Consider the following 69,269-nt stretch of genomic DNA (forward strand, 5'->3'; position numbering starts at 1 on the left):
GATTTCTTTTATATTTATTTTTATGTCCTATTAAAGAACTGTATCAAGCTATATAAAAAAATTTAATATTTCTTGAGATATTTGAAAATAAATGAGGTACATTTTGTCAAAAATGTATTTCGTTCTTTAAATGCCAATATCTCAGCGGGTAAGCAGTGTTAGGTAAAATTTTATTTTTTTATTAGTTATAGTTCCTACCATTATGCAGAATTTAAGAAAGGGGATCGTGTTGAGAATCGACTTTTTTTTTTGTCGATTTGATATGGAAATCACCATATATATATATATATTATAACCATATCTAATTATGGAATATAATAATGTATAATGTATAAATAGCATGCTATAACCCCATATTAATAAACTTTAATACTACATACTTGTTTAACTTTAAATACATTCCACCCAATTAAAAAAATTTAAGTTAGAGATCCCTTGAATTGGTTATGATTATTATCAGAACGATACTATAGTTAATAAAAAACTTTATATGTTATCCTCGCTTTTTATACAAATTATTATAATAATAAATTTTTAATATTAATATATAAGTAACAAAAATATATTTAATTTTTATTTAGTTTGCTTTTTACTACAAACATGGCGGCCAAACTGCCAGATGAAAGATGGTATTTCACCAAAGAGGAACTAAATAAAACACCATCAATTATAGCCGGTTTATCTTATGAAAAAGAACTAATGTATAGGCAACAATGCGCTAATGTGATTCAAGATATGGGTCAAAAATTATCAGTGTATGATAATTATATATAAATATAATTAGGCTTTAATAATTTATATTAAAAGCATAAAATTATATTTAACTTCCAATCTAATATGCGGTTAAATATGTTTTTATAGGAATCAATTGTGCATTAGTACTGCAATAGTGTACATGCATCGATTCTATATGCTGCATTCATTTACACTCTTCTCAAGACATGTAATAAAATTTTAAACTTTTATATATAGTATATTTTATAATAATTATCATTATTTAAAAATTTGCTAAGAAGTGAATCTTAAATTAAACAGGCAGATATACCTTGATTAATATGAATAAATTTGGTATTTATTTTTTTTAAAAAAAGTGTATAGCTGCTTGTTCTTTGTTCCTTGCAGCCAAAGTTGAAGAACAATTTAGAAAAGTTGATCATGTTGTGAAAGTTTTATATGCCTGTCAATTTAAAGAGAAAACTCAACCTATTGATGTTAATTGTGATCTCTATCAAAATTTGGCCACTGAGCTGATTACCAATGAAAGCATTATGTTGCAAACATTAGGTTTACTATGCATGTGATTAATATTAAATACAATATGTTATTAATATAAATTAAAGTGCAAATTTAATATAAAATAATAGTGAAGTTACATTATTTTATTAGAAGCTTTATAATATGAATAATATATTTTATATGCCATCTATTTCTTTCAATAGTTAATATTTTCATTGATTAAACAAAATTTAAGTTTTTACATTTATTTTAATTTTAATCTCAGGATTATAATATAATGACTTGAAATTTATATAATATTGTTTGAAATTTAATTGATTTAATCTTTATTACAATATAATAGAACTAATTAATGTGATATTATTTATAGAAGGTTCAATAATAGGCCTAATTATATCATAAATTGTAATAATTTTATTTTTCCACTTAAGGTTTTGATATAACAATTGATCATCCCCATTCTCATGTGGTAAAATGTTGCCAATTAATAAGAGCGCCCAAAGATTTAGCTCAAGTAAGCTACATAATGGCCACCAACAGTTTACACCTAACTTTATTATGCCTGCAATATAAACCATCAGTTGTAGCATGTGTTTGCATTTACATTGCTTGCAAATGGTCGAACTGGGAGGTAAATTACACTTTAATTTTATCTTTGGGTCCAGAAGGGGCCATTTTTTTTCTTTATTTCCTTTAAGATACCACTTTGATTATCATAATTTTTCATATGATTTTGTGCTAGGTGAAAATCTGATTGGTCTCCAATATTAGTTTTTTTTTGCCCGAGCCTTGCTTAAAGACTTATTTATAGTAAATGCAATTTTTTCTATTGGTATGGTATATAATGCTATGCACCTTATTCCTCACAAGTGTTAATATTTGAAATATACATAGCAACATTTTTCAAATTTTATAATAGCATTTTCATTGTTTGGCTTTATACTTATGAATTATACGTACTCATTGGCTTTATTTTTATAAATAATGACATTGAATATTGCACCACTTGAACAAGTTATGTTTTTTATAAATGAGGTCTAACCCAATTTCTTAATTTAGTTCCTAACCTATGTATGGCTTAAATTTTAAATTAAATCCAATTATGAATCCATTGCCACTATTATTTCTAATAACCCAAACTGTTAAAAAATAGTGTCACCTACCATATATTTAATATATTTCTTAACTGATTTACCTTTTCATTCTTAAATCATTTTAAAAAAAATTTAACAATCAATTTTAATAGAAAAGTATGAATAACTATTTTTAAATCATTTATTTTATATATTGCTATTTAATGGTGTTCGACCTTCCTACATGGTAGAATTTGTTCTTTCTATAATTTTACAGAAGAAATGAATCTTGGCATTGGCTCAATGATGTCTTTTAAGGAAATTATATTTTAGTTGATAAATACATGTTATTTATAAAATAGTATGTGCAATAATAATATAAACCCTAAATCATTTAAAAAAAATTTAACAATCAATTTTAATAGAAAAGTATGAATAACTATTTTTAAATCATTTATTTTATATATTGCTATTTAATGGTGTCGTTCTTCCTACATGGTAGAATTTGTTCTTTCTATAATTTTACAGAAGAAATGAATCTTGGCATTGGCTCAATGATGTCTTTTAAGGAAATTATATTTTGTTGATAAATACATGTTATTTATAAAATAGTATGTGCAATAATAATATAAACCCTACAGAGTAGTGATGTTAACTTTTGAAACATAAATAGTTACAGTTACTAGATACATTTTTACAAAAGTAACTAGTTATTAGTTACAGTTATTTTCAAAAGTAACTAGTTACTTACTTTATACATCCTTCATATGCACATTATTTATTTATTGAATGCATTTATTTAATATAAAAAAAATTAGGATAAACAAAGTATAATTAGTTATTTAAAATAATATACATTTTATTTATATAAAAAAATATCGCAATATTGAATATTTACATCGAATATAAAAATATATATTTGCATTGAAAAAGAAACATTTATTTTTCATAAAAATTAGAATCTAATAAATGTTTATTTGCTTTTAACAACAAATTAATTTCAAAGTTATTATCTAGGAGACGTGCTCCTTTATCTCCAAAAATGAGCTTACCTAGACTGAATAAGCGCTCTACGGGAGCACTTGATGCTAGAACAACATTATATTTAATAAAGAGTAATTTTAATTTTGGAAAATTGTTATATAAAGAAAAAGTGTTGTTATTAGATTTGATAAAGTTTTCTATAAGTTCATTATCCAGAATATTTTGGCGCTTTAGGTCAAAAAATACAACTACATCTAGTGATGTTGGTTTTGAGCATGATTCATTTGTCTGGGATTTACTTTAAGGTATTAAGTTATTTAAATTTAAAATTTCCTCCTTTTTTGCTTTATTCATTTCTTGCCTAATCCAAGGCCAGTCAGTTTTAAATAAAGGGTGAAGAATTGCAGCAATGATGTTGTCATTATCATAAAGATTATTAAACCTATAACATGATATTATTAATTTATAAATAATTATTTGATTTTAGTTACCTTTTTTCAATACTAGCTAATATAGTATCCTTTAGAGGTTGACAATATTTTAATCCCTGCACATCTGCCATACATATAAGTATTTGTTATTGTTGGGAACAATCAGACATTTTCACAAAATTTTAAATTAATAAATTTAATTTAAAAAATAAATTTAATTTAAAATTAATTTATCACAACATATTAATAATAAAATTAATTATTTGAATATATCTTTAAAAGTAACTAGTTACTTTTGGCAGTTACATTTCAAAATTTTTAACTAGTTGCAGTTACTAATTATAATTTTAAAAATATAACTAGTTACAATTATTTTTTAGCCAAAATAACTAGTTTTAACATCACTACTACAGAGGTACCATTTGCATGGCCCGACTTAAATTTTTTTAGAAAATTCGGCCTGGCCCAGATTTTTATTTAAAAAATATATTGACCCAGCCCATGGTTTACATATTTGTGCCCAGACTGGATTTTTTTAAAAAATATATTACATTTTTTTTGATTTTATAGCTAATAATGGCGATTTAAAATACATGGCCAGCCCCGGTATTTTTGTAAAAAAATATATCATAGCTCTTTTATTTAAAATACAAATTTTTAGGCCTGGCCCGGTCAAGGATATTCACATAAATTTAACATACGTGTATCTGGGCTTAGGGTTGGGCTTGCAGGTCTCTGATAATAATAAAATAAGCTAGGTGAATTATTTATAAGTTTTAGTGATCAAATTTTTACAATACACTTCTCTATAATTCTAAAAGTTTACTTGCAAAAATATTTAAACAGTTTTTTAAAGATTAAAATAGAACTGATATTATAATTTAAAAAAAAATAAATTAGAAAAGAACTTATGTATTACTTTTTTAAAATATTTTTTTGAGCCATACCCAGGGTTACCAGACGTCCTCTTTTGAGATGTCTAAAAATATGTCCTGGTATCTAGTTTAATTTGTCTTCTTTTTAAAAATTAATTTTTTTTATCATGTTAATATTATTTATTTAAATTTTTTTAATTTTTAGACAAAAAAATTTTATTCTCCTTATACTTTTATTTACACTTTATATAAAATATAACTCTTAAGTCTTAATCGTTTCTAGTATCTAACAAAAACTCAGATAAATATATAAAATGGGTAAAAAATCCAATTGCAATGAAAGACAATTTATTAAATGTATATATAGACATTGCTTTAAATATTTAGATCTCTGGAACGTCTAGAAGAATTGGAATGCTTCCAATAGATGGAAATTAAATATGCTCCCAGGTGTGGTCATATTGAGAAAAGTATAGATTTTTTGAAAAATTAAAATTCTTCAATTTCACCAAAAATTGGTCAAATATTTTTCTAATATTTCAATCCTTTAGTGAACTAATAATTATAGCAAGTTTCATTTTTTTTTCTACCAGCTTATAATTATAGCCTTGAATGAAATTTTTATTTAATCAATACACAGTGGACAAATGAGAGGATAGATCTGGGTAGAATTTATAAATGCAAGCACACAATACAATTTTATGTGTTTTTTAGGCCATAGAGAAAAGGTCAAAAAATATCTGCAAGTGAAAAAATATGATATATATTAATATTATGAATTTAATTCGATTTTAATTAATGTTATTTTCTAAAATGCAATAAATAAAATGAATTCTTAAAAATCAAATAAATTATTTTATTTCATTATAATGCCTAATATGTCTTCTATTTATCATAGACCTACATGGTCTGGGCCATATTTTAATTTTTTTAAATATACTCGGGCCCGCCTGAAATTTTTTTTAAAAAAATAGGCCAGGTCGTATATTTTAAAACCAAATATTTGAAATCGCCATTATTGGCTATAAAAATCACAAATGAATATAATATAGATTAATCCAAGCTGGGCCTGATATTTTTTTTTAATTAAAAAGCCGGGCCTGGGCGAAAATAATTTACTTTACCTTTAAAAAAAATTTAAGCTTGAGCCTGGCTTGATTTCCTTTAAATTTTAGACATCACTTGACGACCTTAGGCAGGGCTTTGGGCAAGCTAACTTTCCCAAAAAATTCTCTCTATAATCTGAACACTTTTTTGGTACCCAGTTGTAAATATCATTTTATATAATCTTTTTAAATTATAAAATGATTTTTGTTATTTATTAAGACACTTTCCCATGAGGGTCCATTATTAATGCATTAAGATCCCATACATATTAAATTTTTATGAACATTTAAGTTTATTAAAAAAAATATTCTAAATCTTTATTTTATTTTTTATTTCTTAGCTGCTCTCACCTAAATATCCATTTCACCCCCCTTTAAGTCACATTTCTCTATATTAAAAAAAAGAAAAGAAAAAAATTAAAGACACTTTCTGAAAAGAAAGACTTATAGATCTGAACACTAAATGCAGTTGAGGTCTTATAGAGGCTTAGGCTTATTATTATAAAGATCTCCTGCATTTTATAATTTAAAAAAAAAATAAAGTACTAATCTTATCTATCAAATTAAGTCTATAAGTTAAAATCTTTAAAAAAATTTCAAAGAAATTTTTATTATATTATTGAGGGAGGATAATATTGGGTGATGTACGTGGTATAAAAAAAATGTAAAGAACCGAAAAGAGATGGCGGAAGGATATTATTTTAAAAACAGAAAATTTAACAAAATTTTTTTTGTTAATAATTCAATGGAATTAGATCCCTCGCTCCACAGAGGGCAAGGAATGGTTCTGGTACATAGACAAAGACGTTACCTTACTTATTATACAAAGTAAATATTTAATTTTTTTTAAAGATGGCCGATAATAGGAATAATAAATGATATATAGAGAATATCAATCAATATGGAATTTTTGTTTAATAATATTATCAGCCAACATTTAAATTAGTAATATGGTGCTTTATTAGTAGAATTCTGATGAAATTTTTTTTTATTGAATTCATAATATCTTTCCCTGCCTTTCTTTAACAATGAAACATAGAAAGGTTAAATTAAATTTGCATGCCCTAATCCTAGCTTGTCATTGCAATAAATAAGCTATATTTTTTTATATATCCATGCTTTATACTTAAAATGCCATTAGGTCGAATTCATTTTATTTTTAAAATATCATAATTTTAAGCTGCGATGGAGGAGTTCATGAATATATACGCGAAAAGTCCTCATAAGCTGAAGATGAAATTATTCAAAAAGGTAGGCCTAGGCTCATATCTAGTGTTGTTAATTCGCTTGGTCATAAAATTTACGACCCAATTTGATGGGCAGGCCTGCTCTGAGCACATACCCTGCACAAAACCCCATTTTATTTTTAGTTGTTTTTTGTTGAATTTAGGAAAGTATGTATAGGGTCTATTCATTAGAACAATCAATCTAAAAACCTAAACTAATTCACTTGGAATAATAATTCCAATCAAAATATAATAAAATATACCTTTTATTTGGCACCATATTAATATTTTGAGTATAATATTCCTGACCCCCCTCCCAACCCCTAGATTAGCCTGCGAAAAAACGCTTGTCCTAATGAATAGATCATTTTATTAGCTCTCCATTGATATATATTGAACATATATACTTACCTGAGTTTCAATTAAAAATATATAGGTTTTTGCTCATGGTCTGTGCCTGGTCATGCTCAGAGATGGTTTAGTCGATTTTTAGCCCCAGGTCTGGGTTTTATGCAGCCAACCAATTAGCAACACTACTCATATCACATTTTAAATTATTATTTTTTAGATATTAAAATGCCAATCTAAATAATTGTTTTTAAAATATACAAAATTAAAAGGATGAATCGACTGAGAAGAAATCTAAAACTGATCTAGTTGAAGAAGATATTCACAATCCCACTATGAAAAACAAGATAAATGATGCCGCCATGTTTAAAAGTTTGAAAAAAGATAAATAATATATATATTTTAATAAATACATAAATTATTTTTATTTGCAAAACTGTTTTCTCATTATCAACGTAAGAGAGATTGATTTTTTTTGTATATAAATTACATATATTAAACTTTAAAATTATTTGTTCTAACAATGACATATTACTAAAACATTTTTAGATGGCCAGACCCTAATCTGACCTGTAAAAAGTGGTAACCTAAAAAAAATAATTTTGAGTCAGACCGACTTTTTAAACCAAACTTGGTATATAAAAAAATTTAAAAATAGATAAATAGGGTTGTCCTGCCAAAAATAATTACAATCATAGATTATATAAGCCTTCATTCAATAAGAGTCTGGACAGGTCCAGTCCATCTTAAAGTTGGGTCAAACAAACTTATATATAATTATTTTTATATATCATATTAACATTTTTTAAAAAAAGTTTTGGCACGTGAGACCCTCAGTGCCCATGATGATTCTAACCTATTCTCTGCTAGCCTTAGCCTAGAAGAAGGAGAAATATCATCTGCATTCGAGTTCAACATAACGTGCAAATCCAAAAACGAATTAGCTTTACCCGCTAAGTCCATCAATACAATTTTGGAACAAACCAAAAATAGCTCATTACTCAACTTGTCTAATCAAAATAACGTGCCAATTCCTAAACACCCGGACACCAATAGCGGCAATACCAGTTCCACAGCAGTCGATTTGCTGGGCCAAACTCTCAACGATATACAGAACCATATGCTTTTTGGTCAACAAAATGGCCCTTCATCAAAATCATCAAATAAATCCCAGCATAACCATGAAATGGAAAGTAAGAAGAAATCGAATTACTCATCAGATGAGGCCATAAACACTGGTCGGCATTCATCCTCCCAAAACAAATCTCACAAACATTGTAGAGAGAAGCACAAGTATTAATTTTATTAAATGATTTAAATTAACTTAAACAATATTTTATCATTTGTTAGAATTAATCGTTTTTGTGCTACTATATCTATCCTTTTATCACTTAAAAGGCATCACCATAACCATTCCAGACCTCACGACAATCTGAAAGAATCAGACCTGGACGATAAAGGTGAAGGAGCCTCTTTAGATACTTGCAAATACTGTGATCACTATCGCGATAAAAAGGCCAAAAAAATGCGGAAAAATTCTAGCAGTGACCCCGATAGCAAAAAGGACGTAAAAGAAAATGAAACACATAGTGCAGTAACAAAACACGAGAAAGAAGATCACATTGCACGTGGTAATCATTATGATAGCATATCCGTGTGAATCTATGGTATATATTAAGAGCATATTCTGTGTGAATCTATGGTATATATTGAGACAACTATTGAACCTGTTTACCTTACTCTGTTCTTAATATCTTAAATGCTTGAACTAATCCGGACCTTATATGAACTATTATTTTTGGGAATAGATATAGTTTTAAAGTAAGGCCTGGCACGTTAATTTATTTTGTACAAATTTCGGCCATCTTGTTTTTAATTACTATATCTAATTTTTTCCCGATGTCCATTAAGGCTCTTACATCCCATGGCTATCTATTCCTAAAACAAGCGTTTTATAAATAAGTTGTGTTTGGTATCTATATTAGATCATATAAATAAATTATTTAATTTTATGAGTCTATAGTTTTGCTAGATAAAATATTAGATGAAAAACAAAAGGACCTTGATGAGTTGTGTGATAACCATGGGCTTATACGTTTTAACTCCCAAGAACGTAAATTTATTAAAGAGTATTATTGACTGTTTTTTCTCAGAAGACTTTATATTTTGGCTAATATCTTTTTTATTATAACTATTGATATGATTTTCAATTTTTGAATATTGATTAACATGTACTCTCTAAATATAAATTTATAAATTAAATTAAAATTTATTTTATAAAAATCAACTTTATTTTTAACTGATAATCTAAAACATCAAATTATTAAGGTAGATTTTTTAAATAAGAAATTGACAAATATTTAATGAGCAGTAAATATCTTTTTACTTTATTTTTTTTTATTTTTGTAAATTTTTTTATTATTTTGTTTTACTTATTTTATTAATATAAAATAAAAATAAATAATTATTTTCTAAGTTTATTGATCAAAATAAAATAAGAAAAAATCAAATTAAGATTAAATAAAATATAAATTTTACCATAATAAAATGTATATTTTTAATTTGGATGTTACAATTCAATTTAAAAAAAATATATAAAAAGGAGGTTGAACAAGTAATGAGAAAATTAAAATAAATATTAAAATATAAAAAAGCATCATATCTGACAACCCAAGCTCAACTAATATAATGAATTACCCAAAAATAATTAAAACCATTTTAAAAAAATTATTACAAAATAAACAAATATTGATTTTACTTTTAAATGTTTTTTTAAATTAAAGCTTGAGATTTTAGAGAAAGATATCCTTTTGCTGTTAATACATAATAGGCATTTCGCCTTTAAGTTGACTTTATCATCTGTATCATCTATAAGCTTGAAATATTTTTTATATGGTGGAAATGGAAATTCGGTTTCTTCTTCTATGATCTCTAAATCCATAATATCTAAAACTATTTTTTATTATATATCTATAAAATGTATATTAATATGACTTACAAGATTTTTCAAAAAATTTTCAATATAAAAAGGAAAAACTGATGTTTAATGTTTAAAATGATTAGATGATAAATCAATATAAAACTCGGCTCAACATTTAATAATGAATTAATTTAAATAAGATAAAATAAATATTATTAATATTTAAAAAATAATATAATTTATATATTAAATTTAAAGGAGTGGTGGAGCGGCACTCTTCCGCTCCAGCCTTAAAAGGAGCTACTCCCGCTCCTCATATGTAGCGCCGCTCCTTAACAACTCTGTTGATATTCATAATTAAAATATTTTATTATATAAATCTAGATAAAAGATTAATAAGTAGGTACCTCTATTTGGACATACAGCTGAAATTTTATATGTCGAAACACTCGTTAATGTAACGTTGTCAATTATAAATCTTTTTGATAATTCGTTTATTCTTAATATATGATCTGCAATTATTCTTGTTAAATATTTAATATATAATAGTTCCGTGATACATATAAAAACATCAAACATTATCTGTTAATCCTATCATCCCATTTGACCATTCATCATATCATTTGCACATAAAATTGTTATCTATATCCATCCATTTAATCATTCATTTTATACATTGACCATTCATCATCCATTTGTTCCCTACATCTATCCATTTGACCATTCATATCTATTTGTTCTCTACTATCCATTTGACCATTCATTATCCATTTGTATCATTCTCATTGTATCATTCCTCTTTCAATTGACCATTCCATCTTACCCCATTTCAACCTTCCCAATCACATTTCATTTGCCACATCAACCACCTAATTACTTTCTTATATCATTGCCTCTTGCCACTTGCAACTTTCTCTATCATATTTCATTTGTATCATTCTCATTACTCATCATCCATTTACCAATTGACAATCTTCATCCATCTAACAATTTGCCCATCTTGCCCCATTTTCACTATCCCCACTCACATTTCATTTGATCATTACATTTTGCCCCATTTCACCAATCCATCTCATTTGTCCTTTTGATTCACCCCCATCCATCTGACATTAGAATATATCTCTAATTTTTAAAAAATTTCACTAATTTTTTTTTATCTTTCCTTTCTTTTTACCTCTTTTTTTTATCTTTTCTTTTTTAATTTTTTCTTCTTTTTTTTTAAACAATACAACATTTTTGCAATACCAATATCAATTATTTTATACATATTGCCTTCAAAAACTATACATAAATATATAATCATTTAACTGCTACATTCATTCTAAAAAAATATTTAAAAACATCATATTCTAATCGCCACCTAGTGTTGTTAAACGGCTCATTTTGAGCCGATTTTTAAGAACGGTTAACTCAATTTAGCCTAAGCCTTGAGATTTTGCTAATAGATGTCCTAACTTAAGTTCCTTCTGCAAGCCAAATCTTCAGGCTTGAGTTATATTATTCTCGATAACATATTGAGTATGCCTTTTCAAAAAATCGGCTCAAAACGAGCCATTTAACAACACTATTACCACCATATAAATTGTTTAAGAATATATATATTTTTTCAATCACTCATTAATATTAAATTATTTATGCAAGCATACATTCCTTCCATTTTCCCTCATTACCATCAACATCTATATAAGACAATTACTAACAAAAATTACAAAAAGAATAATCGAACAAATATCAATACAATTAATTTTCATCAATAATTCAAATTACATTAATTTCAATTAAAAATAAATCAAAATTACATTTAAATCATCGAAATCTACATTTATTAAAATTAATACCTAATAAAAGTAGTACAATTTTGTTAAATATATCATAGTTCCGCGATACATATTAAAACATCAAACATTATTGATTGATTGACTTAACTCCCAATCTTCACGTTCCCCCTTTATTAATCTCATCATTATCATTAAACAAAGATAAAACATCATGACTAATTCATCCAACTCCATATGCCCATTCCAATCAGCTTCCATATATTCCTTTCATTTGTTCATACTTCATACCATACCAAATAACCATCTGATCCAGCCATCTGCCAATACCTCTCTAAACTATTCATTTCTTTTTTTTAAATTTAATTTTTTGCTATTACCTTTCGGTGGTATTTCAAAAGGCAATGTCGGAAGTATTTGCTAGAATCCAAGGGGTATTTTATTATTTAGACGATGTGCTGATAGTGGGCAGAACAAAGGAAGAGCATAAAAGGTGAGGACAGTTTTAGCAAGAATTTTGGAGAAGGGTTAAGAGCAAATGTAAAGAAAAGTATATTCGGAGTGCAGGAAAGAATATTTAGGGCATAATATAAGAGAATATGAGATTGGGCCTATTAATAAGAATATTGATAGTATAATTAAGATGCGGGTCCGAAGAATAAGTTGGAATTGCAGTCATTCCTAGGAATGATTAATTATCACCATCGGTTTATAGAAGATTTTGCAGGTATGGCAGTGCCATTGTATGAGTTACTCAAGAAGAATAGTAAATTTGAATAGGCGGATAGAAAGGACAGGAGTTTTCAGGATTTGAAACGAGAAATTGGTAAGAGTTCTATATTGGTGAGTTTTAATGAAGAGTATGAGGTAGTGTTAACAGCGGCTGCTTCTAGTGAGAGGGTTGGAGGGGGATTGTTACATATAATGGAGTGGAGGGAACGGCCGATATTGTATTTTTCAAGAGCTCTAAGTAAAGCGGAAAGGAATTATTCAGTCATCGAGAAAAAGGCATGCTAAAAGTGGAATTAGTAAAATGTAGGGAATATTTGTAGGTAGAAGTTTTGTAGATTACACTGATCATAAGCCGTTGGTGGGGTTAATTAAGAAGGACAACAAGGAATTGTTGTTATCGGAACTAATGCAGCAATGGTTGTTATTAGTTGGTTCATTTAACATGGAATTAAAGTATAGGAAAGGGAAGGAGAATTGTATGCCTGATGTTATGTCTAGACTATGTGTGGGGGAACAAATGGAAGAGGGAGACTGTAGACAGGAAAGGATAAATGTAATAGGGGTAAAGAGAGCGAAAGATTTTGTGAAGTGGGGTGAGTTAGTCGAGGCAACGAAGCAGGACATCGAATTAGGTAGAGTGATAAGCAGTTTAAAAGGGAGAAAGTGAATGGGATATAAGAGATAAAAGGTTTGAGCTGTTGAAGGAAGAGTTGTGGATGGGAATGTAACACGAGGATATCGGATGGTAATACCAGAGTCTTTGAGGGAGTTGGTGTTGGAAATGTTTCATGCAGGTCATCAGGGGGTGAGTAAGGTAAGATGAAGAAAAATGCGAGGGAGTACATATGGTGGCCAAGTATTAATGCAGATATTGTAGGGATAGTGCAGAAGTGTGAAACTTGTAATGAGTGGAAGGCTGTGCCGTTTATAGGTGGGAAAAAGCGCAGAGGGCTGGTGAGAGGGCACATGTGGATTTTTTTGAGTTGGATAGGAAATTTTATTTTTTAATATGCGTATAGCAAATGGATAGATTTCCATAATGTGACGGAGTTGACGACTAAAATAGTTATTAAAGATTTTTGTGGAAGTTATGGGATAATTGAAACGTTTCTGATGGAGGTCCTGCTTTTCAAGGTAAGAGTTTCAAAGAGTTTTGTGATAGGGAATAAGGCATATAATGTCGCCGTCAAATTATCCTAGGTCTAATGCACAGGCGAAACGTATGGTGGAAATAGTGAAGGGCTGGTTGAAAAAGGATAAATATGGAAATGTCGTAATACTCGTTAATGTAACTTTGTTAATTATAAATCTTCTTGATGAATCGTTTATTCGTAATATATGATTGCAATTATAATCTTGTTAAATATATAATAGTTCCGCGATACAAACATCAAACATTATTCATTGATTATTTGAGGCTATTATCAATTATTTACAAACTTTAACCAAATCTAGGAATATAGTTCGACCTAGAGACCAACCTATATGCAGGGTTGGGCAAATTTTAGAATAAATGTACTAAATTAAATACAAATACACTTTAAAAAAATCGAATTTTTTTTACACTTATATATTATATTATTGCTCATGCTATCTATTATATCTTTGTATTTCTGATCGATTTCATTTGTATCGATCACCGGTGAATCATTTTCGAGGCTAAAGTATCTTGATCTCCCACCGGTGTATCAAATCAGTATCGACCAGATATCCCACCTGAGTATTCCCAACACGGAGTTAAAATCGACAGATATCCCAATCCTGATCTCCCACTGGTATCAATCCCGCTGGATCTCCCATTGGAGTATCGTTATTAAGTCCATTGTAACTTGGTAGACATTGAGCTTGAACGGCCCCCGAGGTCACCATAATCCTAGCGCTGGGCAAGAAATCGTTATCATCTGACCCACGAGTTCAGCTGGCCGTCTTTTTTGGTTTATTGGACAAGTAATCTAGCACCCGGTTGTCCAAGCCTGTCGGTGTCCGGGGTGGCATTTCTCAGCTCAGAAATTTATCATATCATATGTCTAAAGCCATACTTCATCGAAGAAAAACCCGAAATTTTTTAGTTCCTTACCAGGATTGAACCTGCGTCCTTCTGTTTCCAAGCATACATCTAACCCATTAGGCCACCCCGGCTAAAAAAAATCGAATAAAATACATTTTTATATAAAAAAAACAAAAATAATTATTATTAAAATCTGGTAACCAAATGTCTACAATAAGTGAACCTAAAGACCTCCAATAAAATCTTCGCCAGATATGAAGGCTAAATTTTAAGAATCTTATTTTTTTGGTAAGATTTATCTAACATCTTAGATTGACTTTGTGGAAGGCACATTATATGGTTTGAGTAGTAAATGTCACAGTCTATGTTCAAACCGCTCCATATACCTGTTCTGAATATCAGAACTTTTTTTAAAATTTTTTCGGTTTGTGGATCGTTAATTTCCACTAGGCCCTAGAGAATCTTTGTCATATATTTACCATTACAATCAAATAATAGGTGTAAATATGATATTATATACTCGCCATTACAACGAAATTATATTATCTTTATTTATTTTAATTCTAGATAACGGTCTTTTCCTCGATCAACCATTACCCCCTTCATCCTCTCCTACCCTCGCCTTTTTGGAGGAACAGAAGGCTAGACTGGAAATAAACCTCAAAAAATTAAAACCACCCTTATTACCTCTATCCCCTTTGCCGTCTCCTTCAAGTGAACCATCTCCTTCCCAAGTTACGAATCCCGGTATCGTTGCTAAAGATGTCTACCTTTCATCTACATTCGTTAATAATAATAATTTTTTTTGATATAATATCGTCATCTTGTATTCGATCGTTGCATTATCCTTCGAGAGTCATGTTTGTTTACGAGTATCAAATAACTTATAAGCACGTATTTACCCAGTTTTTGTGATATAATAATTTTTTCCCATTTTTAATCATGTTTTAAATTAATAACGAATATAAAAGAATTTCGCGCCCACTCAGTCTTGAGTGTACTAAGGAATCGAATCCCATTTCCCAGGGATTTTCTGTAAAATTCGAGCATACTAAACCATATGACATATTTATATTTTTTATACATATCCTCTTTATATAAGAGAGGGAAAAAAATTATTACCTCAAATATATAAAAAACACATTGTAAATATTTAAATTTAAAAAAATATATAATTTGTATGTATATAAAGTGACTTTATTATAGTATTTTGTATGTATTAAATTTTATAAATAATGTGTACTCCTTAGGGAAGATTGTCTCTTAATGTAATATAATAAAATACATTTAATGACCATATTGAAATTTTTTCATGGGTAAGGCAAATCTATTTAACTAAGCGCTCAAAAATATATCTGTTAAATTAAAAATAATTAGTTAGTAAGTTAAATAGGTGAGACCATGGATCAGTAGCTATCGGGGTTTACTGGTCAATCTAATTTCTTATCTATTGAATTATTTTGTTTGAAATTTTGCCAAATATTTATAGCTTGTACCCCCCCCCCCCCCTATTTCCATTTATTCTATTTGGTTAATCAAATTTTAAAAAAATGGCTTTAAGTAGATATTTGGTATCGATTAAAATATTACTGACCCCCTAGGTAGACTCATTCATTAAGTAAAAAAAGGAAGGGACTGGATTAACTCTGGTGCAGACCATTTAAATTTTCTCTAAAGGAAAATAAAAAAATTTAGTTCTGCGCTTAGTTGAAGTATATGCAAACTAGCAAATATTTTAGAAAAATCTGAGTGGGTCAGATTGAAACTCATTTTGATTAGTCATGGAATTCACAATAACTACCTCAAAATTTTACGCGGTAGTTTTAAATGTATTAAATAAATACCTATTACTTTAAAATATGAAAATTCTTCGGAATTAATACAACTAGGGCCATTTCCAGGCAGAACGTTTTTCAAAGCGGTTTTTGGGTAATGTTGCCAGCAATCAATTTTTTATTTCCAAAAAAAAATGTTAAATTCTTGAAATAATTCCTTTTATATAATATAATATTTTTTAAAAAAAAACATTTCCAAACCGCCATTTAATCATTAGTAATATCAAACCTGTTCTGCTTTCTATTTACGATTAAAAAAGTGGGGATCAGGATTGTTTTTTTATTAAATTGATTGCTGGTAACGTTACCCAAAAACCGCTTTGAAAAAACGTTCTGTCTGGAAATGGCCTAATAAGTAAACGATATAAATTTTATAATATGCAAACGCTCAAAATCTCATAATATAAAATTTATTGAAATGATATTTTGCAATGTTTAATTATTTTAACTTATGGACTTAAATGCTTTGTTACGGGCTTTTCTGTTTATTGTCAGATTCCAATTCATATGAAAATACAAGAACTATTTAAAAAATGATAGTTTTCGCCATAAATTCGGATATAACCTCGCATTTTATATTATCCACACTTAGATTATTTCTAAGAATTTTTTTAGCCCTGGTTTAAATCATTAGTTAAAAGGTTCTTTCATAATTATTTATAATAACTAGAATCAAGAGAACCCGGAGAAATAAACATCTCCAGGAACCTTTACAAAAAATATATATTACTATAATAATTGAGATAGCATTAAATTTACTCATAAAAATTAAAGCATTTACAGTTATAGCGTAAATTTTAAATTGGAAGTTGCCTTTAACGCTGTATTTGAGGCAATACGGTTTAAGTATAGAAAAAAAGTGTAAGTGATAATGAAATTGATGTTAGGTATGGTGGAAGTAATGATGAAGGTCAATAGGATGTAATTAATTATCAATTAATATTAGGTTGATAAATAGAAATAAAAGAAAAATTTGTATAGAAGTGTACTAGTTGAATTAAATCAAGTCAAGTTAGATGAAAATTAGAAAACAAGTGTATATTGTGTATGATATTAAAATATAATAATGGCAAATTAAATATGATTTAGTATATAATGTATAATAATCAAGAATAAATGAATTTAATAAACATGGACCACAAAAGAATGGTCTTTTCAATAACTAGAGATATGGTCACTTAAACTATTTAAAATGCTATCATTGAGGTGGTTGGTCATGTTTTTATTTAAAGGTTTGCTGAATATTATATAAATAAAGGATTATTATTACTCAGGCCACTCGATTGAAAAATTATCATTAAAAATACCAAATTTTTTTAAATAATTTTCTAACAGAAACTCACATTATGATGAACTTAAAATATGTAAACATTTTATAATTCTTATCCCATTTCAAAGATCATAGAATATTTAAAAAAAATAATTTATATCGTTCTTTCGAATAATTTCCATTTTAAAACGAACATTTTTTAAAAAAAATGGGGGCAGTCGTTAAAACTCCCTCATTGCAGACTAATTTAATAAGATTAATAATCAAAATTCATTTTATTTTATTATAAAATATTCTTCATTTTTTGTCTAATTTCATATTGGCAAATTACATTTTCTATATGCCATTCGAATACTAGAGCCTTTTAATATGGGGGAAATATAGAAACAGGTGATAATTATTTGAAAATTTCCCCAAAAATATTATTCATAATAATTTAACATCTGAGTTTTTTCTTCCAACCATTTTTCATATCTCTTAATTATGAATATTATTTTAATGTTTAATCCAATGACATATATAATAACTAGACTGACGATTCATTCATTAAAAGTGTACATCAATGCAAATCAGCTGGAGACACCATCTTGGTTACAGTAATCATTATTAAAATTTTAAACGAGCCTAATTTATTCCTATATCTGATGGAAACTTTATTGAAGAATTAACGGATTATCGAGATAATAAGGAAGCAAGTTATCAATTTATTAGTAGCATTTTACATGAGAATAATTACTATATGTGTTACCAAAATGGCGGGTCCAGCTGATTTGCTTTTAACGACGCTTAAAAATGCATTTTAATGAATGAATCGTCAGTCTAGGTATTATAGAGAACTGCAAAGTAATTTTTTCGCAACCCGAGCCCGACCCGAGCCCGAATTTAAAATTTTTTTTGTCCGAGCCCGACCCGAGCCCGAGCACACATTTTTTAATCCAACCCGACCCGAGCCCGACCCGAATAAAATTTTGCAATTTAAGTTTTAATATTATAATAACCAAAAAAAAATTTATGTGTATTTATTCAGTTCAGCCACCTTAAATAAAAGTTTATTTGACGGCCATAATCTATTCAAGATATATATTAAGTTGCATTTTTAAAATTTGTATAAAATATTATAAAACGATTAATATACAAGCGAATTTAAAAATTATAACGATTATTATATAATAAGCATCATTTATGCGAATATAGATATGATGTAAAAGTTAATAAATATATAAAAAATATAATGAACATATTATATTATATATTGACCTCATCAATATCATTATCAAAATTATCACAAAGTGAATAATTATGATATATAAATAAAGAGGCGTCCAGTTTATCTGGCTTTAAACGAGTCCTTCTCTCCTCAAAGGCCCTACCAGCAGCTGAAAACGCCCTTTCACTGCTAGCCGACGAAGCAGGGATTGCCAGGAATTTAAGAGCTAAAATACTTAAATTTGGAAACTCATAATGGTTTGTTTTCCACCATTTTAAAATATTATCGTCATCAACACATAATTTCGGATCTAGATATTTTTTTAGCTCGTCAACTTCGGCGCTAGCATCAGAATACGCATTGTCAGCCTCCCATAGAGAGAAGTCCAAAAACGTATCTACCACCTCTGTAGTTTCTTAAGAAAAAAATATTCAATAATAATATTAAGATATATATTTACATTATTATTTTTTAATAATTTTACATATTTGATGATTAATATTATTTTTTTGATATATGATATTTTTTTATAAAATTTATGTAATTATCATTATTCAACATTGATTTAATAAAATTTGAATTTTTTGAATTTTATTTAGTGATAATAAAATAATTAAAGGAAGTACTGAAAAAGAAAATTTTATTTCAGTAATTTTAGGAAAATTTGTCTAACTTTTTTTTGGAAGTAAATATTAATCTAAGATTTTGTATTTATTATCTCCAATATTTTTTAAATATATACTCAAAATTTTAGATCTCAATTTTTAATATGTTTTGAGATATATCTAATCAAAATTTGGGGTAAAATAGACCCCACCTTTGTAGTTAAGGGAGTTTTTTCTACCTTTGTAGTGAAGGGTTAAAACAAATGTTAAAAAAGACAATGTATAGGCTAGTTAAATAATAAATAAAACTTACATAAAATATGTCTTATCTTGTAATTTACGAGAAACACAATTTAGTAATAAAATAGTTTGGTATCCGGTTGTTAGGTTTATAAAATAATAATTAATAATGACATGACATGTTAATATGATTGACATTTTAATCCTATCCTAAAATGTGATAAATATTAAATAATATGATTTTATAATTAATATTATAAATTATACTAACTATTTAAGATATTAATATTATTATATATATTTTCGGGTCGGGTCAGGTCGGGTTTTCGGGTCGGACAGCTTTTACAACCCGACCCGAGCCCGAACCCGAGAAATTTTTTTTTGATGTCCGAACCCGATCCGAGCCCGAGGCTCGGGCCGGGCCGGGTCGGGTCGGGCTACGGACAGCCCGTGCAGTTCTCTAAGGTATTATATATGTCATTGGTTTAATCAGTAATGCTAAAATATATTCGTGTAATATATAAATAAGCCATTAAGATTTTTATTTTTAAGAACACTGAGTTGTTTTAGCGAAATCTCCAGTACATTTTACTAGTGCTGTAAACATTTCTAAAAAATCGAACGCGTTCACCTTAAGTTCATGTTCAAAAATAAAGGAACGTCTTCACGTTCATAAAACCGTTCAAAATTTTATGATAAATTTTTTTTAATTTAATTTAATATAAATAAACTTATATTTTTTAATACAATATATTTTAGCCATGTTAAAAAATAATATAGTTTTATTTTGATAATATATTTATAAATATAATATAATATAGCGAATAAAAAGATACTTTTATTTATAAAAAAATTTTCTTAATAAATTTTAATAACAATTGTTTTCAAAATATTTATCTGATAGACAGGAACACTTGGCAGTTAATACGGTATTAGCTACACTAAAAACGCGCTCTACAGGGGCAGATGAGGGGATTGCGGTATTATACTTAATAAACAGCTCTTTTAACGTGGAGAATTAATTAAAAACATATTGTTTTGTTATTTGCAAAATATTGAGATAAGATATCCTCCTCCAATCCATTTTCTACTCTTGACAAAAAATAATAATATCTCGAAATTAACAGTTCTCTAGGGTTTTCATAGCATTTTTTTCAATGACGCTATAAGTTTTTTTAATAGGTTCGTTCTGTGGAAGTTTTATCCATCGCCATTGAAGTTTGAATGCTGGATGTATAATTGCAGAAAGAACATATTGATCCTTATATATATGTTCAAATCTTTAAACAAATAAAATATATGTAATTAATTGAGAGTGATAGGTTTAATACCTTTTATTAATCCCATTTAATGCGGCGTCTATCAATGGTTGACCATATTTGAGGCCACTAATTTTTTTAATTTTAAAATAACTATCGTTATTGTTGAGAGTCAAATATTCCAAATGCATTCTTTCTTCAAATTTAGTGATTTAACTTAGTTTTATCATATAAAATCATATAATTAATATTAAAATCAAATGTCGTTTTAAATTGGAACCTGAAGATTTTGACAATATAATACTTTTTGGCCACATTTTACACTTAGTAAGCATTGGATTAGTTCCTTCAATATAGGATGTTAATGTAAAACGTTTATCATATTTGGCCATAGTAATGATAATTCATCTGATTTTGGATTTTCAGAATCAGATGATGAGGATTAATTAATAATATCCATAAATTAAAATATAAACAGTAATATTCAAATTAATAAACTATGTATTAAAAAAATTTAAATGTGAAAAGGAAATAAAATTCGGTGTTTTGAGAATAAAATTTGAGGAAAAGCAATTTTGAGACCTTGGTATTTTGGAATTGAATACTGGGAAAAAATGATTTTATAAAATTAGTTATAAAAGTAGTTGAAAAAAAAAATTATCCATTTTAAAAAACCATTAAGAAATTTGTATCATATTATATATTTATTTTTTTTAAAAAAAAATTTAATCGTCGTCTCCGAGAAACTTCAAAATTTAAACGAGAGTGGCAAAGAAATATAAACTTGTTGATAAGATATTTATAAATTGAACGTCCAATTATTTAGCGACACTTTATACTCTCTCGAAGTCACGAGATTTAGTATATTAGCAAGATCCTAAAAGATAATATTATTCAAAGAAGCTATTTTTATATTTCCATTAAAGAAATTTAATACACAGTTTAATAAATTCTTTAAAAATGATAGGTGTGTTTTTGGGAAAATGAAATGTCACCACTTCTAATGATATCTTATCATCAAATCCTTAACACCAATCAAGGCAAGGAAGGGATTATTGAAAATCAAAATAATATTTAATCAATCCAAAAATAATTTATTAGTGCAAATATTGATTCATTTGTTTCCGCTTCCTTCAAAATCATTCTACGTGCTACTATTGGTCAATATAATAATATAAATAAAACGCATATTACTTATATGTTAATGTTGAAAAAATTTAATTTGTGATCGTTTTCGGAATATTTAGCTAAGTCTACCAAAGTATCATTAGAATAAATTAAAAAGATATTATTATATGCATATTCATTAATGGAATTGCAAAGCATATGGTAAAATAATATAATATTAAGTAGGAACTTGATTTGTAAATTATTTTGAATCACAACAACAAGATTCAATTTTCTACGACAGGCACATCCAATTTTTTTAGAGTCTTGCGGTGTCTTATCGAAATCTCCGGAATCTTTCACAATATCATCTAAAAGTAATTCATATTTTTAAAAATTCTCATTATATATAATTGTAGCAAGTAGATAAAAAATATAAAAAAGACATAATTACACAATTATGTTAAAAGAAAAGGAAACACTATTATGAAATACATTATTGACTAACGAAAATGGCGCAGTAAATAATGGCAGAAAATAAATTTTAAAGATAAATTTAGATTTTTAATAGATCACATAGGTCATCAAGTTTTAACTTCTTATCGAGTAATGTTAAATGCTCTAATTCGCCGAATTAATCATCTGGTCTTCCCTTCACATTTTTTCTATAATATAGCATATAAACTTTTAATATTTTAATACATTTTTAAACTTAGGCCAATAAATGCTGCATGTGTCAATATCTTGAAATTTATCCCCTAATATATATATTTATGTTATCTAAATTACTTAACCAGCGAAATTAGATTTTATGAATTTTTCCTTTCTTTTTTTTAGCATTGTGTTTCTCTTGAACAATATGTTTTTATGAATATGTATTTTAGAACCATATAGTAAGATCTCTAAACTTTGTCAGTAATAAAATTTCATTGTTTGGGAAATATATAACACATTAAGATCTTACAAAAAAAATAAAAAAATTCCAAAAATGATTCATATTACATTTAATTAATATCATACAAATTGTTAGTTTATTATCGTATCTTTTTCCCCCCTTTTTGATATTTTAAATTTTATTAGATTTAACAGTCAGAATAAGGCGATGGTAAAATAGAATTAAAAAAACTCATAAAATCGAATCTTCACAGTAAAATATTTTAGTTAACCCTTAATATATAATTGGGATAAATTTCACGATATTGCCTCTTGCAGCATTTATTGGCCCAAATTTAAAAATATATCAAAATATTAATAATTTCTTATGTCATATTATGGAAAATTTGTAAACGAAGAACAAGATAATTTTTTCATCGAATTAGAACTTTTAACAATACTCCACGAGAAGGTGAAAGTTGATGATTGAACTTTTAAAACCTAATTCGTACATCTACCATTCTTGTTTCAAAAAATTGAAACAAATATAAAGAAATTAAGTAGTTTTTGAAAATAAAATTTTTCCGAAAGGAATTCTAAAACTGCTATATTTCGAAAAACTTTGTTTTATTTTATTAATTTTGATTGTTGGAAAAAAAATAATTATGAATTATAAAATATGGTGTAGCTATAGAGTTAATATAATTTGCAATACTTCGGCCGAGCTCAATTCTAATAGAATTTCGTTTTTCCTAAAAAATTTAGTTCAAATGTCAGAAATTTCAAATATTTTGTTATCAAATATAAGTAATGATTAAATTGTTCGTCACCGTAGAATTAACACTAGCTATGAATATCGTTGTAAATAATTTATCATTTATCTTGAAACCATGAAGTAAGTTCCTACATTTGTAAATATTATCTCTAAAATTTAATAGTCGCAAATGCCTCTAGAAGTTAAGCCAGATAACTTTCACAAAGTTTTACGAGTCGAGTAAAGAATTTTAAGAATCGGTTATGGTATTTATGAGCTGAAAACCCATCCAATTATTCAAGGGCTCTTTATGCTCTCCTTGAAGTGAAATTTAATGCGAAGGTCTAATCAAGAAGAGCACGCGTTTAGGAAAATAATAATAGGAAATTAATATAAATTTGGGATTGTAAATTATTCATTCTCTTTTAAAAAAATCAATTTTCAATTAAATTTTTAGTTTATATTCTTGCTTTTTTATTTTATTTTTATAATATTTTATTCCACATTTTTGTCAGTGAAAAACATTTCAAGAACAAATGAGTTTTTCGGAACATGAAATGTCTCACCTAGGCAATAAAAGGATTTTTCAACAAAAATATCATCAACTCTACAATACAAAGGCAATTTCTTAGTGAAAACTTTCGTTTTTCTCACCCTAATTTTTTTTTTTGCTGAATAGTATCTATAACATATAAACAGAATAAATGAAGCGCGTAGGATTTATTTTTTAATGTTTAATATATTTTTTTTGAGATCGGATTCAAAATATTTAGCTAATTTATCAATATATATCATGTTCGTTTATTAAAGAGATATTCAGATGTATATTCAATGATGCAAGTGAAAAATCTAAGTCTAAAATAATACAATATGTATTAAGAAACTTAATATATGATATTTGTTGTTTAAAAATTACAGCATAATGTTTATACCTGTCTGGTATATCCAATTTTTTAGAGTCAATGCATATCGATATCCCTGGTATCTTCTAACGTCGTCTTAAAGCAATTCAGATTTTTGAAAAATTTCAGATTGTAAAAAATAATTTTATAATGAGAAATAAATTTATTTTCGAAGCTTTTATGACAAAATTTTTAACAATCATGTTCTATTAATAGATTGTATGATTACGAATTATTACAAATTTAAATCACATATGAAAATAGAGAGTATTAAAGGCATATTATTTTCTAATTTTTTATTTATGATCAGGGTTGTAAGATTGAAATTGTTTTTTACCTGAAACTTAGTTTAGATATATATATTTTTTATAATCTAAAATATTTTACTTAAATAGATTTAGTAAATTTAATAAATCCATAATGTGCTTAATATTTGATTTTAATAATCTAAAGGCTAGATCTTGTTGAACATTTTGGTAAAGTTTGTCATGAGTTGTTTCGAACTTGCCATTTCGCTTTGGTTTTAAAATCAAGTCACGATGGTTTAGATTACGAATTTTTATAATTCTTATATTGAGTCACCACATCATCAAAAAAGTAAAGTAATTTTTTTTTTGAATTTTGATTTTAGAAACCAATCATTTTTAGTTTCAAATAAATAAACGGCACATGCGTCATGTTTAAAATATGATGATAGCATCTTATACTTAATGTGCTTGGTAATTTTTTTAATCACGATAATATACCATAAAAGGTATGGAGAATAGTCTGGTTAAAGAAATCCTTGAACGTCTTGCACTACCAAAACATAATTTCGCGACACATACGATTTCACTTGCATTTGAATTTTATTTTAATGAATTATGAAATAATGTTTTTGCAGGGAAATTATTTATAACGGTTCAGTTTGGTTACGATTCCTATATTAAAATTCATAGTTGTTGAGGTTAGGGTACGGTTATTAAAAATCTTTATAAAGGTTCGGTTCAGATAATTGTAAAAGTTTATAGAATTGCGGTGAAAAATTTTTATTTTTATTGAAGCAACATCATCGTATATGATTTTGAATAAGAATATTATTTATTAAAATTTTTCCATTATACATAAGTTAACTTATTGTTTATTTATAAAATATATGAAAATAATTTATTTAGTTATAAAAAATATACAAGAACCATAACTCTGTGCAAAATTTTTTTAATCTGTTTCATCCATTTCAGCCTAGATTATAGAATTTAATGACCAATCAATAGAAATATTGTGCCTAGATTAAAATATTGATGGCAAAATAGATTTGGTTGCTATAGTTAGGGATTCATGTTCTCTAGAATGATGCCTTTCTAAATTAATATTTAGTATGCCTATTTTTTTGGATCTTATTTGAATTATGTTTTTTAGAAATATTTTCGGAACTTCGTAATGGATGTGCTTGCTTCCGGGTCAGCTCCTGGTTTGAGACTTCACCTGCATTGACTCAAATGTACCATCTAACACTACAGCGTCGATGCCTTCGCCCTCACTGAATCCCGAAAAATCATCAAGTACAGTTCTATAGACCCTTTTTCTTTTCTCACAACCATCGAAAGTTCAACGATATTTTTAAAAAATTAAGCAAACGGATTCGTGAAAAAACCGATCAGCCTAAGGAATCCCTCTTCTTACCAAAGAGATTTGCTACTGCCATTATTCGATCTAACTCTCTAAGTTTTATCTCTTCCATCGAATAACCTTCCATGTCTAAGCCTTCTCTCTTTCCTTCTCCTTCCTAGCTTCCTTTTTTATCTCTTATTCTTTTCTGTATAAACTCTATTTTAATATTTTTCACCTTTATTAATTTTATCTTAGAAAAAATTAATTATCTGCAGTTACTATTCAAATAGAGTAACCTATCACCGAAAAAAATATATTTATTTTTAAAATATTAAATCAATAATTAAAGGTTTTCTTTTTGTTAATTTTCTTATTTTATCTCGTTTATTTTTTTTTAATTTAAAATTTATTATACATATTAATATTAATTTATCATATTAAAAAAAATGTAAAAGTCCCCAAGAGATCTATCTGGTTATAAAATTTCTATTTTATACAAAATTTTTTGTTTATTTTTTTTAAAAAAAATGATATTCTGTGACTTATTTCTTGCAGATATTGCATCCCTTCATCTATGACTAGTGTCTAGAAATGACCTTGAATAAGGCTTCCACCGATAGAAATTTAAAAATAAACTTGTATCATATATCAAATATTGAAGATTAAAAAAGGCAAGAAATTTTAATTTTTATTCGACGCTACGTGAAAAATTGAGAAAGAGGATTAAATATAAACGAAAGATTAAAAAATTGAATATTTCAAATAAATTTCCTGAAACAAAATCCTTATTCATTACATATATCAATCGTATCTTCATCCTCAGTCAAACGGGTTCCTAGCAATTCGCTTTAACTGGGTAGCTCCTTAATAAAAATATCGAATACAATGACCAACATTGTGTTATTTAACATTTATTTGGATTAAATATTAAATGTAATGTTGTTAAACGGCTCGATTTAGGGCCGATTTTTAAAAACGACCATCTCAATATTTTATCCAATAAAATATCACGCAATCATTGGGGTTTTAGTCATAGGTAACACAAAGGTTAATTTTCAAAATTTCGAGGTTTAGGCAATATTTTTCTGGCTAAAATATTTTAAAAATAGAACCAAATCGAGCCCCCTTTATTAACACTAATTAATTCTATTTGTTTAAAATATAATATAGATTTGTATAAGCCCGTTTACGAATTTTGATTGCTTTCCTTTTTTTTTATTATTATTAAACTAACGTTGAACTTAAGCATATTTGAACTTTTGTTGACAAAAAAAACGCAAATGAATATGGGTCCACTAATATACCTATTATTCTAAGCTTCTAATTCTCGAATCATATTATTTTAAAAAATTTATTAAATTTCATTTTCTAAGAATGTTAAGCTACTTATTATAACTAGAAATGAGACTATTGTTCCGTTATAGTTATTCTTGTAAAATGAAAGATATTATTATACCTAGAATATTTTTGATCAAAATAACAAATATTTGCATTTTTACAAAATAAGTTAAAAAAAAAATAAAATAATATTATATTTTATTTTATTTTTATCTCAAATTCTTTATAAAATATAGTTTTTGTTGTTTATTCGAAATTTTTCTTAAAATTTTTAGCTAGTCTGGCTAGGCGCGCCTTCTTCGAAATTATCTATGACACTTTTTGAAGGAGCATCTTAAAAGGGTATATAATAATGTGTTTTATAAACTATCCTTTGTAATATTTTATTTAATAATTGTAATTATTTCTTTTAATAATGCTTTTTTATTTTGAGATCATCTGGATGACTTTTAGCTATGTATATTCCTCAACTTACCCCATCGACAGTAAACATTTTATAACTTTTGTATCATTAATATTTTTATTATTATTATTATTATACCTAAACCTGTGCGCCCCATCAAAAATGCCGCAGTTTATGAAAATCATATCAGCGTCGCAAGGCTGGCGCAAAATTTTTATTAAAAATAATTTCCATATTTTATACATTTTTTTTCTAAATTGGTCAACATCACTATTGTAAATTTTTTTATATAAATTAGGATTTTGATGAATTCTTGATTTATAATTATTTTGACATCATTTTATCAATCTAAAATTCCATAAGTTATAATATTTTAATAGAGCCCTATTGATTAAGTGAATATGAGCAATACTTATACTTGGGGTTTACATAATCTGGTTTACAGTGGATAGTATTAATTATCTTTTGTTGAAAATCATATTTTGAGTTCGAGGCAGATCAAAGATAATGCCTAAGTACAATAAATTTAACATCCATTATGTTAATAGAATTTAAATAAAAAAATTTTTATACATGATAATTATAAAATTCCAAAATAGATTTAGAATTTACAATGAGATTTCTCAATAAGATTTAAGAATATGCCGAGATATCTGTAGTGTAGTTTATATTTTAATTAAAAAAATATATATTGTAAAAATTTTATAACGGTACGCCAACAGCCAATTAGATCTTTTGAAACTCGCGCCTCGATAGTTTTGTTTGCGTACAGGTCTAATTATACCTAATATAATGTATGCATAATTTTTGAAAAAGGATCTACCGGCCATAAATGATTGCCCATCCTGCATTTTCTTAATATTTTTCTTAAAATAAGACAACACACAATATGAGGTTTATCGAATTTATTTATAAATTTACATATTATTGCATAAAATTACAAAAAATAAAAGACATAGCAATTAATTAAGATCAAATTTTGGTCTCATCAATATTATTCTTAATAATTGCTGCAAAAATTTTTGGTAATCTTTCGATGAGATTTTTTAAATATTCGGAAGTGATATTGTTCCATTCTCTCTGCAATACTTCCCAAAGGTGCGAATGAGAGGTTAGTGGGCTTTTTCGCCCATAAAAGTTCGATTAGATTGAGATCGGGAGACTGGGATGGCCAAGTCATCAACTCGAGAATACAGTGTTGTTGTAGATTTTGTAAATAATCTTTGCATATCCAGGATGTATGCTTTATGTCTACTTGTTGAAATAAAGAGTTATTCCCGATCAAACACTTTCCTGATGAAATCACATGGTCCTCAAGGATTTGCCGGTATCCCTCCTTGTTAAGGATTCCTTTAATTTTGACAATGTCGGCAGATTCCCTGGCACCAAAGCATCCCCACACCATAACGGACCCTCCCCGAATTTGGCTGTAGGCATTATGCAGTGATCGCTCATTCGCTCTCCCGCTGAGCGGCGGATATATTGCCTCTTTTAGAACAGAAGATTTCGAATTTTGACTCATCACTCCATAAGACGTGGTACCAGCTGGCAGATGTCCAAAATTAATGTTTTCGTGCCCAGTCTAATCGCTTGAGTTTAATTTTTTGTTCAAGAGTGGCTTTTTGACCGCTACCCTACCATAAAGTTCAAAGCTCCTAAGGCGCCTTTTCATAGTTGTGACACTTATCGGGTTTTCCCGAGTTAGATTAATCTCCGTAGCTATCTCTGAGGCGACAAGTCGTCGATTGCGTTTACTGATCCTTGCTATATACCTATCATCGCTTAAAGTCGTTTTGCTGGGTCTTTCAGGCCTCTTTGTATTCGATATTGTATTATTGTTGCGTCATCTTTTAAGTATATAATCGACTGTTCGTCTAGCTAGGGTTAATTCTCTGGCAATTTTACCATTACTTTTAATACTCAGGTGTAAATTAATTATTTTGCATTTAGTTGGAATAGAAATTTCTTTTCTTTTAATCATTTTAGTCGAATGTTCGTTAAAATATTTATAAAGACTGAAAGTTTCTTTAAACAATGATTTAAAACAAAAAAAAATCTAGGAATTGAATTTTTTTTAAAATAATTAAAAATAGGTATTAATAAGCAGATTAGAATGTGATTAATGACTTTCTTCCAAAAAACAATGGGCAATTTAAAATTGTTGCTGAAAAAAACTAATGAACCATATTTTATCAAATTGATCATTTTTGACATGTTATTTTCAAAGGCTAAAATTTCATAGAAACATTTATAGAAATTTCGAGTTTTTTATTTCTAAACATGTCTAGACATCTTAAATTAATTAATCAATTCGCTTTTACCCAAATAAGTTAAAAGGTTTTAAGTTATTAATTTTTTTATGTAAAAATGCAGGGTGGGCAGTCATTTATGGCCGGTAGTGTATATATATAACATACAAATCAAATTATAGGAGCGATACCCCATAAGATAGACTCCTATATCATTTTAAAGCTCTCTCCTCCTTATTTACTGGTTATTGGAATTTGGGTGCTTACATTTATAACGCATTTCCCTACTTTTTATTTTTCCCTAGTCATTTTTACATTTTACGATTTTTATGTTTCTCTTTATATTTTAACCTTTTAAATTTCCTACTAAAATATATGTATGTAAACGTCAAAGTGTTTTTATCGGCAATATGTTATTTTTTGAGCGTGTTTTTTTTTAAATTTAAAAATCTGATTTTACCGGAAATACATTTCCACCATGTTTCGAATACCTATCTTATGAATTATGGTAAAATCAAATTTTTTTAAATTTAAAAAAAGCGCTCAAAAAAGGATTTAAAGTTGAAAAAATGGCACTTTGCCGGAAGAACACATTGACGTTAACATATAACATTTATTTACTGATGCCGATTTTTAAATTTGAAAGATGATTGAAAAACGAATATAAAACACATTTGCCCTAAACTTTTGAATTACTCTACATTTATTATTATAGATCTTTCATCTAAATTAGAAGGAAAAAAGTTACTAGGATTGCCTAGAATTTATAATGTGTGTGCTACTTTAAACTAGAATCTTTCGCCTCGTTTAGAAAATTCCTTTAGTTAATTTATTTTTTTATCGACATTTTTTTTGGGGGGGGGGGGGGGGGTTAGAGTGGACTCTACCTAAAAAGAAATAAAATTTTGGGCCCTGCAGAAAAAAAGTTATGACTCTCTATTCAACACTTATAGGAGAAATACCGCATCAAGTCAGTTCCAAATTAAAAATAACTATCTGTAAATTAGTAAAAATTGATAGATCCTGAATCCCTACAGATTCTTTATTCCTTTGCGACATATTCCATAAATATTTTAGAGGGAAATTAATGTTTATAGCATGAAAGTGCAGCATTGGTTTAAAATAAACTCTATTAAAAAATTTCGAGAAATGAATGATCCCAAAGAAATATTTTTAAATTTTTAATAATGATTTTCAAATATTTTAAATAAAATTATAATTCAAAAATCTAGATGAGATAAACACCTTAGAAAAAGAGAACATATCTCCTACTACTTTAACAGGACCATATATAATTGAAACAATATTCGTAGTTCCTTATACCTGGGCACCATTCATGCCACATGATAAAAATCTTTTCGATTATAGATACAATATTACTTATTACAGAGAATTAGCTGATATCGTATGAAATTATTTTACTTATGTTTTTTTTAAAATATTTTAAGCATTTTTTTTCTTCTTAATTTTAAAACATCAAAAAAAAATGACATACAAAGTTCTGTGTATTTATCAAAAATTTTAATTAGATTAGATAAAAAGTGATAAGTTTTGGTTAGGTTAGAATTACTGAGTTTTGAGATAGATATATCATTTAGTGAGTGTTATATTGTTCTATATCCACTTTTTTGCAGAATGCTTCATTTTGATAAATAAATTTTTCAATTTCTTCCATATCGACAATTAAAATGTTAAAAAATATATTATTATTTGTATTATTTATTACATTGTGATATCCTCTCTAACATACAAGAAATATATTTTTTTTTAAATTCTCTCCTGAACAATTTTAAAAAATGAATAACAATAACGAAATAGTATTTTGTTTTATCGCCTTCGATTATATTCCAAAAATGAAAATTTAATTTATGTTAAAAGATATTGAGAAATAAATATATAATGCAGTGTGATGCGTGCGTTTAATTTATATAGGACATATTTGTATATTTTGTATATTAGATAAACAACTACTTGGCTCATCCTAGCATTAAAAGTCATATTCGTTTGAAGTTTGTGGACGTTAAGTTTGAATATGATGTATAAAATAAAGATTTATTCACGTTAAAATAAAAACTAAATAATTTTAAAAATTTTTAATATTATATTTTTTGAAATATAATGTTTTAAAGCGATGAATAATATTTAAAATCATATCGAAACTCGCTAAATAGGATTTCTATCAAATTTGTTTTACAAGTATCATTTTAAACTTATTTAGCAGGTTTGATATGATATATTAAAATTTAAAAAGATATATATACTCTACAAATCATTTTAATAAATGATTCAGTCCCAGTTTAGCATTTATACAACAAGGTAAAATTCTATAATATGTACATATTCCTTCCTTTTTATTTTCGAAAGTCGGACTTGGTTCACTCGAGAGATCCTGCTAAAACTTACAATGTTTTGCATGATTACATGAAGAAGAAAACTTTATACGTCTATGATCTGGCCATCTTAATTAGCGAGTTTAAAAAAAAATAGATAATGTTAATTTATTATATTCATGAATATTAAAATAATTATTTTATTTTTTTAAAATTAACTTTAAAAATAATTATCGAATACTCAAATAATTCTATTCCAATATCCTTAAATATACATATAAACTTTTCTTTTACAAAAATCTAGTAAAATTAGCTCTACCGGTGTATTGGGTAAGTTATTAAATAAATTACTCCGCATTATAAATGATTAAAAAAATTAGATTTAAATAATATAACACTCTGAATTAAATTTCTCATTGATATTTTTGCATAAGAGGTTTATGTTTTCTTTTAAACCGAGTTATTTAGATCATCAAGAACATGGCATGGCCTTTTCACTTCATATGATTTTTTTTAAATTCATTTCAAAAATAAATGTTATGCTTAATTCTCTGAAAAGAGATAGTGTTATTTATATCTCTAGCACCATTAAGGCTTCGAGATCGATTTATATGTATGATTATTTTTATATAACAGGATTTTATAATCATATTTGAAACACAGGATATGCAACAGGGGACGTGTGCAAACCAGGTGGTAATCGGATTATGGTTCAAGATATGGGGTATGATACCGCAAGAGTAATTGTTCATGAACTTGGACATTGGTTAAAATCATTATATTCTATTAATTAAAAGAAATTTCATAATTAAACACTCTAACTTAGCATAATCAGTTCAGTTCTCTTTTTAAGTGTCCTAAAACTCCTAACTTTAAAATTAAATTAAATTAAAAAATGCTAAGTTATATCTTTTAATCAAATTGATAAATAAAAATAATCAAAATTTCGAAGAAACTAATTTTTGCATCTCTTCCAAAACTATATCAACCATTTAAAACACTAACTATTATTTTAAAGTTTCATATCAGAAATTAAAAAAAAAATTTTTATAATATTTTTATTTAATTAATGGCCTCTTTTACTGATGTAGAGCAGAGTTGTTAAACGCTACTTTTATAAGTAGCGCGCTACCGCTATCGCTAATTGTTAAAACAGGTAGCGAGCTACCGCTCTCGCTATTTGTCAAAAAAAGTAGCTCTATTATAAAAAAAATTTACAAACAAATTTTTAATTTTTTGCTTATAATGTTATTTATATAAAAATCAACATTTATAAATATTAAAATATAGTTAGTTTTGATTATAAAAAAATTTATGTAATAAAAATAAATATTTATGGTAATTTGTTGCATTTTAATAATAATATCATTTCAATATTATCATCCTCAAGTCTAGAGCGTCGATCAGAAAGTATAAGTTTTGCCTTATTAAATAATCTCTCGACACTAGCACTTGAGGGTAAGGGCGTATTTAATCTTATATACATATTTTTAATATATTATCAATAATTTTATTTGCAAGTACATCGTATGTCTGGCATCTTGTTATCATTTTGAGGGCTAATGCCACATCTTCTTTTTAAAGTTCTAGGGTCTAGTCAATGGCCTGTGATTCCCAAATAAGCTCAAAAATATTTAATAAGATCAAGTTATAAATATAAATAAGTTTTTACCTTCTGTTATGTGTTCAACTATCTCCCGTGGTACATATATATGATATCTCTGATAACTCTACTATTAGAGCATCTTTCATCATTTTAAAGTTATATGCTATTTTATTCATTAGTGTCTGGCGGCATAAAATTGTTGTACCAGGGGGACAGACTTTTAATCATCATGGTAAATGATGGATTATCAACTAAGGACATTGGCTGAACTGTATAAATTATAAAATCAACAATAACTTTATCAGCCAATTTCTGATAAATATTGTCATTTGCATTATTAATTAATTTGGTTTGAATTGAATTAGTCTTTTTGGATGTAGAGTCGCCTATACCAAAATTATTTAGATGTTTCTCTATTTCCTTAAAACTCATGAACAGTCTTATAAAATAAATATTATTAGAATGTAAAAATGACAATTTACTTTTAGGATTGATTTGGGGAAATATTTTTTTTTACATTTTAAACAAATAAATTTGAAACCAGTTTTGGTTATATATTTATTTAAAGAAATTTTCAAATCTAATGGGAAATTTCTATTATAGCTATTAAGAACATTTTCTTCCCTTGGTATCTTCCATTTCATTAATATCATTGTCTGAATCACTTTCAACGATTTGGATATCCATAGGCGATGACATTTTAAATTATTAACACGTGATTTAAGTTTATAATACAAATGAAAATATAAATTACAAATTTAAATTATATTTTAATTTCAAAATTAAATAATAAATAATAAAAATTATAATTAATTATGATATTATATTTAAATTTTCGTGTTTATACATACCTTCATTATATTTATTAAAAGTAGCGAACTACTTTCAAAAAAGTAGCGAACTACTTCCAAAAAAGTAGCGCACTAAAAAATTAAATAATTACAAAAAAAGTAGCCGCTATTAGCTATAGCTACCAAAAAACGCGCTACTTTAACAACTCTGTCAGAGTATATAATTTTTTGCTATTATAATTATAGAATAAGAGAAGAAGAAAAAAAAATTAAGATATTAAATTTGAATGAGACTTTTGGGTAAGGGTAGAAAAAATGTTAGATTGACATATTCGTTTTTCCCAATGTTCTATTTATCCCATTTAAAAAAATTAGGCTAAATTACTACTACTTTTTGTATATAAAATTTTTTGTTAGATTAATATTATTTCGTGTATTATAAATTCTCTATCATTTAAATCTATTCTAGCCTTTCAGCCCAAGATGAACATAAAACTCAGTGTTCTAGTGAAAACGAAAAAGGAATAATGGATTCTGGAAGTGGTTTATCTAGAAAATATATTTGGTCTAAATGTAGCCAAAAGGCTATCACTGAATCCTTAAGGTTATATTTGTTTTTTTTTAAATGATAATTTTAAAAATTGAAAAAACTTATTTTATAAATATAATTGTAGGACAAAAGGTAGCTGTTATTTGAGGAGAAGGAATAGTGATCCGGAGGGCAAATTGATTCGACTGAATTTCATTGACAAAAATATTTCGTTTGACCATCAATGTCGCGTTAATTGGGACATCGATCATACTTTTCTAATGACTGTATATTATTTCGAAATATTTATGTTTAATCTTTTTCAAAATTGAGATTTCCGATTTTTTCGCGTAGGAATTTTGACACATATTTTCTGTATAATGTGTGTCTGTTTTTTAAGGGTATATGAGGGGTGCCTTGAAATTGTAAGATAATACTTTATTTCACATACTTAAAAAATACTCAGATTTAGAAGCAGTAAAGTTTAGGATGAGATAAATATCTAAATGAAAATAATAACCCTTTATTAGCAAGCCTAAATGACAAGAGTAATGAGAGACAATTGCGGTCTTTGGTTCAAAGCAAAATTTAAAGAACGAGTTTGACCACGGTAATCGAATAAAGATTGGTCAAGCTCGGGCCCTTAAATAAATACCGCTTTGATAATATTTTATTTATAGCAAAAATAAACATGAATAAATCAGAGATAAAATTTCTTAATTCTTCTCAATTGACTTCTCCGATTGACAAATGATACTCTACTAAACTTTAGCTACATACTATATAATGTTAATCCAAAAAAAAACTCAAAATGTTGGGACCCTTAAGAAAACCTGATAAGTAGGCTCCCCGCAAGAATTGGACTAGTGTCCTCCACTAATTAGATATCGTTAAGTATTATCATTACAATACATTTTTTTTTGTTTAAAAATAAATCTTTAATCATCTTTGTTAAGGACTCTCCAACGCCGTGCAAAGAACTCAGATGTCATGGTATCTCGGGCGTCAAAACTATTCACGAAAGACCAATAGATGGCACCTCGTGTTCTAGAGATAATAAAAAAGTTTTCTATATTACGATATCTTAATAATAATGCGCTATCAATGTTTTATATTAAAAATTTTGTAACAATTTCACCATTCATATAATATTTTATTGTTATTTTAAAAAAAAGTAATTGTAATTTAGAGTGATTATACTACGTGATTTAGGTAATAATTAAAATGTTCATCAAGCATTTAAAAATGTGTTTTAGTAATTTTCGTTTAAGTCTCAATAAATCTCACTCATTTCGAGGCTTTAATCGTAAAAATACACACCTTAATATGACTAGAATAAGTGAAATCTATTTATTCTAGCTAATTCGAGCTCAATTTCAATTAAACTTTCCAAAAGAGTCGAAAGATTTGTTGCATAAAATGTATAGGGTTTTTTTAAGGTTCCGTAATATTAATCCTTTTCCCATGTCCCAATCGATTTCCCATTTATTTTTTTCCAAATTTTATATCTTTTCAATAACGATAATTATCAACGTTTCATTCAAATGAAAAGATCTGCTTTAGAGGTAATTGCCTTGAAAAATCTGAATTGGGCCAAGTTAATGATATTTCTAGATGGGCTCAATGGGGACCATGGTCGAAGTGCAATGGTAATGACTTTGTAGGTTATAAGACAAGAGAAAGAGAGTGCAATGTAGATGGGTATATATATAATATATAAATGCAAACTATCTATATATTTTTTTCTTAAATTTTAAGAACAAAATAGTTTAAATGTTATGATTTGATTCGTTGAAAACTTTTTGAAAATCGGAAAAAATTTTTGCCCGGGTTCGGTTTAAGGTTAAAAAAATAGTGGGTTCGGTTCGGGTTCGGTTCAGGGAAATATTTTTGAACCCGGCTTTGGTCCCGGGTTTAGTTTGGTTGGGCTTTAGAATTTTGGAATTGATAAAAAAAAAATTATATATTTAAATGTATTATATTCTTTATTGTGCAATTGCAATAACATTGTATATTTACAAGAAATTTAAAATTAATATAATAAAGTAAAAACTAGACATAAATTTGGTATAAAAAATAAATTTTTTATTTTATTTATATAGGCAAAAAATAGTTAAAAATACAATCGGGTTCAGATTGTTTTCCAAAAACCGGGTCTTCTCTGGGTTCGGGTTCGGTTCGAATCCCTCCTTGTCATCAATGTATAAATAAACCCTTGTATGTTATTATGTCTTTTTTTTATACCAGGAATAAATCTTTCTCTTTCAAAGTTTTACATATTTAAACTAGAATGCCGCTTTGGTTTTTGGTGGTGTATATTTATTTCTTTGTCATTTAATTATATTAAGATCAATTATAAATTTTTATGAATATTATCAATTTTATAAACAAACTTAATATTTATTTATTTATTTTTAGAGATAAAGGAGGATTATATTGCAAAAATGACTATAAAATGCTAGCGTTTTGTAAAAATGTAAATTTTTTAGTTATTTCATAAAAAGATATTAATTTGGGATATTTTTTAGGATAATTCTAATTATATTGTTGAAAATCAACGTATCTGCAGCAAACATCACCCAGGATCTGAATACAAGGAAAGTATGAAAAAAACGATTATATTATTAACCAATCTAATTAAACCCTTTTTATTTTAATTAAATACGAATTTCACCTTTGTTTAACTTAAAAATATGGCTAAAATTAAAACATTTTACAAAAAATTTATCAATAGATCTTGAGAGGTAAAAAAATTTCCATACATTATTAGCCTCCTTTATATGAAAAGTCGGTTATCATTCAATTTTAAAATATCGCTTCATATCATCAATTCGTGGAGATAACGGAAGGCCCAATAAACCCTTATATCGTCTTTGAGGGATAAAGGGGCCCTAATAATTTTATATAAGAATCTTTAATAATCACTCATAACAAAACATAAAATGACTGTCATCAACCAGGTCATAATTAATAGATGGTAGAGGAGGAGGAGGGGGGGGGGGTGTCTGTTGGGGATCGGCTAAATTAACAGTGTATTTATCTAAATTTAAAATCATAATATAATGTTAATATAAATTTTTAACCTACCCCCCAATAAAAATCCAGGTTACATTTAGTCATAATTTGTATGAATTCACTATCAACTATACTTATTATTATTAATACAAATATGCACACTAATTTAATTATATATCTTCTCAGAAATAACGTACCCATGCAAATTAGCTTGTTTTTTACGTTCATCATTGTATATAATGACGGAAGATGTCGTTGATGGAACACCCTTCAGTCAAACTGGACTTTGCGTTAATGGATACTTGTATTTAAAGTAATTAGATTACTACTCACCTCACAATAACGAGTCTTCGAGAAGAAAATTTTATACTTGAATTGAATTTATTTTATAAATTACATTTTTTTTTGCTATACTTATTTTATATGACAAAATTTTTTATCGACATTTTGGAATTTTATTATTAGGTAATATAAGGAAATTTTTTTAAAATAAATCAAATGTATAGTTGGATAATAAATGTTATATTTATTATATGTTGTAAATTCATAAGCGAATAAATTTCCAATAAAACCTGTCTTGGGGTCTTCTTAATATAATTCGAGCAATTCCTTAAATTGACCTAAATTTTGAGTCCAATCAAATTCCTATTAACTACTATTAGAATGTCTTTTATACTTGAATTAAATTTATTTAAATTTATTTAAATTACATTTTTTTGCTATACTTATTTTATATGACAAATTTTTTTATCGACATTTTATTTGTAACGTTTTTATTAGGCCTATAGGGCAATTTTTTTTTAAAATAAAACAAATTTGTGTAAATGTTATATAAATTATATGTTGTAAATTCATAAGGGCATGAATATGCAGTAAAATCTTGGGTCTTCTTAAAATAATTAGTCCCCTGGTTCTTGTCAATCTTGGGGATTTCTTCTAGAGTACTCATTTTTTAACCAAAAATATACTACATTAAGCATATGTGGCTATAATTTTTTTTTATATATTAAATGATTTACACACTCAAAACAAACTTTTTTTAAATGCTGCAATTTATCAAAAATAAGATAATAATTATACAATAACTACCTTATATATAAAAAAAATTAAACACCATTCTCTATAAAATCATTCTATCTATGAACAAATAATATGTTTAAACTACCACAAAATTAAATTCCAAATATATTGAGGGTCTGAGCCCATTTTTTTTAAATTTACCTTTGCTTAAAATTTTTAATGAAAAGAATAATAAGCATAGGATGGAAAATCCTATGAGGTTGGGAAATAGGGGTTTGATTTCAATTCGAGAATCTATTATGTCATATCAAAAAATTATGAAAAGAAAACTAAAAATAAGCATCAATTTAACCCCCCCCCCCCCCCTATATAAAGAAAGCCAAGGAAAGAGCTGTGAAAGCTTCTAATAACAATAATAGTAAAAGCAGCAATAATAAAAATACATGTTTTACTATTGCAACTTTGTAATAATGAAAACTGATCCAAATGCCGTAGATGCTCTTTTTGGGTATACAAGGATTTTGCAATTTTAATCCATTCTTTATTTGTTCAAATTATTATAGTTATTTTCCATTATGTCTATTTATCAATTAAGTAGTTCCAATAATATAAATATCCTTTTTTTATGTAAAAATACACTATTTTACAGCTCAAAAGCGACTCATGAGAAAGCTCGTCTTTCTCCGGGTGTAGCTCATCGTTTCCAAATTTCGGAAAATTTAATAGGAATTACCGGGGAACATGCGAGCCCTAAAAGGCTAATGTCAATAAAATTTCAATAAAATTAAAACTATTTTATAATATTAAATAAATAATAAGCATTTTATTCCACTTATATACTTTTATGAAATTTTTTAAAAAAAATTATACTTTATAAAACAGTAAATTAATTTTTTCGTAAAAAAATTGCGAAAGTATGAAGCCACACCAGGGGAAAATGAGTTTTCCTATGAGGCGCTTTTTAGCTGCAAAATATTTATTATTTTTAAATATAAAAATTATATATATATTATTACAACTATTTTATTGATAAAAATAAGCCATAATGGAAAATAATTATAAAGAATTAGTGAAGTATCTTGACATTTTAAACAAAAAAATCTTTAGACCCAGCCCAACTCATTTTATTTGTTTTATTCGGGGATGATTCACTAATCCTATACGCTATATATCCAAAAAAAAATTATATGGGGCAATAAGAGACCATTGTATATAATCTTTTTTTTCATGCTGCCTTTATAACGCTAACGTTATTTTAAAAAGATTATAAGTTATTTATAATAAGCTTATAAAAAATTATATAAGCTTCCAAAATATTAATTTGTTAAATTTCATTTTAGTTTTTTTAAAAAAGCAACATCAATTTCCTGTTTTTTAAACGTTGAATAAAAGAAGTGGCATAGGATGAATTCTTGAGATAGATGATTCTGCGTTCTAAACACTGCGTAAAGATCTAAGACGACCTCTAAAAAAAACTATATATGTATATTATAGCATTATATTCGCTAAATAATCACTAAGTAAAAATTATTTGGATACAAATTTCAAATCCAAATATTTGATTACAAATATAAAAATATTATTGTTAATTTTATACTGCGTGCCATTTACTATTATGAGTAATAATACTTGATCAAATAGTGATTTTAAAATTCGTTTGGCATTTTTTCTAGAGTTTCATTTTATAACTATTTTAGCTTAAAATTATAAAAATTTAATTAATATTACTCTTTATCAAGTTTGTTGTTTTTAAAACCCAATATTTCATTTAACTTGAAAAATTATGAATCTATTAATTTTGAAGGAATACTCAAAAATCTCTAACATTAGCATTTTTGCTTTCCTACTTACCATTTTATCATTCTCAATAACGATCGTTCAATTAGGTAAACACAAAGATTTATTTTATCATAGATATATTTTTATACAAATTTTAAAAATGAAAATTTAGGACCTTAATACATTGTCTTTTTCTATAGTTATATATGTTGTTAAAAAAAGCATATATTTTCATTTTAAAAAATTAAAGATTTACAAGTCATTCTTTCATTTTATATTGTTTAATAAAGACATATTTTTCATTAATTGTTTTATTTTAAAAATAAAGGGAATAGTCCATATGAGGGTTAGCTTTTAAAATCTAAATTTATATGTTTATAAATAGATATTTTAAATCTATTTTTTTAAATGAGGTTGTGATATCATATATTATTTGGAAATATGAATTAGGATAATCGCTGTATTTTCTTAGATTTATTTAATTAATTACTTTTTATAATATATAAGATAATTGATAAAATGTGCACAATATAAGTTTATTTTTTTTATATATTAATTTTAAAATATTATTATTTATACTAAGTTAAAAAAAATTGAAATTTTTATATGTTTACATTTACACCTCTCCCCTCATCACCCCTTCCATATATTCCCTATTGCTTCTATTCTCATCCTAATTGTTTCTATCGCATTTCTTTAATTTTTTTTTATTATCTTCTTTTTATTTCGTTGTTTACTTTTGTTATTTTTTTTTCTTCTTTTTTTTATTAAAAATTTTATTTGTCTATGGCCTATTTTTCATTATTTTTATATCCTATGTTGTTTCTCTTTTATTTACTCCTATTTGTTTATTTTTTTAAATTTCTATTTTTTTAATCCCTCTTTCTTTTCAATATTCTATCTTTTTTTCCTTCTTTCCTCTCTTTTCTACCTTTTAAATTTTATTTCATACCAGGTTGTTCAAAAGAAATAGAAAGCTGCTAAAAGAGAGTGAGACTTAGCCAATTTCAATGAAATCTAATGATTTTATTTTTAAAAAAACATATATCTAAGTTTTTCACGAAAAATTTCAAAGAGATTTAGATCATTGAATAGGTAAGTTCTTTTTAATGATTTAAAAGAATTCCATTTTTAGTTATTTTATTTTATCGGAATTGATGTTAAATATAGCCTTTCCATTTTCGAGCTTCCAAAGCTTCGCGAGTGGTCCGGAGGTTTAAAAATTGAACACTTCCTTCTATGCCAAAAACCTATATTGCTATATATTTTTTTTGCAATTTATAAATACCGAGTTGACTTTATAAAGTGCTCTAATGGGCAATATTTTCCTAAGACCTGGCAGTCCTGAATCTTTCACTATTAACATTTTGGCAAAAAATCATATATAATTCTTTATTCGGTTAACTCGAAGAATTCCAATTCTTCTCAGAAAAATTGTTAGTTACATTGCAGGATTCTAATGTTTCCTTTTCAGAACAAATATTGTTACTTTTTAGGACGTTATAAGTCCATTTTAAGTACTCCATAAAACTTAGAAACGATTATTTTTCTCCAACCCTTTCAGATTATTGCAGAAATTGTGTGCGTGATTTATTGAAAAAGACCAAAAAAAATCGAATCGAATAATGTCACATCTATCTTTAGTTTCTAAGTTCTTCAAAAACATTAAATAATGATAACCTTTATCCTTTTCTTAATCTGTTCATTCTTCTGGTCTCTAATGACTTGTGGGAAACGTTGACAATCGGATACTCACATGCGCCATTGATGCCAAGAGGGAAACTCGAAAATAAATATCGGTAGTAACCCAAAAAATTAATAGATGCAGGATTATAGATATTAACGTAAAAGAGGGTTATGTAAAAATGGTAGAGGTGGAGAATCATAGATATGTATTAATACTGGTTTTAAAGAATCATACGGATATCTTAGCCTACTCAATCGATTGATGTTAACCGACTAAGCTCAGCCTATAATTTTATTCTTAACCAAGTTGGAATAAAAAAAAAGGGATAGACTGAGATGATAGGTAGGACTCGAATATGTCAAAACAAGCTATAACTATATAAAAAAAAATATTTTAACTTTGTATAAATACTTTCCCAAATAAAATTTTTAATTATTTTATGGTATCTAAGATACTTAATGGTGCTTAAAAATTATATTTCATCAAATTAATTTTATAAATAATCTTTATACATAATTTCCATCATCTTGAAAAAAAAATCATATTTTAGTAGCACAATCTTCAGATCCGCAATATAGTGTAGTAAGACCGAGGATGATACCCTTTTCTAAATTATCAAAATCAATACATCGCCGGCATTATGAAGATAAATCGATGAAAGATTCCAAGAAAAAACAATATATAAGTTTTCCCTTCGAATTCGATCATGATTTACAAGGAGATGATAACGATCAAATGTTCCTTAAACAAAAACTTCAAGAAAGAGCTGAGATTATCAAGGATAACCATGTGGTAAAGCGCACCATTAATAAAGAATCTATAACTAATGAAAGCCATAGATCTAAATCCATCGATTTGAATGATCATCAAACTAGGGGAACCATCGATTCTCAAAGGAAGCCATTAAAGCTAGCTAAAGTCAATAAACTATTGTTATGCTTCCAAAAGGCGTCCAGCGTACTGTCCCCAGATTTCCAATCCGATTTTGAACACATAGATTTTAAAAGAATTGCCCAAGATTTGCACCAGGGTGTCGCAATTTTGAAGGATGAAGCTTCCCTCGTAACTGACTACCAGAGCGAAAACCTTAATTCGTCTTCATTTCCGTTAACGCTAGAAATTAGGGGGGATAAATTGGTAAACAATATTAAACTATCATCAGATGTTTTTTTGAAAATTTTGATGTATTTTATAGTTATGAATTATCAAATGTAAAATTTTTTTAAAAAAATTAAATCTTTTGAAGAGGTAATATGAGTCATTTGAGTAAATAAACCACCTCTCTCAAATATCATCTATAAAGTTAACTATTTATCGTTTTTAGATGGAGACAAATTATTTTAATAATGTTGGAAACTATTTAAGTCTTGAAATATTTCTAGAAGAACGATTTTTTTAAAAGGTAGGATCCTTTTTTGGTATTTCTTTAAAGATTAAGTCATACATGGATGAATATTATATTAAACTTCGAAGAAAAATAAAAAAATTTAACAAAATTTGAGAATTTTTAAAAATTGAAAAAGATTTTTTTTTAAGATACAATCATTTGAATCTCAATGACTCAATAATTTTAGGTAGTGTGTGTAGATGCAAAATTAAATTCATTTTTTCATCCCATTTTTTAAGGTTATCGTTTGAGGTCGGGGAATATCCGATTTATACTTGTTCCTGGAATTTTCAATTTGTTATACCAGTGATATATTGAAGAAATTCACAAAAAATATGAAGACTATAAATTTCTTTATGTCTGAATATAATGAATTGAAATATCATTATAGTCATCTTTATTCATAAAAATTCACACAATAATTCCAATCTTGTACAAAATTAAAAATATGTAAATACATGCTTTAAAACCCGAATTACGCTGCATTTATAGTAAATGCGTTATCTTCAAGCGTCGCGTTATTTGCCGCAGCGTTATCACGTCTGGTTCAGTTTTAAAAACTAATTTAAGGTAAAACTAAAATAGAAATAATTATTTTATAAATATTTTTAAAAAATCATATACCTTTTTATCGAATTCGCTATTATTTTTATAATCGTATTGAATATATTTTTCTTATCAACGCATCGCAACGTATGTTTTTCAAATTTTATCATAGCGTTATCATCATAAGGCTTCATATTTATACATTTATACTTATTTATTGGCTTTGATTGTAATATAACACTGCGTTAAATAATGCAACGTTTGAACGTAAGGCGTTTTCTATAAATGAGGCTTATGTCGAATTGCGCACAAATCAAAACGTAAATATAAAAACGTAAACGCAGCTATGTTTAAATTGAAGCGCTAACTTTCATTTTTTTCAATACGAAATGCCTAAATTTTAAACAGAAAAAAAGGCCTGCCCTTTATTAAATTAGCAAATCTTTTCGCAATATCATAATTCCATAAGCTAAAAATATTATTGTATCATTTAATATATACTTTTTAGAAGATGTTGTATCCATGCCATGCTATCACTTCAAAATTTAAAAACGTTTCAAAAAACACAGAAAATATTGTTTTTTAATAAATAATTTAAAATGCAAAACGGAAATGTTACCAATTTAAACGAATGCATTTGAAATGCATTATTTGCGTTTTGAAACGCTGCACTGAAACGTTCAATTTGTGCGCATAAAAATAAACAAAAATAATTAAATATACATTACCTATTATAAATGATATTACTTTTTTGAATTTAATTTACGGGCAAATGTCCGTAAATGTCAATCTCTCAATATTTATTTTTCACATCAATAATATTTAATATATTTTACCCAGTAAAGTATTATTTAAAACCTGTAAACTATCATTTTACATTTATTTCGTTCGCTTTACTGGGTAAAACGCTCTATATAATCTTATATTAATATTCGTGTATATAACTGTCGGTTAAATATTAAAGAACGCAGTTTTTTACACCGATGAATATTTGTACGAACTGTTCCCAATTGAAGAGAGTTACGATTCAATAAAACTCGTTGCTGTAATACCGCTCAATAATCCTAACAACTCCGATGTTCAATGGGATCGTAATAATGAACCTAGCGGGTATATGAGACCTCATTTATTCAAGAGAACCCAAATCGATAAACGTAACCTGCAGGCTGCTTATGAAGATTTCGAAAATGGCGATTACAATAGTCAGTTTTATTTTATACTTATTTTTTTAAACAAATTTTTTATAACATCATTTTCAAAATCGAATGCTGGCGGACATTTATTCTTTCGCGTAAAATTTTATCATATTTGATTCTTTATAATCCGAGCCAGTGGCGTGTCCAGGATTTTCCTATAGGGGAAGGAAATTTTTTTGGAGGGGCTTTGCCCTTAAACCCCTTTTGGCTGACCTTCGGCCAGCTTTTCCCCTACCTTCAGCCGGGTCAATCTGTGAACAATTCTTTTAAATTATTCATAATTCAATAATATTTATAATAATATTTTTAGCTTTTATTTACTAATTCGCCTTATGAATATTTAAAGAAGAAATAAAGGTTATAAACCAATTTTTATTTTAAGTTAAGTATATTGTAAATAAATTTTTTTAAAAAATATAAAATTGAAATAAAGTTTAGTGTCATTTTTTTTATAAAATTGGCTACTAGTTTCAACTTAAATTCTCATATAATATAAATAGAATAAAAAAAATTTATGGAAAATACTAATTGTAGTGTGTAATATTGACTAGAAAATTTTTTAAAGAATAAGTTTTTATTACTTATTATCAAATACAATATTATATAAATACTAGAATTATAATGCGATTTTTAATTTTCGTGGGAAATTTGCCAATTCATCAAGAATTTCTTTGTCGTTGGAATCAAATCTCTGTGGATATTTAACAGAGCTAACCCATTTAGCCGAGATTCGGAAGTAGTATTTTGTAAATAAGTTTTCAACCTTCTCAATTTGAAAAAGGTCCTTTCATTCGTAAATGTTATAATAGGCAAACATGTAAGAATATTAAATACCTTCAAAATATTTGGAAATTAAGCCAAGGTTTCCTTATACCGATTGAGCGCATAAATAGCATGCTCAGGTAAAATAATAAACGTAGTAAATATTTATGGCACAATTCGAATTTACTGAATAAATTGATTTCAGTATCAATATCATAGGAATAAAATTTTGCTAAATATTTAATTTTACCAATAATGGCATTAGAAAACGAAGGATCTTTAGGTAATGAAATTTGAAGATTACCAAAGACTTGTTTTTTATTTAAAAACCGTACTTTAATTTGCGATAAGAATGGGATGAAATTGGATATTTTATAATATCCTATAAGATTTAATTTTTGATTCAACGTCTATATAAATATTATGAAATATTCACCTAGATTCATTCTTCCTGTTCACATTTTCCTCCAAATCAATAACTTAAACCAAATCGAAATTTGGTTTTTGTAAATTTCTACATAGTAGTGAGCTATAGGAAAATAAAATATTAATGCAACTAGCAGTTAGGATAAACTCTGCTTGATATTGAGAAATTTTGACGGGACAGGGGGGGGGGAATTTTTATTAGCTAAAAAGATATTTAAGAAAACAGTCAAATTTGCGATGGGGGGTGAAATTTCCTCCCCCCCCCCCCCATTGGTTAGGCACCTGATCCGAGCCGAGATATACATATACATATATATATAATAATAATAATAATTTAAATCATATATTAATTCGGAAAATTATGTAATGCATTATTCCATGGAAATGTTGTTAAAATGGTCGATTTGAATGGCTTTTGAAAAAACGGCTAACTCTATATTTTAAACTGAATAATTTTACATAAACCTAGAAATTTCGCTTCTAAATGTTCAAATTTGAAAGATGGCTAACTCAATATTTTAGACTGAATAATTTAAACCTCGAAATTTTGCTAATAGATGTCCAAACCTTTGTACCATCTATAACCAAAATCTTCAAGCTTGTGTAATATTTTTCTGGATAATGAGTTAGCCGTTTTAAAAAATCGACTCAAATTGAGCTGTTTAACAATACCATAATTCTAATGGGTTTTATTTTAAAGAAAATCACCTGCCCATGTGTTTAAAAATTATTTGATTGGTTAGTTAAAATAGGAAATAGGAAATAAATCTTTAATAAATAATCTAGTCAGGGTCAGTTTAAATATGTTAAAAAATCCGGAGATTTTTTTAAAATAAATATAAATTATAAGAACTTATCTGTTGAAGCTATTAGAAAATCACTCAAGTGCTCATATTAACAATTTGCCATTTAAACAATTTACAAAATTAGAGTCACAATCCGGGCCTTAAAAATAAGTATTACTTAACCCGGGATAAAAATTGAACAAATCCGGGTATAAAAATTTGATCTGTATCTACAACTCTTTGTGATAATATGACATACTTTATATAATGTGTTTATCATTATTTATTCCATCAGAGGATAAGTCCAACTCTCTTGGATTCGATCAGTCGCCACACCCAGAAATTACGGGACCGTATACTATAGAAACCATCTTTTATGCTCCGAGAAAAGCGATAACGTTTCCTGAGCGTAGCATTCCATTTTTAGTGGGACAAGTAACATCATTTTTTCGCGTCGCGTTAACTGTGAATGAGGGGAAGGGGGGGGGGTAAGAGGAAAACCGAATTCTTTATAAATGAATGGCCTATTAATTTGAATATTATAATCTTCGTTTTATACCAAAAAGAAAAAATTTTTACTCCCACAAGACAAATTAGGCGCATTTTTTGTCGATTTCACTAAAGAAATATGTTTTTATTTTATTTTTTTATATTCCATTTTACAAGGTGAACAATATCTTTCATCACCCTTCGATCAATGCCGATATCAGCGTTATACTAAAATCCGTACGCGATTATCCGGTAGGTGTTATTCAGTTTATATTATTAATAAAATAAAATATTTCGGTTTTGCAAGATTTCTGGTAATGATGTATATAGCATTAAACATTATTGATTTTTTTAAAATCTGTCTTATTAAAATATTAAGATATCGTCTTAAATTTTATCCTTATATACAAAAAAAAATAAGTTGTTTGTTAGTGGTTTTTGTTTAGCAAATTGTTATTTGTTGACGATAAGCGCCATATATTATTACCCTTAGATTTTTTTTTAACCTTTATGGATAATATATATTTTTTTAATACCATTATTAGACCAATTATATCGAGGTCGACAATCCAAAAACAACGTTAGCCAATTTAAGAAAATACAAACTTTCACATGCTCCCGACATAGACGCGGCTATACTTTTATCTAAGTTAACAATAGTTTTTAAAATTAATTATTAAATATTTTTAAATGTAAAAAATTTTTTTGATCAAGCCTAAATTTTTCAGGGAATGTAAGATTAGTTTAGTTTAAACTGAACCATAATGAGCCTCAACCGGCATTAGGTAAATTTTAAGAGCCCATAAATATTTTAACTTAACATATATAGTAATCAGAAAATTAGTTGCCAAACGAATATCAAAGTTTTTTTTAGTGCAATAAATATCTCTTAAACTTATAAAATGAATAATCAAGTCATTATTATATGTACTACAAGCGTAGTGGAAGGAATGATTTAAATCAAAATTTCCGATTTTTTTTTAAAAAAAAACATTTTATACTCTTCAATAAGGAGATTCAAAGGTGTATATTTAAGTTATGCATCTTACATTTTGATACCCCTCAGGAGCAAAATCCTAGAAAAATGTTTTACTTTGTATATATCATCAATATAAATGTATAATCATAAAATATTAATTTATTGAATATAGTCAAATAATGTCTCCCGCAGGAGTGACATTGGGTAAATATAATTTATAAACTATATAAAATAAATATACAAAAAATGACAAAAAAAATATTTTTTAATCAAATAATATTTATTTTATATTTGAATAAAAAAAGGTTACGCCGTTGTAGGATCCATATGTTCCAAAGATGCCAGCGCTTTATTAGTGCAAGACTTGGGTTTTGACACGGCTCGGTTAATAGCTCACGAAATGGGACATTTGTAAATATTTTATATCAGTTTCAATAATAGAGTAGAATAGAACCACGGGGTTAAACCTATAGAGATCTTGGAGTTTCCCACCTTGTAGAGCCATTATATTGCTTTTTTTAGGCAATACGTGTATTACTTGATCAATATTTCGGTTCGATATATAAATTTAGTTTTAAAATTTTAAAAAATAACTCAAAAGTTTTTGCAACATCTGAGATTTTGAAACAAATTTTTTTTGGCAAAATCTAATCTTAGTTATTTATTTCAAAATCATTTATATTAGCTTTCCTTTTAATATTTTTAAAACCTAATTTTTTTCCCCCTAAAATATATTCCAGTATGACCCTATAAACTTAGATAATTTTACATCTTATCGATATTGCTCAGTTTCGCATAGCATATATACATATGTTTTAAGTAGTGTGGTTTATGAACGAAATAATAATATCTAAGCCTGCTTATTTCGCTTACAGGTGGCAGAAAGGTTTGGACATCTATGCTAAATGTCGATGCTTATACAATATTATTTTTGACTAAAATCTTAATCGGGCCGTTTTTAATAAATGACTCAAATCGGGATTTTTTTTTACAACACTAATTTTTAGACCTAATTATGGTAACTATATTAAAAACTATTATGTTATCAGCTGATTGAAAAAAGTAACATATTTTTCCATAATAATTATATTTGTATACTTATTTTTTAAGAATGGGAGCTTTTCATGATATGGGATCCAGTTGCGATACCGGTGAAACGAGTGGCATTATGCATTATTCGCCAGAAATGCATCGTAGATATGTTTGGTCTGAATGCAGCGCCAAATCAATAAATGTTCTATTGCGGTATGATTGCAAAAAGCGAGCATAAATATTGTATTCATTTATCATAGAGACTATTTAGTGTTATCGTTTATATTAAAAGGAGGGAGTACATTTTTGATATATATTTACAAAAAATTTAAATAACTTTAGATCAAATCACGCTCAATGCTTACTTCACTCCGAATATGGTTATAATCCTATCGATTTACCCGGAGTCAAGGTCTCATCAGATGAGCAATGTAGAAAGAATTGGGGCCTACAATACTCCACCGAATATATGGTAAGTCAGAATATCTTAGAATTATCTTCTTTTTTTATAGCTGAATTTTGTCATTTCATATTTACAATTACACATCATCTAACGAGAATCTTTATACATAATATAAAAAAAAATCTTCATAAATAATTTTAATTATCTCCAAATTTTGCAACTCATTGGAGATTTTTATAATTCTAATATTAAATTATTTTTTTTAGAATTCGAATTGCAACATCTTAAAATGCGTAAGAAAATCGAACATTATGGACAGGGGGCTGCCTCCTTTAGATGGAACATCTTGCAAAAATACGGATAATGGAGGCATTCAGCTGACCGACATATTCACAAAATTTGTAATAAACTTTGAAACATTTTTTTTACGATAGTGTTTGTTGCCTATAGTAGTATAAAAAGCAAACTTATTAACAGGATATTGAATTTTCTTTAAATTTTAATTAATTTAATAAATGTTTTTGGGAACGGTAGATGCGAATTATTCAATACTGTTATTTAACGGTTCGATATGAACCGCTTATTAAAAAACGGCTAATTCAAAGCCTGAAGATTTTCGTAGTTGGCACGAAGATTTGGACATCTATTAGCGAAATCTCTAAGCTTAGGCATTATTTTTCTGGCTAAAATATTGATGCCAATGAAATTCTTCATTTTTTTTTATTTAAGGATACAATTTATGGTCATTTTTAAATCTAATTATAAATGTTTTTACACTTTCGATAAAAATTGAATATTTTGAAATCGTGATTATTAGAATTACTAAATTTAAGCATGCTTATTTCAGTTTAGAACTCAAATAATAATATTGAATTCAAATTTATTTCAAAAAAAAATTAGGTTTGCTTTAGAGGTAAATGTATTGAAGAGAGTTCAGTGAAATCAGCTAAAAGGGGGATTTGGGGAGAATGGTCGGCTTGGTCCGATTGCAAGGGTTTCTGCCCAATGGGATATAAACAAAGAACCCGAAAATGTTCCTTTAATACGTGAGTATTTTATTTTTTGTTAATAAAAAAAACCATATGATTAACGAAAAGACACATGAGATCGGCCGGAAAGGAGAATATATAAAATTTTATTGGATGTTGGGAGCTAGTGGTGTTAAATTGCTCGTCGATTTTTAAAAACGGGTAACTCAATATTTTATCTAGAAAAATATTACGCAATTCTGAAGATTCGGTCAGAGAAGGAACTAAGGTCTAGACATATATTATCGAAATCTCGAGCTTAGGTAATATTTTTCTGGCTAAAATATTAAATTAGCCGTTTTTAAAAATCGGCTCAAAATGAGCGGAGGGAAGTTTCATATCAAATTCTATTTTTGGCTGGTTTTCGATTCTATTTTTACCCATTAGATATTCTCCATTTTTCCTTCATATTTTTCCTATTATATTTTTATTATAAGGGAAACAAAAGGATCATTTTGTGATGGTGATTCGGAGATGACCAAGCTATGTAAATTGGTAAATAATTTTTTTTTTAAAAATTATTTGGGGGGAAATGAATATACCGATTTTTTGATATCGAATAGTTATTGAATGATGTCGTTAAATTGGCCGATCCGATATATAGTAAAAAGATGGATAAAAAATTCTCGTAACACATGGTTTTTAATATTCAATTGTGTTAAAAAAAATCTTATAGAATGATAATTCAACTATTCTTTTTAAATTGAATAGTCAATTTGCTTTAGGGCTCGTCATGGTTAACCATTTTAAGGTTTGGTCCTGGTTCACTTCTACGCTTCTAAAATAATGACTATTAACATTTTTTTTTAAGTAAAAAGGGAACTGGGTGATCTTAAAGATCCCGAAAGAAAATCTATGGTGGCAATTTACCTAAGATAACCAATGTATATACAAAGAAATTTGATAAGATTATTTTTATGATTTTTTCTTTGAGCTGAATAGTAAAAATTGATGTATTCAAATTTGTTTTAAACGCGTTAAAGAAGTGGACCAAGTCTAACATGGCGTTTAAAACGCTTTAAAAGAATCTGCAGTGTCAACAGATAGGCAACAAGTTGATAGCTTTTTATATTCTGCTTTAAAATTTAAGAAATAATTGCTTGCATCGCCGTAGAATTAGAATGGCTAAATAGGATCGGCCTCTAAAAATTTGTTACAATCAATGACATGTAATGTAACCTAGGCTGACGATTCATTAATTTAAAGGTGAATCAATACGAATCATCTGGTGACACGCCATTTTGATTTTCCACACGGATAGTTATATTTATGAAATTATGGCATGTCACCTGCTATATTCAACGGCACTTCAAAATACATTTTAATAAATGTATCGAACAGTCTAGATAAGGAATTTCATTTGGTTACACTCACAATTATGACTCATGAATTCTTATATTAATTTTTTTTTAAAAAAAAAAGAAATGTGACAATTTACTTCAATATGATTACAAAGCAGAAAATCAAAAGTTATGCGATGCCCAAAAATCTGATACGAAATTCAAACAAAGTATTAAATATATTTTAGGCCAACAGCTGATTTACTTTTCGTATATATTCCACCACCTCATGGATACTAATATAAACTGGCGATTTTTTTCATTAAAAATTTTACATTCATCGAAATCAGCTGTAATCTGTTTTCATTAACTCTAGTAGAACACCGTTGAATGGAAGACATATTATCTAAATGTCTTTCAATGGCGGACTTCAATGTATACAGACATTTTATTGCATATTAGGATGGATTCTTAGTGGGATTCTATCCGGCAGGATTTAATAGATTAGAGATTTTCAAAATCTTTTATTGGGATCAATCTTTCTTTAATTCTTAGATTACTATCTTATTCAATATTAATAAAGAAAAATTGTTCCGTAAACAGATTTTTAAAAATCAATCAGCTGTTAAACGGTGTCGGATCGGATTCCACTACGAATCCAGTCTTAATGAATGAATCATCGATCTAGGTATTAATGCCATTGGCACTGTCTAAAGTTTTTGGTGTTTGGCAATTATCTATCATATTTTGCTAACAAAAAAAAGTAAAATTGCAATTTAGCCTAAAGAAACTATTAAAAATATGGAAGTTGAGCCTTTTCATCGCTTCCTATCAAGAGTATATTATTATATTGTTTAAAAAGATGAGTGGAATGAAATATGGCTCTAAAAAAACCATGGATGTTTTTTTATTAATCGATAATAATTTAAAATGTTCAATAAGAACTCATACAAATCAGCTGATCTTAACAGTTTTCCTGAGCTTTGGGGTTCTAAGCGAACAAAATACTTGGATTTTAAAAATATAGATGAGGTAAGTGGTGTATAATATTTTTTTTTCGCTTTCAGTTAATGAGAAGTTGACTAGCTTTAAAGAATAAAATGAGAGGAGGGGGGCAATGACTTAAGGGAGAATTAAAATATGATCCACAACGTGTTAATTTCTGGTAATACAATTAACTACGTGGTTACTATCTTCTATGAATCGACTTGTTAAAATCTATTACTGCCAGGCTTTCGTCATCATGAAGTAATATACTGGGTGGCGCAAATGGTAAAAGCAAATGGCAGAACCAATTGCGATGAAATTAAAAGTTCTCTTGAATACAAATTTAAGTCTCTTCACAAGCACCTTCTTAAATATAGGTTGATTGATTGCTTAATGATGTCAAAAAATGAAACAATGTGAACACATGGTGTTTATTAATTCTTTTGGATGGAACACTAGCGATTTATTTTGCTATTATTACAACTATACCATGCTATCAAAAGACAAATCTCATTTTAAATAAATTCCTGTCTATGAAAACGCTGGAATGCGGGTAAGGTCAATTAGTAATTTTCCTAATAAGATTTTAAACGATTGAAGGATTCTGGTTCGCTTTTAAAATTCTGGTAGTGGAAGTTCATGAACTAAAAAGAAAAAAATTGTAAACATTTAGGAGAAATCTATATCCCAAGAAAGTTAATTAAGTACTAGTGTTGTTAAAAAGCCCAATTTGGGTCTTTACGGCTCGATTAAGATTTTAGCTAAAATACTATTATGTAAGCATCAAGATTTGATAAATAGATGTCCAAGCAATTATGTCAGCTATGCCCAAAATCTATAGACTTATATAATGTTATTTTGGTTGTACAATCTTAATCAGGCCGTTTTTTAAAATCGATCCAAATCGGGCTTTTTAACAGCACTACTATAGTAACCACAATTAGAAAGGAATTCTGGCAAGATACCCATATCAGATAAAAAGAAAAACGATAAATAATTTAAATAGAATTGATTTCTTGGTCCTTTCTCAAAAATTACCCCCCCCCCCCCCTAATGACCTAAGCATTCTTGATGAAATTTCTCATATTTCTAAAAAAAATGTCTAAATTTTATTGAATATGGTTGAAGCATTCATTCCCTTTTATCAGCGTTTTTTTTAAGTGCGTGATTTTTTACATCACTCGGTAATACCTACATTAGCAGCTTGAAATAATTATTTATATGGGTTCTAACTAGTGTTGTTAAACGGCTCGTTTTGAGCCGATTTCTAAAAATGGCTAACTCAATATTTTAGCCAGAAAAACATTGCCTAAGCCTCGAGATTTCGATAATTTGTGTCTAGACCTTTGTTCCTTCTTTGAACAAAATCTTCAGGCAGGCTTGCATAATATTTTTCCGGATAAAATATTGAGTTAGCCGTTTTTAAAAATCGGATCAAAACGAGCCGTTTAACAACACTAGTTCTAACTCAACATGTTTAAAAAATACAAAATTATTTTAGGATCTATTACTTATGGCGTGTTCTATGCAGATATTTTTTGTTGTTGTAAGGCTTATAGTAATATGATTAAAGGTATCGCAGGATGTGCCCTATCATATTTTGCGATAAAATGAATTAGAAATTTTATCACCTAAGTACCTCACCGTTTTTGCCGATATTAAAATGGCCTGTTTATAACTAGATTAACATATATTTTTTAATGCATGGACATCTTGAATTGTTACTAACACTTAAAAATATGTTATCAAACAAAAATATTTTAAGAAGGGTTTAGTGGCTTCAAATAAAATCAGCATCTTTGGGATCGGTTTTTACGGATCAATTTTGAATTCAAGATGTTTATGCATAAAATATAAACTGCTAATATGTTGTCAATTCTTAAATAGACATATTTATGACCATGCCATTTTAATATCGGCAAAAACATCGTTGCAGCCCTAAACCTATGATAAATAAATATATCAATGATATTTGATCCCAATTATCAAATTTAACCATTATATATAATAATATATTTGATTATAATAATTATAATATGCTTAATTTGATTTTGTTAAACTTTTTTATAAACTTTATGAGATAAAATTGCGAAAGTGTCACAGTAATCTTTTGAGTCTCGCTGCAAAATATGACGTGTCATTTTTTCTCACATTATAAAATATATTTGATAAATTTATACCACAAAGTGAAGCTAAGAAATTGCTCACTGGGACACATAATATATGGTATTATTTTTAAAATTAATCTGAAAATACTGTTAACCAGTGTCTGGAATTCACGCAAAAAGTGGGCTCCACTGATTTTCTTTAAAAAAAATAGTGGGTTCTAGTTTCTAAAATTTTAAAAAATGGGTTTCACGATTTTAATTTGGCTATGATTAGAGGTTATGGGTCCAAGCTCTGAAAGTAACCCTCTAAATCTGCAATCATGGTCAGCATGAATTTATAGCATACAAAATATGCTATATTTTTGTTGTATATTTGCCACCAATTTGTGCTAACTGAGATTGCAGTGTAAAACATCCCACCACATTTTAAATAAATATAAATTACTTGCACATTTTTTTAGAATTGGTTCCAAAACCAATTTCTATAATTTTTTTTAAAATGGGTTCTAATTATGAGGTTTAATTTTTTTTAATGGTAGATTCTCAATACCCTTGCTTGATTGGCTGCCTACAATCTTCAAATTTATATATTTTTTACGTACCTGTTGTGGATGGAACACCTTTCAGCTCAACATCATTATGTATCCAAGGGCTGGTTTATTCCGAATGACTATTAAAGGAAAATACAATGGCAATTACAATTCACGAATCAAAAAACTCGGGAGCAAAAAATTCTTGCTATATAATACCATATTTAATATTATTATATATTTCATTATATTATTATTGTACTTAAATTATTTATTTCTACAAATATGATTTAATTGTGAAATTTACTCTTTATTAGTGTATTGAATTTTGAAACAAAATTTTAATTTAATTATTTGTTTTATCCTCACACATAAATTATCTCTATTTGATTTCATCAATTTGATCATTGCGGGTATTTTGGACCTTACTCTCCTATTTCATACTCAATGGTAATAAATGCATATTGTATAGGCATAATTAATATAAAAGGTTATTATAATAGCGTTAAAAAGTAAAAAACGATTCAATATTAACTTAAATGGTTAAAATAGATAAATAAATTTGAAAAAGCCTTCTTCAATTATATAGTTACCACTACTTTAATTCTACATTAAAAAAATTAAGTTTTGATTCTTCCATTTAGTGTTGTTAATCGACTGAGTCGAGTCGACTGAGTCGAAAACTGAGTCAAGTTTTGGGTCAAAAAAATCGACCCAAACTGACTTGAGTTATAAACTCAGGTCATGAACTCAAGTCGACTCGAGTCATGAAGTCAAGTCGACTCAAGTCATGAACTCAAGTCGACTCAAGTCATGAACTCAAGTTGACTCAAGTCATCAACTCAAGTTTATAAAATATTCGTCCTCTAGTCGACTAGAGGACGAATATTTTATGGACTTGAGTCGTCGACTAGAGGACGAATATTTTATGAACTTGAGTCGTCGACTAGAGGACGAATATTTTATGAACTTGAGTCGTCGACTAGAGGACGAATATTTTATGAACTTGAGTCATCGACTAGAGGACGAATATTTCAGATCTATTATTATTTATTATTCATTAAGATAGTTTTTATATTTTACTATTTTCGACTTCCAACTTGAGTCGTGACTCGTGAATATAATTATATAGTTGAGTCGACTAGAGGACGAATATTTCAAATTTGGTATTATTAATTAAGATATTTTTTGTATTTTACATTTCCTACTTTAGACCTTTATGACTCGTTAAGTTATTATAAATTATATAGTTGTGTCGGCTAGAGGACCAATAGTTCTATGAACTTGAGTCGACTAGAGGACGAATATTTCAAAATAGATAATATTATTTAAGCTATTTGTTCTGTTATTTACATTTTAAGACTTCCAACCTGTGTCGTGAATACAAAATATATAGTTGTCGACTAGAGGACGAATAGTTCTTTGAACTTTTGAGTCGTCAATTTGAGTCGACTAGAGGATGAACTTCTAATTAATTATTATTTAAGATATTTGTTCTGTTATTTACATTTTTTTACTTTAGACATCCAACTTGATTTAGGAATACAAATTATATAGTTGAGTCGACTAGAGGACGAATATTTCTATGAACTTGAGTCGTCGACTAGAGGACGAATATTTTATGAACTTGAGTCGTCGACTAGAGGACGAATATTTCAGATCTATTATTAATTTTGATAGTTTTTGTATTTTACTACTTTCGACTTCCAACTTGAGTCGTGACTCGTGAATATAATTATATAGTTAGTTGAGTCGACTAGAGAATGAATATTTCTATAAACTTGAGTCGTCGATTAGAGGACGAATATTTCAAATTAGATATTATTATTTAAGATATTTGTTGTTATTTACTTTTTAATTTAGACCTCCAACTTGAGTTGTGAATACAAAATATATAGTTGTCGACTAGAGGACGAATAGTTCTCTGAACTTGAGTCTAGTGTTCTTAATTTGCTTGTAAAATTTACGATCCTTTTATGTGCTCAGGCCGACCCTAGGTCCAGACCCGGGGTCCAGACTCGGGGTTCAGACCCGAGGTCGTGTCGTGTAACGATTTAATGAACAAGTTGATAATTAAATATTTTTTTATTGTAATAATAATAATCACTGATAGAGGGCGGGTCTAGGTCTTGGGGGGGGGGGGGGTCAGGAATAATTTATCATAACAAAATATCGATATATGGGTTCTTTAGATTGAAAGTATTCATTTTTTATTATTGTATATATTTTTTATTATAATCAAATTTTGAAAATAAATATATTTGTACTCGTAACCCCAATGTTAATATTCTTAGTCATACTCGGGAAAAATTTGTCCATAAAAAATTGAAGTGCTATAAAAAATGGACAAAGCAATTTTTCTAAAATGTTTTAACGTAATTTTATTCTTTACATATATTTATAAGGTAAAAATTAATATTTAAGAAAAAAATCATTTTGTTTTTAATTAATGCGAAATTTAAAAAAATGAAAATTTAAGTTTATGAAAAACATACGGGGTATCTATTATCCTTTCACGTTTTATTTTTAGATTTTTGAAATTTTTTTATATATAGGTGTTAATTCTTAGTAAATAAATAAAAATAAATCGTCAAATATGTTAAATTAATTAGGGTTCATCTATATCACGTATATCACCTGGAACTGGAAGTACTTGTTGTCACTTAAATCTGTCATATAATTAAAAAAATAAGTCAATCATAAACATCTTTATATTGTCATTAGTGGTAGTCCTAGACAAACTAGTGACTTCTAATTTGCCCATCAGATTCGATATAAAATGGCATCTTTAACAAAAATAAAATGTTAAAAATTTTTTAAAAAAAGTTATATCTAAAATCATTTATTTTTATAAATAAAATCGAAATCCATATTTTTTAAATATTAATAATTAATTAATAAACATTCTGCCATATTGTTATTTTTTGCGCATTCTGTTTATAAAAGTGTGCGATAATCTCTTCAGAATCTGTTTTTAGTGAATTTGGTGATATTGACTTGACACATCGCCGTAAACGTAAACTGATTTCTGATAAATAAGTAAATTTTGGTATTTCTAATAAGAAATCTTCGATTTATTAATGTTAAATATTGTTTAAAATATTTATTCTAATTTCATAATATATTTGTTTATTATTTATTATATATATAGATTAATGTTACTTATTACTTATATAAAAGTTATTTAACAATAAAAATATTTTATATACTTTTAGAATTGCAATAGAATTGAATATAAACTATAACTGATCATTATAATATATTTAAATAAATTAGAAATGATATCGGATCGGTAATCGGTCGATATCAATTTAATATCGGGAATATCGGATCGGGCCTCCAAAAAGTGATATCGGTACATACCTACTTAAAACCCAAATTTATTAGTTATACCTTTAAAACCCGTGATGATCCTGGATAGTTGACATCCCTTTAAAAATTATGGCATATATAATATTGGGAATATAACTTTAATATAATAAAGAAAAACTTTTTATTGGCCATTATTTCATCACAAATTATAAATTTACATTGCTTTTTATTATTTATACATGCATGAATGACGTTGAATTTTCATATTGGTCCACATTTAATTACAATATCAATATGTGTTAAAATAAAATTTTACTTTTTTATTTTTTTTCCGTCATGCATGGGTTACTCTTTTTGAATATTTACTGATATTTTTATTTTACCATAAAAATTTTTGATCAAAAGAAAGTCCCCAAAAATGGTAAGAAAATGAGAATAAAAAAAAGCTTTATTAATTTAGAATGAATAAGAGAAGAATAAGATTTAATTTAAGATTAGAAAATGAAATTTTTTTTTTACTTTTCATTTATCCGAGCCCCAGGTGTAATTCATAGGTGGGTCTGAACCCCAAGTCTGAACCCTGGGTCTGAACTCCAGGTCTGGACCCCGGGTCTGTGCTCGGGGTTCGTGCTCAGAGCTTGTTTGGTCGATTATATAGACCCAAACACCGGGTCTGGGTTTTACACAACCAACCAATTAACAACACTAGCAGTATGTCTAGATTTAATAGTATCGCTATGTCCTATCATAGTTCAGAATTAAGTACAAACTTTCTGGCCAGATTTGTTTAATTTTATCGCTATTTTTTAAACACGTATATTTATTTTTTTCTTTTTATCTTATATATGTATCTACAAGTACATTTGATATTATTAAAATATTTTAATAGTTATTAACTATTAATGACTAAATAAAATAATTACCTAAAAGAGGTACTATAAATATACTTAATATATATTAAATACAGATGAGGAGGAATGCTAAAGAAGATCCACCCGTCATCTCTAGTTTTGATTATTATCACATGTCTGTCTTATATAAAATTCAAAGATATAATTTCAAAATATTCAGATATCTGCAAAATATTTTATTATTTGAGAATTTTATTCAATCAAAAAAATGTAAATAAGAATTTTTTGAGTATTCAATCAAAAAATGTTAATAAGAATTTATTTGATCAAGTAAAATGAGGAATAAGTTAATGAAGTAAATAATTGGTATTTATGATTCAAGTTGGAAGTCTTAAGTAATAAAATGTAAATAACAGATCAAATATCTTAATAATTAATTTAAAATATTCGTCCTCTAGTCGACACAAATTGACGACTCAAGTTGAAATTTTTAAGTACAAAATGTAAATAATAGAATCTTAAATAATAACATTTGATTTGAACTATTCGTCCTCTAATCTACTCAACTATATAATTTGTATTCACGACTCAACTGGAAGTCTAAAGTAAAAAATGTAAAAACAAAAAATATCTTAATTAATAATATTAAAAATATTCGTCCTCTAGTCGACTCATGTTCAAAGAACTTTTCTTCCTCTAGTCGACTCAACTTCAACTATATAATTCTTATTCACGTCAAGACTCAAGTTGGAAGTCTAAAGTAAAAAAATATAAAAAACAAAAAATATTTTCATAATAACTAATTTGGAATATTCATCATCTAGTCGACTAATTTATATAATTCTTCTCAGTTTCCACAATTCAAATTAGAAGTCTAAAGTAAAAAAATGTAAAAAGCAGAAGAAATATTTTAAATAAATTAATAATTAATTTGAAATATTCGTCCTCTAATCGACTTAAATTGACGACTCAAGTTCAGAGAACTATTCGTCCTCTAATCGACTTAAATTGACGACTCAAGTTCAGAGAACTATTCGTCCTCTAGTCAATAACTATATATTTTGTATTCACAACTCAAGTTTGGGGTTTAAAGTAAAAAGTAAATAACAACAAATATCTTAAATAATAATATTGAAATATTCGTCCTCTAGTTGACTCAAGTTCATAGAACTATTGGTCCTCTAGTCGACTCAATTATTTAATTATATTCACGAGTCACGACTCAAGTTGGAAGTCGAAAAAAATAAAAAAACTATCTTAATTAATAATAATAAATCTGAAATATTCGTCCTCTAGTCGACTCAAGTTGACAACTCAAGTTCATAAAATATTCGTCCTCTAGTCGACTAGAGGACGAATATTTTATGAACTTGAGTTCACGACTCGAGTCGACTTAAGTTCACGACTCGAGTCGACTTAAGTTCACGACTCGAGTTCGACTTAAGTTCACGACTCGAGTTCACGACTTGAGTTTGAGTTAGTCTACATATTCGACTAACGACTCGAGACTCTGAGTCGGATGAACTCGACTTTTTAACAACACTACTTCCATTTATAAGATATGGTTCAAAATATTTGCTTGAGCAATTCATTATAAAAGTAAGTAAATTATAAGAATAAGCTATTTGACAGAGATCTTAGATACAAATGAAAAATTTTAAGATTGATATTTAAAAGTAAATTCTATTTAAATCATTACAACTGGCACGGAGGATAATAATAGACTAAAATTTTAATTGTAACAAAATTTATCTAATTCAAAAGAACGCACATATTTCAAATTTATTGCTGATTTATGTTTGCCAGCAATATAAATAATAATTTATTTAATTTCTCAATTATTCAGAATTTAATTTATAGTTATGTTTAATTCTTTATAATCTGATTACATATTCCTGTTATATCATATATAGATGTATCAGGTATTTGATTTTTTACAATAGGTTCAAATATAATATTTCCTTCACCATCATCTATTACATTGTCTTCGTTATTATTTTGTGGCATAGTTTTAACAATATTTTTAACTGTTTTTACCAAAAAATTTTGATGATCAGAATGATATTGTCCTAGTGTTCTTTCAAGTTCCCTTATTTTGAAATTTTGTTTTTCTGAATATAATCCAAGTTCATGTATCTGAGCAGAAAGTTGTTTAAATTTAAATGCTAGTTCATCATCTTTTTTTGATTGAGACTTTGATGACCTTATATATTCAAGTGATAGGGTGCCTACAGCTATCAAAAATATTACCAGTTCACCAAGCAAATCAGATCCTAGTTCAATAGCCATTGCTTCATTCAATTTCTCAACATGTGAAGGTTTTCCCAATCCTAATAAATGCATCTTTGACATAGTCTCAATTTTATGATAGACTGTAATAATATTTAATTTAAAAAAATTAAAATTTGATACTCACTTTGTGCAGGTGGGATAATTACATAAGTACGAAAGAATGGACTAGATTTTGCCTTTTCTCTTAACATTCTAACAAGTGGCTTACTCAGTTGCTTGACAGCTAAATATCCTAGCTTAATTAACGGAAAGACCATAGAAGTATTTGAATATCATTCATAAATAACACATGTATCTAACTATAAATTTGGCCTCATTTGGCCAAATGAATAAAATTATTCAAAACCGTACTATGAAATGTTTTAAAAAATTGGATTGACTATATTAAATATATCGACTGGATAGGTAGATAACTTTATATTTATTTTAATTATATTCAAACAAATAATATAATTCTAATTTAAATGTAAGCTTTAACAATTAAATATAAAATACAAAAATATGTTAAAGGGGGCGTTAGGGGATGGGGGGCACAATTAGAAAAACATATTTGATCCCTAAGAAAAATTCTTTAACCTTCAATGTGTAGATTCGTATTTGATGAATCAAAGTATTTTAACAATGTTAGGTGTTATAGATAAAATTTACACTGGTAAATAAAATGTTTTGTATATTTTTCTTTTTTGTTTCAGCTTGGGGAAGTGTGATGCTTTTGATATTTGTGGAGAATGTTGTAACACAGGTATAATCCCATATAAGCGATTCTCATATCCATGGGATGAAAGGTTACAAAATTTTATCATTCGAGGGTTGGAGCTTTTTTAGCAATAAGCTGAGAGATATATTTATGACAATTTGCACTGCTCACGGCCTTTCTTTTGCAATTTAGTGCATGTCTCTCTTAGGATTGACTGGCTGGTATGCTGTATTTTAAGCAACTATGATGTTGAACAATGTCATGTCAAATAGGTTTATTGAAAAAGAAAGTTATTTACAATATTCTTTCTTTCTTTCTAACCTCCAAATTTTTTTTTTTGAATTTTTAAAATTTTTTTCTTATTCCGAATAATTTTATTTAAAAAACAGTTTCAATTTATAAATAATATATACGATATCAAAATGAAATATTAAAAAAATAAATAAAAATTTTCAATTTTGAATGATAACATGGTTTAAAAATACATAAAATTATATGTAAAATATTAAATAGCAATAAAAATATATAGTAAATTTTTTCTGGCATAGTTAAATTAGATATTTATAAATTTAACAATAAAATTTATATTGTATACATTTAATAATAAAATTTATATTGTTATACTGATTAGATGGTTTTAAAATTAATTAATTTTTTTAAATGGAAAATCCTTTTAATTGGGTAAAAAATATAATGAGATAGTAAAGGTGATTCCTAATATGTTTGGAATTAAAATTTTTAAACCTAGAGTTTCTAGATAGTCCAATCGCTTAAATATTGACGCATCTACGTTTGGGGATCTTTATAAAATTAATATTTTTATTACCCTTATTGATACATTTTTATTTCAATTAAAGGAAAGATTTATTAGTCATAATTTCATTTTAAACAGCTTTTATTTTCTTTTGCCAGTTGAGTCTGAATACACTTGAAACGCGAGAGGTTATGAAAATCTCAGAGTTTTATTCTGTTGAATCAGTCATATGATAAGTTACTTTGTGATGTCGAATTTTTGTATAAAAATTTGACAGAATAGAATACACTTTGAGACCAAATGCTTTGCAGGCCATTTCTATGTGTTTTTGCACTTAGATTCCCTGCGTAATATCATAACATTGCCTTTCATTAGCATCTGCACTAATGAAAGGTTTTTCAACTTTGAAAATGTTAAAACCTTTTTAGGAAATAGCACCGTTAAAAGCCATTTAAATGGATTAGCTGATTATTCTAGATAATTTGATTCTAGATGAATTAGCCAAATCTCAGAAAAAAAGTAGACCTCTCTTTTTAAATACAAGTAATAAAATTGCTATATATTATAATATGTTCTTAGTCATAGTATTTTTTATTCAAAACGTAATTATAATGAATTCTTAGTCATAATATTTATCTATTTTTTTAATAAAAATGTTGCATTTGCAATAAGAATTAATGATCTGCATCGAAACTAAATTTTTCAAGCCCGTCCTGACTCGATTTCAAAAAGTTTTGCCGGCCCGACCCGAACCCGAATTTTATTTTAAAAATTTTGTCGGCCCGGTCCAAATTTATTTAAATATAGGAATTCATTTTTATAATTACTCAAAATAAAAGATATACGTTATATCTTGTTTTTATTAAAATTAAATATTTTTATTTTACATAAAAAATTTTACATAAAATTAATATATTTAGATGTATTTAAAAAAATTTCCAAGGCCCGACCCAACCAGGCCAGAATTTTTTTTAAAAATATTAGGTGCGACCTAGCCCGAATTCTATTTCAGAACTCTAATAAGAATAATTTATATTTATGTTTTGTTAACATACTCATTTGTATTAATTATAATTGTTAAATTAGATTTTTTTAAAAAACCATACAAGAATAATTACTCATATTTTATTGTAATTTTATTTTTTTAAATATAGTTATTTACAATAAATTTTTAAAATAATCTGTATAATAATTCTACATTTTTAAATTTATAAAATAAATACATAGTTAAATAAAGGGTTATTTATGCTAATGTATTTTAATAAAAAATAAAATCAAAACTTTAATTAAAATAATTATTTTTAACATAGAATAAGATATATTAATTTATCATAGAAAATGGGAGGATTGGGGGGGGGGGTGATTTTTTTCTTCTTTACCAAATGGATTGAATTAATTTACAATTAACTAAATATTGATAAAATTTTCAGAATAATGCTTTCAGTCGCGTATTATATTAATCATATGTAATAATTCAAAGAAAAAGAATAAGTTTTTTTTATTTTATATTTTATATTTTTACGTTTTAGTTTTATTTATGTTATTTTAGAATAATTTAAATTATCTATATTTTAATAAATTTATATTTATTATTCAATTTTAATCATAATAATCACTAATGTTATAAACATATCGCAGACTCTATGACCTAGTGTAACTCTTAGTTGTTCATTAGTTAAGAAGTTTCCTGTATTTTACTATGGCAACCACTCCTTCCAAAATTAATCATTAGGGAAGAAGATATGGATAAAATCTAGTGGGGTTTTGAAATTAAGGGTAAAATATATTTTTATTTATCATATCTGGAAATGCTGTAAGAATTAAAACATTTCTGCTACATTGCAAGGTCTTGAACAAGATATTAAAGAGTTGCTTAAGTCGAGAAAGGATAAGAGTGACAGAGTACGAGGGGACAATAGGTCGATGCTATCCCTTTTATTAAGAATTTGAGCTAATCTCCAATTGAGTTAAATTGGAGATTAAAAAATTTTCCCTAAAAGGGTTTTAATAAGGACATCAAACGTTTGAAAAATAAAAAGAAGGAGATGTAATATTTTAGGAATATATTAGCATTTTCGAACTATATAGACTTTCTGATAATAATATGATAAAAAATATATGCCTAACCAAGAGGTAATTATAAATTTTGAAGTTTAATATTATTTTAACCCTTAAGTGGAATATTTGAGTATTAATACCTTATTAACGTTAAATAAAGGATATATACATATATATACATCATTATGTTTCATTCACTTAAATGTGATAATATAAATCAGCTAACGACACTCAATTTTGGTTTACTATTAATTGATATCTAATTCTTATTTAGGTTTAATTTTATAAAAATTCCTATATATGGAAAAAGAAAATGGGGTGTGACGACCAGTTTAAAGAATGCGTAAAAGTCAATATGTATTTAACTGGAAAGTTTTCTAGTCTAGGTAAGTATAAGTGACGGAATTTATATAAAAGCAAGAGAATCATTTCTTAACTTGAAATTTTTCTTAAAAATTCTTAAATAAAATTATAAAATTTATATAATCTATATACTATGTTTAAAAAAGTGAATACTAACCTGACAGTTTTAAAAAAATTAATATTTTTTTTACTACGTTAAGGATTTTATATTATTTTTTACTACGTTAAAAAATTAATGTTATTTTTACTATGTTAAAAAAATACATGAGAGAAAATCTAATATTGATTATTTTTTAAAATAAAAAAATAATTATCATCAATATATATTTTTAATGTAAATTTATAATTACTTTACAAATTATAAATATTGGGGGACCAAATATAAAATTATTTTTAAAAAAAATATAGAGAAAATCATGCGAATATATTGTCTAATTTTGCGTTTAAAAAATAAGCATTGGGGGAGAAAATAAAGGAATGCTTATTTTTTTAATAAATAAAAGAAGAAAATTTTTTATATTATTATTTTATCTCTTCTTTTTCTAAATATAAAATTACTTCTTTTTAAAAGAATAAATGAATATAAATATCTAATAATTGCATTTGTATTATTAAAATATCATTTTGCACAAGAAATTTTGATGTGTAGAAATTGATTTTAAAAAGAAGATCAAAACTAATTTTATTAAACTTTAAAAAAGATATCAAAACTTGAACGATTAATTTTTCTATCAATAAAAAAAATATGAGTGGGTAAATAGATGCGAATTTTGTAATTATCTATATTGTTTGCCATGCCTCTTTAAATAAAATTATGCTTGGAATGATAAAAGATTTACGGATATGAATTTTTGAATATAGCTTAACGGCATGAAGAATCAACTATGGTCGCTAATACTATTAAAATTATTTGGCAAAAATTAATTGAAAATACGAAGGATTCGCCTGGCAAAATATCAATAGAAATATCCCTCAAAATAAAGATAAATTCCTCTTATTCATAAATCTTTTAGTAAACTTGATGCTGCGTCATTGATAGTCATAGGGTATAGAAATATTCCAGATATTTTTAAATTGTTACTAAAACGTGATGAAGCTTCAATAAATAAGGAAAATATTACTTTTCATGCAATTTTTCTATTATTTAATATTACTATATACTATATTGTTATGTTTAAGTTTGTTTTTTAAAAAAAAAGAATTTCTTCTTTTTTTTGCGATAAACAAATCCATTTTTAGGAAGACTTTGTATTTGTTTTGCGATGAACAAAACCAGATAAAACCAGTGCGATATTGTTTTTTTTATAAATATGCTACCTTTCGTTTAATTAAGATAGCTTTGTCTTGTCACCTAAATTGTTATCATATTTATCCTTATTTATTTTTTATATAAATAGCGACGTTTTTATTCTTATATTCATTTAATGTCGCAAAAGTTATGATTTTATGGATTATAATTATTAAGCCTTTTATTTTGTTGTTATTGAAACGTTATATATTTTGAAATCCGGCAGTTCATTTTACACCTTCCAAGCCACATATTTTCCTTAATTTTAACGTGTCGAGGTATAATTTAAAAGCTAATTCAAATCCTAGGATGGCTAGGAGGGGCATCTTCGGCCATGCCATGCCAAATCCTGGTTTTCCTTTAATTTTGTTCATCAGGTTTAAATTAGAGATAATATAAACCCAAGGCTTGGGTGCCTCTGAGGTGCGGTTGCCGCCGTTCCTTACCAAAACACTTCTATTTATTTTCTTTTTGAAGATTCTAAGACAATGGTTCGAGTATTATCAAAATAGGGCTCCCAAAGATGCGCACCCTCCCTAATCTTGCTAATACAGCCGATATCCACAGAAATTGAAATATATATAATCTTAAATTAAAAAAATATTCCAATAAA

The 69,269-nt window shown here is 27.0% G+C and overlaps 2 protein-coding genes across 3 annotated transcripts; both read left to right on the plus strand.

Annotated features, from left to right (window-relative positions):
- Positions 1-565: 565 nt before the first annotated feature.
- LOC135929685 (cyclin-T1-like) lies at positions 566-15,912 on the plus strand. 2 transcript variants are annotated; one of them, XM_065466380.1, is made up of 10 exons: positions 566-755; positions 862-943; positions 1,092-1,284; positions 1,668-1,867; positions 6,461-6,533; positions 6,886-6,956; positions 7,552-7,651; positions 8,095-8,572; positions 8,678-8,910; positions 15,282-15,912. In XM_065466380.1, the coding sequence occupies exons 1-10, from the start codon at positions 601-603 to the stop codon at positions 15,521-15,523; spliced, it is 1,827 nt and encodes a 608-aa protein (XP_065322452.1). In that variant the 5' UTR covers positions 566-600; the 3' UTR covers positions 15,524-15,912. The 2 variants fall into 2 exon arrangements, with proteins under 2 accessions (XP_065322452.1, XP_065322450.1); XM_065466378.1 differs by having other exon boundaries at positions 8,678-8,946; positions 15,282-15,420.
- Positions 15,913-31,274: 15,362 nt separating this feature from the next.
- LOC135930118 (A disintegrin and metalloproteinase with thrombospondin motifs 4-like) lies at positions 31,275-40,419 on the plus strand. Its single transcript, XM_065466904.1, has 14 exons — positions 31,275-31,344; positions 31,579-31,751; positions 32,306-32,383; positions 32,711-32,817; positions 32,981-33,006; positions 33,340-33,442; positions 35,543-35,677; positions 35,748-35,889; positions 36,559-36,666; positions 37,155-37,303; positions 38,021-38,078; positions 38,131-38,203; positions 38,804-38,930; positions 40,287-40,419. Exons 1-14 carry the CDS (start codon positions 31,275-31,277, stop codon positions 40,417-40,419), a joined length of 1,482 nt encoding a protein of 493 aa, XP_065322976.1.
- Positions 40,420-69,269: the final 28,850 nt, after the last annotated feature.

This window comes from Gordionus sp. m RMFG-2023, chromosome 5 (assembly GCF_954871325.1).
Source record: "Gordionus sp. m RMFG-2023 chromosome 5, tfGorSpeb1-WG-v2, whole genome shotgun sequence".
In the NCBI taxonomy this organism is placed as follows: Eukaryota; Metazoa; Nematomorpha; class Gordioida; order Chordodea; family Parachordodidae; genus Gordionus; species Gordionus sp. m RMFG-2023.

Excerpts from the sequence above, each read along its gene's own strand:
- LOC135929685 (XM_065466380.1), top strand. The coding sequence starts at position 601 with ATGGCGGCCAAACTGCCAGATGAAAGATGGTATTTCACCAAAGAGGAA. Across the intron at positions 8,573-8,677 it reads CATTGTAGAGAGAAGCACAA|GCATCACCATAACCATTCCA; the intron begins GTATTAATTTTA and ends ATCACTTAAAAG. Across the intron at positions 8,911-15,281 it reads AGAAGATCACATTGCACGTG|ATAACGGTCTTTTCCTCGAT; the intron begins GTAATCATTATG and ends TTTTAATTCTAG.
- LOC135930118 (XM_065466904.1), top strand. The coding sequence starts at position 31,275 with ATGACTCTCTATTCAACACTTATAGGAGAAATACCGCATCAAGTCAGT. Across the intron at positions 38,079-38,130 it reads TGCTAGCGTTTTGTAAAAAT|GATAATTCTAATTATATTGT; the intron begins GTAAATTTTTTA and ends GATATTTTTTAG. Across the intron at positions 38,931-40,286 it reads AATGGATACTTGTATTTAAA|CTCAAAAGCGACTCATGAGA; the intron begins GTAATTAGATTA and ends ACTATTTTACAG.